The following is a 71425-nucleotide window of genomic DNA, read 5'->3' as shown; positions in this document are numbered from 1 at the left end:
AGGGAGAGCAGAGGAGAGCAGGGCGGGGCACGTGTCCAAGGAGAAGTCCCTGACGTGGGATCCGGGTGGGGCGCAGGGCCCACTGGTGTCCGGGTGTCTTCAGGTGTCCTCCTGCCTGAGGGGTCCGGGAGGCGGCGGCCAGGGCAGGTTGCACTTCTCGCTCCAGCAGCTGGCCCTCGTGAGGGAGACCCTGGGCCACCTGTCTGTGGACACAGAGAGACTAGGAGTCAGAGTCGCCCACCCTGTGGTGCCCAGGTGGACCTAACCCTGGTGGCACCCCCCAAGGGCAGAGGGTGTCCATTCATCCTTTGGAAATGACACTCATCAAGGCACACGTGAGACCAAAGGCAGCACTGCTCCACCTACCCAGCTCCGTGGGCGTCTCAGCTGGGCGCTGGCTAGGGAGCCACCCTGTTTTTGAAGAATCTTCTGAGGGCCTGACCTCTGGTGGGGGCAGGTCCCCGGGGGTCCCTGGGTGCTGGTGGTGGCGCAGGCCCTCCATCTGCAGGAGCCACCCTGTTGGAGCGTCCGGAGCCGGTCCTGGGGGCCTGCAGGCAGCAGCACAGCCTCGCCAGACAGGTGGCCATCCTCCGGACCACTCCCCTCCATCCCCTGGCGGTGTCACGGGTCAGGCCAGGGTTCCTGGCGCCAGCAGGGGGTTGCTCAGTGGAGTAGGAGCTTGGATCCGGTGCCAGGGCCTGGGAGGACCCGGGCAGAGGGGCCGTGGGGCCTGGAGCAGGGACACTGGCCGACAGGCTGCACAGCATGATGGCGGGCAGGCTGGCTCTCCTGCTGCCCACCTGCCCTGAAGGCTTGAGCTCCTCAGGCTGCTGCTGCTGCTGCTGCTGCTCACAGGCCGAGAGGGGCCAGGAGCGAATGGCCGGCCTGCTGACGCCCCACCTGGGGCCCAGAGTCAAGCTGGAGGGGATGGACGGGGCCGGGCAAGGCCCCACCCGTGGCCGCCCAGGTACCTGCAGCCGCACCTGGCAGCCCGCCCCCTGGGTTTTCTGGTGGCCCAGCAGGAGGTAGGTGGCCATGGCCTCGTTGAACTGGCGCGTCGCCACCGACACCCAGGTCTCCTGCAGCCCGTAGCCCAGGTCCAGCATGGCCAGCAGGATGGAGGTGTCCGGGCGCTTGGGGAGCAGCTCAGCGGGAGGACTCGGGCAGCGTTCCCCATCCTGGCTCAGCCACGGGTGCCCCAGGATCTGCTGGAGCGTGGGCCTGTGCGCGGGCTCCAGGGTCAGCATCCAGGACACCAGGCTTTGCGCCTCGTCGGACAGGTGGAACGGGAGGTGGTACCTGGCCTGCAGCACCTGCTCCTTGGTCTGCGCATAGCTGGCCCCGGTGAACGGGATGCAGCCCGTGAGCATGAGGAACAGGAGGACACCCAGGCTCCAGACGTCCACCGCGGGGCCGTCGTAGGGCTCTTGCCGGTGCAGCTCCGGGGCCCAGTAGGCCACGGTGCCGCAGAGCACGCCCAGCTTCTCTCCGGCCCTGAACCTGCAGGCCAGGCCGAAGTCGCACAGCTTGGCGCGGCCCGCGGCATCCAGCAGCACGTTGTCCGCCTTCACGTCCCGGTGCGCGATGCCCTGCGAGTGGCAGTAGCCCACGGCGCTGGCCACCTGCCCAAACAGCATGCGGGCCTCGTCCTCCCACAGGCCCAAAACCTCCGGGATGTGCTGGCCCAGCTGGCCCCCAGCCATGTGCTCCATCACCACGTAGGCAGTGCCGGGGGTCTCCACGATCTCCAGCAGCTGCACCACGTGCGGGTGCTCCAAGCCCTTCATGATGTCCAGCTCCGACAAGACCCAGGACAAGGTGGCCCCCGCCCCCTTCCGCAGGACTTTCACGGCCACCTTCGTCCCCGTCAGGATGTGTCGGGCCAGGAAGACCTTGGCAAAGCTGCCCTGCCCGACGACCCCCAGGGGCTCATAGCGGCCCGTGAGGGCTTCCTCCAAGGAGGAGCTGGCCGCGAGGTCCCGCCACACCCTCCGCACCGCACTACGCTCACTGCTCTCTCTAGACATCCTCGACCCCACGCCCACTAAGGCCGCTAGCTAAAAACAAACACAACAAACAAAGCAAAGAACACAAGCAAAACTAACACAACAACGCCCAACAGAAAGCCCCAAATCAAAGAACCAACCCGAGACCGCAACCAGAACCACCAAACCACCAACCACCAAACGCGCTAACTATGGGAGTCCCACAGGTCACTGCCTAGAGCTTCCTGTGCTTGTGGACAAGCTCCCAGCCTCGGTCGGGCCTTATATCCCCGCTGGCTCAAGTGCCTCACAATGCTGGCCCCTGTGAGGTCACAGCCAGGAGTGGCCCACTCACACCCGGGGGTGGCCCACGGTGGCATCTCCCACTCGGGCCTCCAGGACCTTGGCCACCTTCCTGGTCAGAACAAGGAGGGTCTGTGGAACCTCGTTCTCCTGTGTTCGGGAATCCGACCTCTCCTTCCTGAGAAAGGAGGAGCTGGACCTGGCCCCGGGGCCCGTGCCTCGCCAGTACACAACTCTGTCGTGGCTTTCGCCCCGTGAAGACCCCAGCCCAGGTCCTCTGGAGCCATTTAGCGTCCGTCTCCTCCAACTCAGACAGACTGGTGTCCAGAGCATGGTAGCAGTCCCCTCACGCCAGGATGCTGGTGCGGGTCGCTCTGCCCTCTGAGCCCCAGGACCACATTCCCGACCTCTGTGGGGTGTGGGGGCCATGGCAGGCGCCTGCCTCATCACTGCCCCATAAGGTCCTATCAGGTCACTCGCCAGAACCCTTCCTGCAGCCCACAGGAGAGAGAGAGGGTGGGTCTCCTTCCAGGGATGAAGGCCGAACCTGCCAGCCAAGAACCCTAGGGCCAGCAGGTGCCCTTCCTGGGGTGCAGAGAGACGGAGGCGTCCCTGTCGCCCGGGTCCCTTCCGCTGCTCTGTCCATAGATCCTGGGCTGGCTCCTTTGGAACCCACAGACTGACCGCTCCCCCTCTGGGACCTCAGGCGTCCACGTGTCAGGCACCAGGAGGCCGGGTGTCTAGGGAGGTCTCGCTCTCTCCTTCCAGGGAGGGACCTTGTAGCCGTGTCCCACACCACATGGCTGAAAGGCCGAGGACGGGGCTCCTTCAGTCGCTTTCCCCGCTCCCCTCCCTTCTTTCCTCCTTGGTCATAGTCATGGAGACCCCAAGGTCACGCAGGTGAGGCCAGCGCTCGACTCCTGAGCCACTTTCCCACCCTTTCTAGTGTCTTTGAGGAAGGATCTCACACACTTGCCTAGGCAGGTCTTGCTCCTGCCTCGGCCTCCCCAACCCACAAGTAGAAAGGCAGTCACCACCTTGCCCACCGTGACATGTCTGTGTCTGTGTCTGTCTCTGTGTGTCTGTGTGTGTGTGTCTGTGTGTGTGTGTGGGTGGGTGTGTGCATGAGCACACCTGAGACCAAGCGCGACCATGTGTGGTGCAGAGGGTAGAACCAGGGCCTAGTTGCTGGCCAGAGGAGGTCCAGCCCTGAGGCGCACATCCCCTCGGGGAGCCAGGGCCCAGGGCCTCACCCTCCTGAAGGACACAACACCACACCCTCCAAGGGAGGGGAGTTCCAGCAGCACTTTTGGAGAAACACACTCCTCCAACCACGGCCCTGGGAAACCTAGGGACTCGGTCTCCCCTGCACCTGCCCTTCAGGAGAGGAGTCCCTGGTGGTGGACTGAACTACCCTAGGACTCAGAGATGGGTGAAGACACAGGGGTCTCTGGAAAGGCCAGTCCCTGGCAAGTACAAAAGGTGACCTCACTTTTCTTGTCTACGGGGAAGGGACCAATTCAGAAGACTCAGTGGAGGGTCTGCGGTACCAACCCACCAGGAACACACGGGTGGCTCTGTGACATCAGAGACCCAGGGGGAGGGGTGGGGTCCGCATCTAGTACAGGATGGAAGTGAGGCTGCCCTCCATTCACAGCAGACTGGGATCTCTGACCCACGGCAAATGGAAACCCCACGGGGATCGCAAAGAAAGGGGGGCAGAGCCCACACCCCAGGTCGAAGGGATGGGAATTGAAAGGTTCACTCCAAACACTAGACCCGGAAAACGGCTCCTCCCAGCCAGCCCTCCACTCCTGCGGGCTGGGGCTCTGGCCACACACCCTCCCCTGCCCACACCTGCACCCCAGCTCCCCCACCCATAGGTGGTCCTGCTCCCTGCTCAGCAGCCCTGGGGAGCTCAGGGTGGCAGGCTGAAGGGCCCGTCCCTGGGTCAGGACGCTCACAGGGACGGTCCCGAGCAGCCGAAGACCAAGAGAGGATAAAGCTTCACCAGGGCAAGAGCCAGCCCCTGGCAGGTACATTCAGAGGAGGGAGCAAGCGGCAGCCCCCAAGCCACTCTGGGGGAGGCACCCACAGCTCTACCCTGAGTGCCCCCAGGGCCTGCGACAGGGTGCCTCCTCGTGCCACTCTGGGTGTCCCCCCAGGATGGGCTTGGGCTTGTGGCTCCTCCTGTCCATGATTCACTTCTAAAAGTGGTGACTGGGCACCATCAGTGTCAGGTCAGGCACAAGGTCTGCCTTTGTGCCCCCCCCAGCCTCCTCCCCTGCAGTCAGAGTCTCCTCCCCTGGGACCACTCTGGGTCACGTGTTGCCCTTGGGGACCTCCAGAGGGCTCCCTGTCACTGCTCCCTTACACCTTCCCCACTGTGACACCAACACCCACTCTCCCACTGCTGCCAGGAGGCGGCCAAGGAACCCAACAGCTGATCCCCACGGAGCACCCAATTTATTCCAAGATCCGTGGGACGTGGGAAAGGATGAAGAGCTTATTGGGAAGCATCTCTGCCCCAGAGGGTGGGAGGGAGAGCAGAGGAGAGCAGGGCGGGGCACGTGTCCAAGGAGAAGTCCCTGACGTGGGATCCGGGTGGGGCGCAGGGCCCACTGGTGTCCGGGTGTCTTCAGGTGTCCTCCTGCCTGAGGGGTCCGGGAGGCGGCGGCCAGGGCAGGTTGCACTTCTCGCTCCCGTAGCTGGCCCTCGGAGGGAGACCCCGGGCCACCTGTCTGTGGACACAGAGAGGGGCGCAGAACCAGAGTCACCATCCTTTTGCTCCTATGGGACTTAGATAGAACTTATAAACTAATTCAGCAAAGTTTCAGGGTATAAAATAAACAATAAATAAATTGCATTTCTGTACATCAATGACAAATTAGCTCTGTGGGTATTCCTGAAATCTAAACTTTTCACGATAGTATAAAATAAAATACCTGGGAATCAATCTTAACAAAAGTGTCAATTGATCTGTATAATGAAAACTAAAGAATACAAAAGAGAGTTATTGCAGGAGATCATAGAAAATGGAAACATCTCCCATGTTTTGAATAGGCAGAATTAATATTGACCACGTGGCCATATTACCCACAGTTCTATGTAGATTTCATGCCATTCCTACAGAATTCTAATGATGTTTTCTATAGGAATATGAAAGGTAATCATGAAATTTGTTTGGACAAATGAGACATCCAGAATAGACAAAGCAATTCATTTGCAAGAAAAATGCAGAAGGCCTCACAATATCAGAACTTAAATTATATCACAGATCTGCAGAAACCCAAATGGCATGTTATTGGCACCAAAACAGACAAGACCACCAATGGAACAGAAGACCCAAAGAGAAACCCGCAAATATACAATTACCTCATACAAGACAAAGGTGCCATCAACATATATAAGGGAAAAGATATTCTCTTCAACAAATGGTCCAGGGAAAAGTGGAAATCCATATGTAGTAGAACAAAACTGAACCCTGTTTGTCACCCTGCAGAAGACTCAGGTCAAAGTGCATCAAGGATCTAGGCATTAGACCAGAGACTCTGCACTTACTAGATGACAAAGTAGGTCCACCTCTCCATCACGTCAGCTTAGGAACTGAGTTCCTCAATAAGACTCATAAAGCTCAAGAAGTAAAATCAAGAATCAATCAACGGAATGGTCTCAAACTAAAAGCCTTCTTCATTGTAAAGGAAACAAGAACCTGAAGAGAAAGCCTACAAAATGGGAGAGATCTTTACCACCTGCTCCTCAGATAGAGCATCAATCTCCAGGTTGTCCAAAGAAGTTAAGAAACTTTTAACAACAACAAAATAGAACCCACAAATGACCCAATCACTAAATTGGCACAGGAACTGAACTGGCCCTTCACCAGTAAGGAAATATGAAGGGTCAAGAATATATGAAAAAACCTTCAACATCTCTAGCCATCACAGAAATGCAAGTTAAAACTACAATGAGCTCACTTCTCATTCCAACAGAATGGCCACCATCAAGAACACAAGTAGTAATAACTGTTGCAAGGATGTGGGGAGAAAGGTACTCTCGTACATTGCTGGTGGACTGCAAATTAGTTCAACCACTGTGGAAAGCAGTAAGGATATTCCTCAGAAAACTTGAATGGAACCTCCATTTGACCCAGTTATCCCACTCCTTAAAGTCAGCATAGTACAGTGACCCAACTACATCAAAGTTTGTATCACATCAATTCACAGTACCAAGCTATGGATCTGACCTATGTGTCCTTCAATACATGAATGGATAAAGAAAATGTGATACACACACACACACACACACACACACACACACACACACAATGATATATTACTAATGTATAAAGAAGAATAAAATTATAGCATTTGCTAGTAAATGGATGGAAAATATGAAATAAGCCAATCCCAGAAAACCAAAAGCCAAATGTTCTCTTTGATTTATGGATGCTAAGCCACAGCATGGGAGCAGGGAGAAAAGAAAGGAATCCATTGGATTAGACCGAAGGGAGAGGGAGGAGAATAGGAAGGCAGTAGAATTAATTGGACATAACATTCTCAGCCTTGTAGTTGACTACATGACCATGGTTATTTTGCAACATGTACAATCACAAGAATAGGATCCTAATTAGAACAAGTTATACTCCATGTATGTACAATATGCCAAAATGCATTCTACTGTATATGTAAAAAGAACAAGTAAAATAAAAATTAAAAATTTTCAGCAACAAGTAGCTTAGGTTGATCAAAATATAAATCATTTACATTTTTTAAATATATATTTTTTGTTGTAGATGGATACAATATCTTCATTTTATTTGTTTTTTTTTTTTTTAATGTGGTGCTGCGGATCAAACCCAGTGCCTCAAGCATGCTAGACAAGCACTTGACCACTGAGCCACAACCCCAGCCCTAATCATGTGCATTTTAAAACACTATTTGTAATAATCCTTAACAAAATTTTATTTCAACATAAAAAATGTGATATATATATATGAGTATATATATATATGAGTATTACTCAGCTATGAACAAGAATGACATTATTTCATTTCCTGGTTAATGGGTGGAACTGAAGAGATCAAGCTAGGTGAAGCAAGCTAGACTCAGCATATCTGGGAATGAGTATTTTCTCTCAGAGGTGGAAGACAATTAAGGATAAAAGGGGTGGGTTAATCCTACAAAATATGGGAGAGATCAGTGGAGCAGAGAAAGGGTTGAGGAGGAGAGAGGAGGAACGGGTCAAAGGAAGAAGAGTGGAAGGAATCTGGTCAAACTTTCCTATGTTCCTGTACGGATGGACCGCAGTGAATCTCACCTTCATGTGTATGCAGAATGCACTGATGTTAAAAAATTATAACAGGAGAACATTTAGTTATGAAATGGGGAAGGAGGCGGGAAGCGAAGAGAGAATTCCTGAGGACTGAATTGGAGCAAATTATGTCTCATGGTTCTATAATTATGTCAAAATGAACCTCAATCATGTATATCTCTAATGCACTGATAAAAATGTAGAACATGGGGCTGGGGAGAACTTTTCCAAGAGTTTGAACACTAGAATTCTTTTGCATTTCATCAGTGTGCTGCAAATGTGTGATAATTTGCTATACACTCACACGTTTCCAGGATGCCTGTTGTTTATAATGATCAGCCTGTGATTTGTTTCCGTGTGGTGTGTTTAAATATTCTAAGTCAAAAGGATCTAGGAGGTTGATACATAAAGACACACATAAGCAACATAAATTCAAATGCACGTCATCAACTCAATCTATTCAAAACCAACGTAGAGATGCTGTTTGAGTCTCATTTTTCCCTGGAAAGGATTAATTCAGCTATCTGACTATTAGATTCCTGAATTATTATAGTAACAGCTACATTGCAACCTACTATTTAAAAACATCAGAAGAGCTGGACATGGTGACACACACCTGTCGTCCCAGCATCTAGGGAGGCGGGCACAGGAAGATCTCAAGTTCAAGTCCAGCCTGGGCAATTTAAAGAGGCCCTGTGTCATAAGTAAAAAGGGCGGAGATGTAGCTGATGGCAGGTGTCCCTGGGTTCAATGTCCAGTACTGCAAGAGAAGCAGATGGGCAGTTTTGTTAGTACTGCCCTTGTCCATAGCACTGCTGCTCAAGAGTGGGGAGCTTTGAATGAAGAATGCCTCAGGGAGACTCCTCATCTGAACACCTACATTAAAGTCGGAGAACTGTTTGCGCAGATTCAATTGCAGCTCTAAGGAAAAGGATCTGTATATTAAGAAACCTTCATGATGATATATTAATAATTTAAATCTTTCTGTGCCCAAGAACAAGTAGACAGCAGGGAAGAACATGTGGGAAGTAAGTGGCCACGTGGGTATTCAGAAAAAGCAAAAAGACGTAGTAGACATCAAAGTCACTCTAGAGAAACCAAGAAGGCCTTGATGGGACAGTTAGTAGGTCAGATGTGACTGAAGAAAGGACCAGGGAGCTGGAGGAACCCTGAACAGAAACTTCCAAAAATGAAAAGCAAAGAGACAAGACCCACAGTAACTTCCAGGTGCAATCAATGGTGCACACATGAGAACCCAGGGACTCGGGAGGCTTACGCAGAGGGGACCCAGGCCAGTCTGTGTGACTTACCAAGATTCTGTCTCAAAGCAAAAGTCAATTAGAAGGGCTGGGATGCGGGCTGGGGATATGGCTCAAGCAGTAGCGCGCTCGCCTGGCATGCGTGTGGCCCAGGTTCGATCCTCAGCACCACATACAAACAGAGATGTTGTGTCCGCCAAAATCTAAAGAATAAATACTAAAAAGATTCTCACTCTCTTTTTTTTTTTTAAAAAAAAAAAGGGCCGGATGCGACTCAGTGGTAGAGCACCTCGGGTTGAATCTCCACACCACCAAAAATAATGATCACTGGTGGCAAGGACGACTGAGAACTTCCCTGAATTAGTGTCAGACACCAGATCACAGAACAGGAAACTAGGGAACATCAAGCAGAAAGATAAAGGCCAAGATATCCACACCTGGTGACATGTTTGCTGGACACAAACTATGTGCCTCAAAACCTTAAGTGTTCAAGTCCCAGCCCAGCACTTCAGACTGCGACTGTGTGGACATAGGGCTTCCAAGGAGATGGTTCAGACAGAATGAGGGTTTTAGGGAGGGTTTTAACCCAGTCTGACTGCTGCTCTTACAAAATGAGGAAATCTGGACATAAGGGCACACCAGGGGTACCAGTGAGACAGGCTAGGGAGCCAGAGTAAGAAGGTGGTCATCTGTAAACCCAGGAGACACCAATGAAGAAACTAAGCTTCCACACCTTCATCCTGGACTGCAGCCTGCGGGACTGTGAGAAATGGCTTGCTGCTGTGGGAGCAGCCCAGTCTGGGGGTCTGTTGACGGCGACTCCAGCAACCCATACAGTCTTTCACCTGCAGGCCCTTTTAAGGTGAGCACTTTCAAACTTAATACCAGTATGGTTTCTTTGTGATGTATACGTGGATTGAAAGAAAAATTTTGTCCACATTATCCAATAACCAGTAATAGATTAAAAAAAAAAGTGTACAGAAGACTTTGACTCCATCTCCATTAGAGAAACACATGTGCAAATATAAAAACAAATATAATTTTAGCCCACTTAGTTTAGCCATTTATACATTAGTATAAGCTAAGTACAGTTTGTTCCACTAATAAAACATGGAGAAGGGTAACATCAAGGCAGGCACAGTGGTGCACGCCCCTAATCCAGGCTACTCAGGGTGCTGAGGCAGGAGGATCCCAAGTTTGAGGCCAGCCCAGGTGACTGAGGTAGACCCTGTATCGAAACAGAAACTAAAAAGGGCTGGGGATGCAGCTCAGTGGCAGAGCACACCTGAGTCAAATCCCCAGTGCCAGAAAAGAAGAAGGTCGCTCACTACCAGGGACCTCCTCACATCCCTGCAGAGCAACCAGGATTGGCAGCCATCCACCTAGAGAAGTGCCCTTGTGGGAACTCAGGGACCCAGATCACAGGCTGCAGGATGCACGGCTGAGGAGTGCTGAAGATGAGGGCAGGCCCACATCCAGGTGGCCGGCCTGTCAACTCTGGTGCTGCCTACAGACCTGGAAATGGCCTGAGCCCCTGTGCACCTGGCCACCACACCCCCACTCCCAGGCCTTGGTGCTACCATCAGCACTACTGCCGAGGGTCCCAGAGTCATGCCCACTTACATGCCCAGTGCCTGGGCTGCCAGGCTCAGTTGCAAGGGCATATGCTAAAGAGCTCTGTAACTTGGCCTAGCGTCGCCCCCTGCAGTCTGAGAGCAGTACCGCCCAACAGGAACCCATTGGAAGGCATGCCTGTCTGTGCCCCCAGAAGCAGCCTGCAGACCCCTCTCCCACAGCAGGACCTGAAACAGCTCCATCCACACAATTGGTCCCAATCCCTCCCAGTTACAGCGTAAGCACAAGTTGTCTTCCTCCCAGGGACCAACAGGGAGACACAGGTATCCATGCCCGCAGAGGCAAGCCAGCCAACCTGGGTGAGACTGCAGATCCCAAGGAGCCCTGGGTCCCAGCTCCAGACCTGCTCAGCTGTGGTCCAGAGGCAGCTGTGCCTGCCCAGGAAACCAGCAGGAAGCAGGCTGCCTATGCCCTGGGAAGCCTGCAGACCTGGGTCTCAGCTGAAGCAGCACTGTGATGCAGTTCTGGTCCTCGCAGTCCACGTCTGGGGCCACTCCTGCCAGTGCAGGACCCTCCCCGGGAGTTAAGAAAGCCATAGGAAAAACAATTTAACCAAGGAAGGGAAAACTATGGGCACCAAAACTCTGAGGCACGGGTGAAATCAACTGAAGAAAAAAAACATCTCACACTCACGGATTGGAAGAATTAATTTTACCACAATGTCCGTGTTGCCCCAAATAATCCAGATAGTGAAAGCATTTCCTACCAAAACTCCAATAGCATTTTTCACAGAAACAGAAAAACAATCTTAAAATCCACAGGGGTCCACAAAAGACCACAAATAGGCAAAACAATCTTGAGAAGGGAGAACAAAGTCAGAGGCATTACACCTCCTGATTTCCATTACAGTCATCCCTTGGTATCCATGGGGATGGTCGCAGGACCTCACATGAACACCACAAGCCATGGACACTCAGGGACCTGGCGTTAAGTGGCCCAGTGTTTGCACAGAGCTGACGCACATCCTCCCATAGCCTTTGGATCATCCAGATTTCTTCTTACCTAACAATGCAAATGCCACTGGATTAATTGTTCTACTGCATTGTTGAGGGAATAAGGACAATAAAATGTCTGTATAGATTCCATAAAGATGCCATTTTTCAATGACTGGTTGGATCCACAGGTGGAGAACCCAAAGATACAGAGAGCTGTCTGTCTCTTACAAAGTGAACAACAGATATCAAAACAGTATGGTGGGGCATGAAAACAGACCTGCCGGCCAAGAGAACCACAAGAGCCCAGAACCAAAGCCAAGTAACCTTTGACAAAGATGCCAGGAATAAACCCTGGGAAAGGCCATCTCTTTATCAAATCATGCTGCATAATAATGTAGGAAGGTAGTGATGGCTACACAATATTATGAATGTATTTTACAACACTCAGCTGTGCACTTTAAAATGTTGGGATGGAACTTTTCACCATGAAAAAATTGGAGGAAAAAAAAAACACCTTATTTTGAATTCCAAATTTTAAAAAAAAACTTGAAAAAAGTTTTGAGTCTTCCCTACCCAGATGTCTAGTGACTCTCTAGGTGAATAGGAGATGCCTGCAAAGAGTAATCAGCACTGGCTTAAAGGTCCCAATCATATTTCATTTTCCTAAGCAAGAGAGTCTTTTTTCATGACTTGAATCACATTGATCTCAATCATTTCTCTTTTCAATAAAATCAGATTAAACTATCAAAAAATACAAAACCGAGCCAGTCACAGGGGTGCACACCTATACATAATTTCAGCTACTTGGGAAGCCGAGGTAGAAGAATCACAAGTTGAAGGCCAGCCTGAGAACTTTAGTGAGACCTTTTCTGAAAACAAAATGTAAAAATGACTGTGGATGTAGTTCAGTGGTAGCATGCACAAGGCCCTGGGTTCAGTTCCCAGTTCTGCAATAATCAAATATTTTAAAATATATTTTTATACATTTATAAATATGTTTTCCATACTTTCACATATTTTATAAAGTGAGAGGACCTGGTCATTGGTACTGCACAGCATGAAAGAGGGTTTTCTATGGAAGTTACTCTATGCTTCACAAACATACATCTCTGCTGGAATAAGGTTCCACACTAATCCAGTTCATCCTTCAACATCTGCAGGAGGAGGATTGGGGAATTTGAAGAGAACATACTCTCACCTGGAGACTAGTTCATAGCCCACCAACTTAACAGATCACAGGGAAAAGAAAATCATTGAGCATTAGAGTAACTGGTTAAACTAGGTTTTGACTGTTAATATAAGAAGCATTACTAGCATTACCAAGGGCACACTGAAATCATACACAATTACTAAGCATCAAAGAATTTTTGCTTGCTTTTTTGATGCTGGGGATTGAACCCAGGGCCTCATGCATGCTAGCCAAGTGTCCTACCCCCAAAGAATATTTAATGTTTTAAAACTGTAAAACCATGGGGATATCAATCTCAATCTGAAAAAAATAAATTTAAAATGGAAAATAACTTGAAATTTTAAAAAGTGTCTCTGTTGGGATTTTTCAGATAAGCAGAACCAATAGGATATGGAGACCAAAAAAACAGACATTTATTATGAGGGAGTAACTCACATGATCCGGGAGACTAAGAAGGTCCATGATTTACCCTCTGTATGCAGGAAACCCAGGAGAGCCAGTGGTCCTTCCACCTGGACCCTGAGGCCTGTGAACAGAGGAGTCAGTGGTATTAATTGCAGTCCATTTTCAAAAGCCCAAGAACTAGAAGCTCCAATGTTTGGGGAGAGGAGAAGATGAATGCCCCCACCAAGCACAGAACAAGCCCACCCTTCTTACACCTCTTTTGTCCTTTTCAGGCACCCCATGTTGGAGGATGGCCACCCTCACTGGTGAAGGCCATCCCCTGCACTGGCCTCATTCCCATGCTAATCCCAGACACACCCAGAAACCCTGTTTCACTGCATCTGAGCACCCTCAGCCCAGCCCAACTGACCTGCATCAGGCATCCCAGCGGCAAACCCATCTTTCTGCTCAAGGACCCTTCTCTGCTGTGCCTCCTCTCTCTCCTCTGACCCCCGACCCCCACTTCCCCTCTCCCTCTCTCCCAGCTCATTCTCTCTCACGCTCCCTGTGCCACTGCAAGTCAGTCACCCCGCCCCTTCACACTTCACCTCCGTGTCTCCCCACCTCACCCTTAGGGAGCTTCCCTTCTTCTTGGTCTCTCTTCTCCTGATTGTCCACCCCATCCCAGCATCCATAACCTCTGAGGAGCAAGGGTCCATCCACAGTGGGGAGGGGAGATGTACTTGGTGGGATGTGATGGGGAACAGAGAACACCGGTGTTGAGGACGGGTGTGTCACTACACACTCACACCACCTCCAGGACTCGGGCCTCCATGAGGTGGTGCCTGACCGTGGGAGGCTTGGGGCTAGCGGGCTGGGTCCAGGGGCCAGTGATGGGGCATCTCAGGACAGGAGTGGGTCTTAGGATCCCAGAACCAGGGAGCATGGCAAGGTCCTGGTCTCCCAGGGAGTGAGAACAGAGGCTGAGCCTGGGTCCTGGCCGCCCAGGGGAGAGGGTGGAGGCCTAGCCCAGGCCTGGCCACACAGGGTGAGAAGGCAGAAACTGACCCTGAGTCCTGGATGCTGGGTTCCAGGGGTGAGGATGGCAGAGGCTGAGCCCGGGACCTGGCCACACAGGTGAGAGGGCAGAGGTCCAGCCCAGGCCTGGTCACACAGGTGAGAGGGCAGAGGTCCAGCCCAGGCCTGGTCACTGCTGAGGCAGGAGGAGCACAAGTTCAGCAACTTAGGGTGCCGCAGTCTGGCTGGGCACAATTCAGGAGCCACTTATCAAGCAGAAACGAACTTTATTTTTAGAACACACACACCACATGAGCTTTTCAGGAATTCCCTCAGGGCCCAACTGCCACCACTGGCTTCCCACAAGCCTCTCAACACTCCCACTCCTCCTGCTTTTGAGGCTGATTGGCTGGGTCGTGTGGGCGGAGCCAAAAGAGTCCCCCAATAAGCAGCTCTGTGGACTGAAAGGGTGGGGAAACAGCCCAATGAGCATCACCGCAGAAGAGCCAATCAGCTGGCAGCTGGAAGATTGCTGGCAGCTGGAAGTTTGCTGGGGCCCCTTCGGCTGTGGCTCTCACCATCTCCCCCTCTCTGTTTAAACAATAAGCATGTGGCTTAGGGACCGTGTCTGCCTTAGGTTGTCCAATACTACATATGGTCCTTACCCGTCATCGGATGAGCTGACCTAAAGGCATCAGCCTCCTGTCTTAGATTGGTACCATTCCAATTGGATCTTACCCATCATTAACTACCGGTCCAGCATACAGCCACACCCGTGGATAGGCCTTTGTACCAGCGGGGGGGGGGGGGTGAGGTTCTTTGCCTCACCTCTGTTGGCCCCCAAATTTTAGCTGAACGACCATCACAAGCAGAAGGGAGGAGGATACACCAAGCCAATTGACGGCTCCTTTTGGAAAAATTGTACCACCGATGACACCATCAGCAAAAATACCCCAACACTACCACAAGTCGCTGCATCAACAGATAGTTCACAATGCATACAGGTGAGTTCACAATGCATACAAGTGAGTTCACAATGCATACAAGTGATACATAGTCCAGGCAAGTTCTGCAAGCAGTTCAGTGATAGCTATTGCAGAAGCTGTAGATTGGTTTTATCTTTGTCTTCACTGGCACTGGGATGAAGATAGGAATTCTGGCAATAATGGCTAAAGAAAAAATTATGTAACATTCCAGAAGGCACTAAAAGAAAACAGTTTTCTTAACAATTTACATTATCCGGAACAGAATTATTAAATATAATGAAAAAGAAAGGTGAAAGTAAACAAACAGATCTGTTAGCCTCCTTTTTTGTTCACATATTAAAACAATCCTCAACAGCTGTTTACCCAATTTAAATTAAGCCAATTAAATCACATGAATAAAAAAAATTATTTGGATCCATCTTTTCATGAGCGCTCATCATATATGATATATGGACATACGCACATACAGACATCAATACAAAGCACAAGTGTGCCCACATAATATAATATATACAACATATAACATAATAGTAAAGGCCTTATAACTTTTTACAGGTGAAATCTCCATTGCAATGTTTAAAAACTCTATAGTCAAAAAATAGAACTGATCAGCAAAACATTAACCTAGGTCTGTATGAGCTCAAAAAACAAAATAGAACTTTGTGATGTGGGAAAGGGCAATAATAAAATAGATTTTGAAAAAAGCATCCTGGTTCTGTCGCAGATGTAAGGATAGCCAAACTAAAGTTCTGGATATCAGCTGTTATGGATTTGAGCCAAATCATCTTCTTTTTGGTCTGTAGAAATCGCTTTAGTTAATCTCTCTGGAATCCAAATCAGCTACAGTTCTCCCTGTGGAAACAGACCCCTGACTCCAGACAATCACTGGGTCAGGACCTTTCCATTGTCCTTTAGAATATCCTTCCAAAGTACCTTGAGCTTATGTACATTTTTTGGCACATATGCCTTTCCACAGCACTAAGCCCTGATGAATCCAAATTTTAAAAGTTTAGAGTAAAAAGGGTTATTTTAAGTTTATCTTTGGGGGATATATACCCCTTTCCAATTCCCTCTTTTTGCTTTAATAAGTACATTTTAATAGTTTGATGAGCTCTTTCAACTATGCCTTGTCCCTGTGGAATGTATGGAATTCCTGTTATGTGAGTAATGCCAAATGATGAGCAAAATTGTTTAAAAGAGGTAGAGGTATAGTCAGGGGCATTATCTGTTTTTAACTGTTTTGGAATGCCTACAGTGGCAAAATTTTGTAAGCAGTGAGCTATAATATCTTTAGTTTTTTCTCCAGCATGAAGGGAGCCCATCAAAAATCTGGAAGAAGTGTCAACTGTAACATGCAAATATTTTAATTTCCCAAATTCTGGCAAGTGTGTGACGTCCATCTGCCAAATATGGTTAGGTATCAATCCTCTAGGATTGACTCCAAGATTAACTTGTGGTAAAAAGGTCACACAATTTTGACATTGTTTTATTATATGTCTGGCTTGTTCCTTAGTTATTTTAAAATGCTTTTGTAAAGTATTAGCTTTGACATGGAACTTTTTATGAAAATTTGTAGCTTCTTCTAGTGTAGAGAAAATATGTATGTCATGTCTAGTTTTATCTGCTAAATCATTGCCCAAACTAAGGGCTCCAGGCAATCCTGTATGTGCCCTGATATGTCCTATAAAGAATGGATCTTTTCTGTCCCAGATTAGACTTTGTATAGTGGAAAACAAAGACAAAACAGTAGAGGAAGGGGAAATCCTACCAGCATCTTCAAGGGATACTATAGCATTAACTATATACTGACTATCGGAAAATAAATTAAATACAGAATCTTTAAACATCACAAAAGCTTGCAATACTGCATTAAGCTCTACCTTTTGAGCTGATTGTTTGGATTACTAAAAATGTAAAAGTTTGATCAGGTGTAACTATTGCTGCTATACCATTATTTGACCCATCAGTGAATATATTTGCAGCATTCATGAAAGGTGTTTTTCTTGTTATTTTTGGAAAAATTACAGGATGCAATGACCAAAAAGACAATAAAGGATTAGATGGTAAGTGGTTATCAAATGAAACATTAGATTTGCACATGATTATTACCCAAGTATTTAACTCATTAGCTAACTCATCAATTTGATCCATAGTATATGGAGTAATAATTTTATTGGGAGAAATTCCAAACACTCCCTTTGCTGCTTTTATTCCTTTGAGTATTAATTGTCCTACAGCCTCAGGATACCTAGTAAGAATAGTGTTAGGAGAATAAGATAAATGTATCCATAATAATAGACCTTCTTGCCAAAATACTCCTGTAGGAATATTTTTTGTTGGTAGTACAATAAATAATAAAGGCAAACTTATATCAATTCTATCCAAATGCATATTTTCCATATATGTTTCAATGATTTTTAATGCCTTTCTTACTTCAGGCGTTAACATGCGGGGTGAATTTGGATCTGATGGACCTTTTAGGATATCAAATAAAGGTTCCAACTCTCCTGTTGGTATGCCTAGATAAGGCCTTATCCAATTTATGTCTCCTAATAACTTTTGAAAGTCGTTAAGTGATTTGAGTTGATCTACTCGTATTTGAATTTTTGGTGGACGGACCATGGTTGAGGATAATAGAACTCCTAAATAATTAATTGGAAAATTTAATTGTACTTTATCTATTGCTATCTCTAGATTATAATTTTTTAATAAGTTTTTAATTTTGTAAGTGTGGCATAACATTCTAGCAATGTGTTTTTAGCTTTGTGTGCTAAGAATACATCATCCATATAGTGAAATATTTGTAATTCAGGATTTTGATTTCTAAGTATGTTTTTTAACATAAATTTGACACATAGTTGAGCTGCTAGCCATCCCTTGAGGGAGTACTTTCCACTCATATCTCTGATCAGGATCTTCATGATTCAGTGCAGGGATAGTAAATGCAAAACGTGAACTATCCTCAGGATGACTTGGAATTGAAAAAAAAAAACAATCTTTAATATCTATAACTAAAACATATCAAGTTTTTGGCAAAGCAGACAATTGGGGAATCCCCAATTGAGCAGGTCCCATAATAACCATCTCATTATTAATGGCTCTTAAATCTTGCAATAATCTCCATTTACCAGATTTCTTTTTAATGACAAAAATGGGAATATTATGGGGACATACAGAAGGTTGTATATGTCCTTCTGCTAACTGTTGTTTGACCAGGTCATGGGCTGCTTGTATCTTTTCTTTAGTCAGGGGCCACTGAGGAACCCATACTGTTCTTTCTGATTTCCAAGTAATTTTTATTGTCTCAGTGACCCCTCCGATAATCTAATCCATGTCTGTCTGTTCCTTGATCTATTTGTATTGGTGCTGCTATACCTTGTTCTCCTAAACTTTTTCCTTTCCTAAAACCTTGTCTAGTCATAATAGTGGGTGCATTTTGGTTGATGTTATTTGTTAATGTCAAACCCAATTGATCTAGGACATCTCGTCCCCATAAATTTACGGGAAGATGATTCAATACATATGGCTGTATAGTTCCTTCACATCCTTCAGGATCCTTCCAATCTAATACCATTGCACTTCTATGGGGATTAGTCACCACTCTTAGGCCTCGAAGCGTTTGAATGGCTTGTTGTAATGGCCAATGTTTTGGTCATTCTTGATGAGAGATGATGCTAAGGTCTGCACCTGTATCCAGTAGCCCATTAAATTCATGTACTTGAATATTTAGTTTTAGCATGGGGCGAGAATCTAAATTTAAAGAAAGCATATCCCAATCTATACCTGTGGAACCTAATCCCCTGGAACCTCTTTCTACAGTACGACTGGAAAATTTATCATGTAGGCTGGGTATTATTAGTAACTGTGCTATTCTATCTCCTGGTGAAATAACTGATATACCCTTTGGAGAACTGGCTATAATTTTTATTTCACCTTTATAATCGGGATCAATTACCCCAGAACTTATCATAAGTCCTTTTAGAGTAGAAGAACTGCGTCCCAATAATAAGTCTACTGTTCCTTTGGAAAGAGGTCCTTTTACCCCTGTGGGAATAATTTGAACTCCCATCTCTGGAGTTAGTACTATTCTGGCGGAGATGCAGATGTCCAATCCTGCGCTTCCTCTGGTTTGTCTAGTGAGGCATCTAATGGACAATGTGTCCTGGGCACTACCCTGATGGGGTGGCTGGGTTCCTCCAGTGACCCGTATATTTGTGGTCTTGGGCCCTGGAGCATAGGGCCCCCCTGTCCATTTTTTGGCAATGGAGCCCGATGCCTTTCTCCATGATATCGTGGATAGACACCTGGTCCTTGTTCATTTTTTGATGACGGAGTACCCTCTATGGTGGTTTGAGAACGGCATTCATTAGCCCAATGTCTCCCTCTATGGCATCGTGGGCAAATACCCGGTATTCTACTCCTTTGATACCTAGTTTTGTTAAACCCTCCTCCTATGGGGCAATTCCTTTTAAAAAGTCCTGTTTGTTCACAATTGTAGCATGTTTTTGGCCTGGCATCTAAAACCTGTTGTACTGCAGCTGCCAAGACTTGCCCTTGTTCATTAATGTCTCTACATAATTTAATATATGTGTTTAAATCTTCATGTTTCCATGGTCTAATGACCTCTCTGCACCAACGATTTACTTGCTCATAAGCCAGTTGTTTTATTAATGGCATTGCTTGTTCTGAATTCCCAAAAACTCTGGTAGCTGTTTGAATAAGCCTATCTACAAATTCAGCGTAAGATTCATTAGCTCTTTGTATTACCTTAGATAATTGACCTTGTAAACCTCCATGTCCTTGTAAAGTCTTCCATGCCCTAACCGCATCTGCAGCAATTTGTTAGTATATGCCAGGATCATATGCATTTTGTTGCTGCTGATCCTCATAAGGTCCCTTTCCTAACAACATATCTAGATTTCGCCTAGCCATCTCCTTGCAAAATTCCCCATTGGCAACCTTCCATAACAGGTATTGTCCTCCATTTAGCACAGCTTTACACATATTAGCCCAACCTGCTGGCGTCATGTTCAAGTTGGTAATGGATTTGACCATGCTTACAGTGAAGGGTGCTTGAGGACCATAGGTTGTTACAGCCTCTTTTAGCTGCTTCACTGTTTTGAAATCTAAAGAATGTTAAATTCACTGCCCTCCTGCCTGCTTGAGTACAGGGCATGTTAATATTTGAGACAGGTCTCAGGATCCCATCTATCAACTACAGGGGTTGGGGGCCTCCCAGCATATGGAGGTTGCGCTATTGGTGGGCACTTACATCCTCTGGTGACAGAAAGGTGTTAGTAGCAGTCTCCTGTTGTAACTTTTCCCCTGATGGCTTTTTCTGCTCTAAACTTTCTTCCTCTGTCTGACTAGCTTGAGAGACCTTCTCTTTTACTTGAATCTTTTCCTCTGTCTGACTAACTTGAGAGACCTTCCTCTTTTACTTGAATCAATATGTCTTCTCCTTCCTCTACCATAATCTGAACTGAAAGGTTTGGACTAGGCAAACCAGATACCAATGCCCACAATGCCAATGTGCCAGCTGGCAGAGTTCCTGGGCTGTTCTTTTCTATTCTTTTTAAATCTTCACCATGATGGTCCCATTGTGATATACTTAACAACTCCTCCTTAAAAAGCCATGGGCTACATTTTTGCATTGTATCAACGTACGCCCTGACTGCTCTTGATTTTACTGGGACGCCTCCTTCCTCTAACAATTTACTTAACACTCTTTCAGTTGTTTTTTACTAGTTTCTGATCCCGTATTTCTACTATAATACAACCCAACAAGACGACGCCAAAGAAAACCGAGACAGAATGAAATAAAAAGGGAACAACACAAAATTCATTATAGCCTTTCTATCCTCCTGAAATGTCCATCCGTCCTTTCTCCCTATCTGTTCCTCAGATGTGAGTGGTTTTTCCTCAGAAGTGAGCGGTTTCTCTTCCGTCTCACTCATCTCCAGGGACAGGCAACTTAAAACAAAAATGAAGCAAAACAAAAGAGGAATCTTAAAATGGCTCCCCATCCTCTCACCCTGCCCTCAGGGGCGAGCGGTTTACTTACCCTCAGTCGTTCCCTGTGTGGCCCACCAAATGCCGCAGACTGGCTGGGCACAATTCAGGAGCCTCTTGTCAAAAGAAATGAACTTTATTTTTAGAACACACACACCACACCACACAGCTCTTCAGGAATTCCCTCAGAGCCCAACTGCCACCACCGGCTTCCCACAAGCCTCTCAACCCCGACTCCTCCTGCTCTTGAGGCCGATTGGCTGGGTCATGTGGGCGGAGCCAAAAGAGTCCCCCAATGAGCAGCTCCGTGGTCTGAAAGGGCAGGGAAACAGCCCAATGAGCATCACCGCAGAGGAGCCAATCAGCCGGCAGCTGGAAGTTTGCTGGGGCCCCTTCGGCTGTGGCTCTCAACATTCATACTATAGGTCTGAGCAGTGAAACAGACCTTTTTCCTGCTTTCATTGATGTCTTACCCCATGTCGATACATGGAAGACGATTTTCTGTACCTCAGTCCTACATCCTGGATCCCAGGAAACCTTTGCAGTCCTCACTCCAGGCCCCAGATAAAGGAAAAACCAGGGGGTGAAATGATGAGGTCCGCAGAGGAGAACCAATGGGGAAGCACTGCAGGGGCAGAAGACAGGGCTGGGAGATGGGAGATGGGAGATGGGAGAAGGGCGGTGTCCACCCGGTCTTCAGGGGCCCCTCCAAACCCAAGCCACCCCACCATCCTCCCCCTCAGGGTCCAGACGGGGCCCAGACCTTTGGCCAATAGAAGTAAATCCTCAGTCACAGGCCCAACGTTGCTCCTCCCTGAACTTTTCTAACAGAGCAAGGAGAGTGTGTGTGTCAAGGACGAGTGGGACAGCTTCCAGGACAACTTGTGCCTCTGCCTCACACAAACGTGAGCAGCGGTGAACATCTGTGGTCACCTAACACCTCCATGTTTCTAGACCAAGCTCTGCAAGGCTTAAGAAGCTTAAAACTAATAATGAAAAGGTCAGCGCTGTTGATCCAGCCGTGTTTCACCTTCCAATAGGGAGAACGTGTGCCTCAGGCCTGGAGTCATGACTATTCCCACATCAGTGACTCTGACCCACTTCTAATGGCTCAGTGTTTAATGACAGTGTCCTGTCACAGGACAACTAGCAGGACAGGCAGTTAATCACACACCTCCTCTGCTTTACTTCCCCGTGGTTCCTCGGCAGGGCTCCCACCACCACGCAGTTTCCTCGTCTTTTTCACACATGCTTCGACACATGAAGTCGAAGGTAACCCGAGGGTTTGAATGGCCTGGGTTCTCTGGTTCCCAAATCCTAAAACTCGAATCCTAAAAGGTCCTGAGAGTTGCTGGACGTCCCTTCCTTCCCTTTACCCCGCTAGATGAGCAGATGCTGCAAAACTGGGGCAGAAAGCCTTCTTGGCCATGAGGCGGACACTGGGCTCTGGGAATCACAGACGTTAAAGGGGAAATGTGGGGCCCTATGGTGGCCTGGGGTCCCCGACAGTCAGGAGTCGGGGTTCTGGAGAAGGTGATTGGGTTCGAGGAGGCTGAGGGAAGGAACATGAATGGGGACTCCATTTCCCCACCTGACCCAGCTCTGGGTGTCAGCCTGGGCACAGCAAAATCCCTCCGGCGTGGTGTGGACCCTCCCTCGTCTACTTCCTACGCAGAAAATCTCTTGTATGTAGGAAAAGTCTTGTATTCTGCTAGTGAAAATGAGGGGCAGAAACACTAGTGGAGACTCTTAGAGGGGTCTCGATACTTCACAGTCCATCAGCAAATGGGACCCCCAACTCTTCTTTGAAGCAGAGACACAAGTTATAAAACAGACACAGGGAAGTTGTGCAGGGCAGGACCTCAGGGGACATGAGACACAAGAACAGGGACAGGCCGCAGAGCCCAGGAGCTCAGGACAGGGGCCTTCCCACCCTCTCCACACTGAGCTCCCAGGGACTGCAGTAGGGAGGGAACACAGGGAGACAGAGAGTTTAGGTGACAGCCACCACCAGAGAGTGGTCCCTCCACAGCTACAAGAAGCGGCAACACAGGCATCGCCCCTGGGTCTCGCTGATTCTCCATCTTCTTTGAATTGATGGCACAGACTTCATGTGCAAAAGACCACACCAACTCCACCAGGGCACTGAACAGTCCAGCGTGGCGTTCACCGGTTAACCTGCTGGTCAACGAAGAAGGTGCAGCAATTCACAGAAAGTCACAGTCCACTGACTGCACAGGGACAAACTGCTAGCCACGAACAAAGGTCATTGTACACGATAATTAAAAGACCACCTTAATGATCACCAGGATGCTCTAGTACTTTTTCAAAATTGCGTCTTCATGTGCAAGGTAAGTTTAACTGGAAAAATCAATTTTCCTTCTTGCCATCATTTTAAAAATAAAGTCTCTGACCATGGCTCAAAATAACCTGAGATTGCAATCTGCAGGACACTGACCCCGGGAGCCACCCCATTAATGCCCACTGCCCAGAGCAGGACTCTCCAAGAGCTCGGGGCTAAGGAGGGCAAGCGGGCGCCTGAGGCTCCTGGGGCCCTGCAGCGGCTCGCACAGCTTGACCTCGATGTGGCCGCCGCTGAAGGCTTCCGCCCTGGTCTCCTCTATGGGGTTCTGCCTCCCACATGGCTTTGCCTTCCTCCGCGTCATTGTGACCCCTGAGTCCCCAGGCCTCTGCGCTGGGGAGCAGGGTTCCTTTACTAGGCAACAGCAAACTGCAGACAAGAAATTTTTTTTGAAGTTCTCGTTCATAAACGCATAAACGATGGGATTGCAGATGGAGTTGGAAAAGCCGATGATTTGCACGATGGCAAAGACCATCTTGACGGTGACTTCATCGTGCTCCTTTTCGAAATTACCTGAAATGAAGCAGCACTTCAGAATGCTTGTTTTACCATGAATAAAACAGACTGCTGCTCCCCGCCCGTCTTCACCACAAACTTACATTCACATAAGGGGCAGAGGCCCACAAGTCTCAAGAGCACTTGGGGAGGCACCTGGTATCTTAATAAATGACCTTTGGGACGAGGCAGCATTCTTGGGAAACAGTCGTACACACGTAGCCTGGTGCCTATCACGGGGACTGTCATTCAACCCAATGCTCCAAGCATCCTGCCAACTAGAGCAAGAGTCACTGTGAATGTTTGCTGGTGTTCCAGGAACACAATCACACCAAGACCCACACTGATCCTGGGTTGCCAGGGAGGAGTCCTTGAGGTTCTGGCTGAAATCCTCGGCCTTACTACACTATGCCAGGAAGGCCAGTTCCAAATAAAGAAGGTCCATGAGGTGCCACCTCGCCCATGTTAAAGAGGGAGAAGAGACGGGGTCCCAGGGGAGAAGAGTCTCAAAGCTTCTCTTTGTCTTCTGTAATCAGGGACAGCTTGGTCACAGTTGTGCCTAATTGCCTGTCACTTACTGACTGGTGGTCCTTCCCAGGAAGGTCCTGCATTCCATGTCGGGCATTTGATTATCCAAGTGGAGAGAACACATCCCAGTGACTCATCGCCCATTACAGCCCACAAGCGAGAAAGCCCTTCGCCCAGCACACTCACCGTACTCATTCATCATGTGAACGACGTGGAATGGCGCCCAGCACACGGCAAAGAGGGCCACCACGGTGACCATCATAACAACAGCTCGCTTCTTCCTCCTGGACCCACAGGGAAACACGGGTTGTCATTCTGCCCGGCAAAGGTGTCCGGCTGATGGCATCCCCTACAGCTTGTGCTCACTGTGGGCTGGTGCTCGGCTAGTGATTGGCAAGAATATGCCACTCACGTTCCCAACAAGCTCCCGGGCAGATGCAGCTAGGGGCACAAAGAAGCTGAAATACTTTGCAGAGTCAGATGGCCAATGAGGGGGCACTCTGGATTTGAATTTAGGCAGTCTAGCTTTTATTCACGGCATGTTGAAAAGCATTCATACCCGTGATAGGAAACTGTAAATACTTATGAAATGTGTGAGCCCAAGGACGGAACAAACATGCAATCCTTTATTACGCCTAGGGAGCAAGGTCTTTACACAGATGGGCACTAGCGGGCACTGCACACCTGGCCCCATGGAACCCGTGGAATAGCCAGGCCTCTCCACGTACTGCTGCAGCAGTCATAAAGTATAGATGGTAAGATAAAATATATGAACTGCACGTACCATACCAGTCAACTGTGTTTTAAAATTGCTATGTGTGAATAAAACCCAAAAGTACCGACTTCAGGTACTGTGATAGTAGGAGCAAATGTGACTCCATTTTGTTTTATGACTTCATCCTGTAAAACAACCATGCCAAGTAGAAGAGTCATGACTGGAGCAAGATGTTCTTTTCCTTTTGCTATAGAAACCTTTAAGAACACGGAACTACCTAATGGGGTATTGTTTCTGTAACTAGGTAACAGGGCTCTGTTTCTGTAACTGGGGTGACTGGGCTAACTGTGATTGGTTAGGCTTCCCTCCGCTTGACTGCACTGTCCCGCTTCTGTAACCTGGCTTGCTTGCATTGGCTAGACCCCCGAACATCCCTTTTGCGGTTTTCAGGCTTATAAGGAGTGCCCTTGCAATTGTTCGGGGCTGATCAGGGGAACAGCTTTATGTTCTCCGCCACCGGTGTGCTTCAATAAAGTCTTGATTCGATTATACGTGAGTGGTCTGGAAGTCAGTTTATGAAACCCTGAGACAAAGCTGTAACTATAACAGTACAAACAAAATATCAATAATATTAATTTTTTAAAATAACGTGCTCCAGTTTCCAGCACCGGTACACATTGTTGATGTATGTGAGGAACATCCTAAGGATGGGCTGTGCAGGCCCCTCGGATGTCTGGGGAGAGCAGGACCTGCTCTCCAGGTGCTGGTCTTCATGACAGCTGGCGAGTTTCAGAGCAGACCCCCGGGGGACCACAGGTCCTGGCACCAGCCCTTAGCTATGGCCAAGCCATCATCGTCACACATAGATAAAAATGTAGCGGTGTGCCCAATCCCAGGGATGTTTCTATCTACAGCCACAGCGCCTGTTTTGACCTCTGAGCGGGTAATCTCACTCTTCCTGCCTCACGCACAATCTCATAAAACCTCGGGGTTTACAGGCCAGCCATGCTCTAAATCTGAGTTGGCTAAATCTCGAGGGGTTCCGGGAGCCCTGGCGAATGTCCCACCCCAGCATAACTGAGTAAAAGCACTTAGAGAGGAACGCAGCATGGGACCCACCTGGCGATCTTGGACATTTCCTTCCCGTGAATAGTCCGAAGCACGGAGCTGTCCCCCACCCTTTTCTTGACCCAAAGCTCGTAGCCGATTTTGCTGTAGAGGACTAGCATGACCAGCAGGGGCAGGAGGAAGAGCATGACCAGGATGAAGGTGGCATAGGCCTTCTGGTGCGCGGGGCTCGCCCACTCCTCCAAGCAGCACACGTGCTCCTTCTCGTACAGGAAGTCGTACTTGATCTTGGCAGAAAAACAACACGGTTAGGAGGACCAGCATCTGCACCCACAGGGCAGACACGGCCCAGAGCCAGCAGCCACACCGCAGCCCTGCTCAGCCCCCAGACGCCCGCTGTGAGGGTCCCCCAGAATCACTTTTCCACGGCTGCTTGGTTAGAAGTGTTTTCCACACAACTGCTAAGTTCTTAAGAGTTTTGTGCTTTTATTTTCATTTTTTATCTTTCTCAACTTTTATTCCCCTGGCTACGAGTTTTCAGTTGGCTGGAAAAAGCACAATTAATAAAGTGCATGTTGAAAACATTTTGCATCAGATGCCAGCTAGCTCAATATTCACTGAACCAATCAATTAGACTTTTCTTTCTTAGTTGTTGAGGAAACAGACGTGGGAGTCCTCAGACTTTTTCCTAGCAAGAGGCTGAGAGCCACATGTTTTACTAGTCTCATAGTAGAATGATCCGGTTGCTTGGAAACAGATCAAAAGGGCAACTGGTCAATTCGGAGATAAAAAGCAAATTGGATTCAAACTCCCGTCCAATTGTATTTATTTGCCGACATGTTCATACTGTTTCTGGCGGACTCATCTTGTACGTTCAAAAACATTATTAGGAACCATGACAACATCAATGGTTACTAAAAGGGCTCGTTTCAGGACCAACTAAACGTTTATAGCACATTTGAAAGTCATGTCTGAGTGACAGGAATAAAAATGAGGGAATTTGTCCAACTGTCAAAACCACTTCGATCACCCTGGAGTGTTCCAGGTGAATACTTAGGTGTCAGGCATATTCTGCCTGCACTCCCAGCAAACTCTGTCGCTCATCATCAACATCCGTTGAAAAGGTAGGAAAATTCAAGTTCTCATCCAGGTGTTGAGGGAATACAACGAGGAACAGTAACATTCAGTGGGGGAAAAATTCTCCCCAGGAATGGGATGAAAAAAGGAAATTCATTCCGACTTAAGGACTTCAGGTAAGCAGACCTTAGAGGGTCAAGGGGGATGCCTCCCAACACATCCCACAGCTCCATGGGAGACTGGGGGCCTCCACACAGGACTCTGCAGCACTGGGACAAGCCCAGGCTTTCCAACAGCACACCTGGAGGGGATTGTGACAGCCAGTGCCAGGTCCTCCACTGCTCTGGCTGGCCCTGGGGCTGGGACATGCTGGGCCCACATTCTCACCTCCTCTTTCATAATCATCCTCTCCCTACTCCAGTCTACACGGAGCACCCGCCGTGGCCGTCAGTGAAGCCCTGGACCGGGCAGTGGAGCCCATGCCAGGACATGGCGCTTCCCTGTCAAAGCCTGTTTCTGTTCAGGGTGAGGCCTGGCATTTGGGGAGCTGACACTGTGACAAGCGTTGGGACATTGTGAATTCACAGGTCACAGTGAGGGGGCAGAAGGGACGATGACTTTGATTTAATCACCTCCTTGCTTCCAGGTCCCGGAAACTGTCAGACATTACTCCTGAGAGGCCGCCAGAGAGCAAGGCCCAGAACTTCAGGAGTAGTTCTAAGACAGCTGCTGCCCGTCCCAGTGGAAACCAGGGGCAAGAAGGTGGCCTTACTAATGCACTTATAGTCCCTCAAAAATGAAATCGAACAGGAGGCAAACCTGATTTGGCTGATCTGTTCGACAGGGCAGCTTTGCCAATTAGATCATACAGTACACATTCTCTCAAACTAAACAAAGGACTTATTCATTAAAATCCATTTAGAGTACACAATAAGAGGATTTTATTGAAGAGACTGATAGGCCTAGTTTTCCTCCCATTGGCTAGAAATGCACTCCAGGTCATGGTCTGCACATGGAACATCCCCCAAAGGCTCAGGTGCTGGAGGGCTGGCCTGATCTGTAATGGCCAGAGGTGGGGCTTTGGGGAAGGGACTGGACCACGGGGGCCCTGACCTCCTCATCAGATCAACCCACCGAGGTACTCGGAGCTGAACGGAGTACCAGGAGACGCGGGAACTGCAGCAGGAGGGACCTGGATGGAAGGAGTGGGTCCTTAGTGCCCCTGGGGACTACACCTTGTCCCTGCTCTTGCTCTGCTTCCTAGCTTCCAAGAGGGAGCAGGTTCCCTGGGCCACACCCTTCCACCATGAGGCTCTGCCTTACATCAGGCCCAGAGCAACGGAGCTGTCTGACAGAAGCCCCTGAAAGTGTGAGCCCAATAAGTCTTCCCCCTCCACGTGGTTTTTCTCAAGTACTTGGCCACAGCAGGTAAAAGTTGACGTCCTGAGTCTCCTGCTGAGGTAAGGGTAGGTCAGCTGCAGGAGCTGTGGTCCAAGCTGTGTGGCCATGAGGGGTCTTCCTGAGCAGCTGGCTGGAGAGGGAAGCCATCAGAAGCCTCAGTGCTGGTACCCTGGGGAGACCCAGGGACCCAAGAGTGTATCACGGGCCACAGCCATCCCCAGAAGGCACCACCTTCAGAGGACCTCTGCCCTCCATCTCCCCACCCTCTTTATGGGCTCCCAAGGAGAGAGAGGTGGCAGAGAGACAGGAGGTGAGGCAGAGAAGGAGCTGACCACAGCCCCTCACAGCTCTGGGCCTGAAATCATTCCAAGCGGAGGGAAAGGCAACGTTTAAACTGACTGCAAGTATGAGTGATGTGATTGTCTCTGGACATGGTGTTTGACAAGGGGCTGAAAGTGACCAGAGGAAAATATCACCTGAGTGGCTGGAGGAGTTGTGGGGTCCACTCGGGCAGCAAGAAATGGAACGAAGCGGCTTTGTGCTCTCACCCACACAGTCCAGCCCATTCAGCACAGCCCCCCTCATAACCCAAAAAGCACTGGCTACTTTCCAACTGTGCCATTATCTTGGGGCCCACTTGACATCCTTGCTGGCCCTAAAGTTTCACGTTTGCCCACCTCTATTCACAGCACAAAGGGCATGTCCCTTTAAGGCTGCCTTGTGCACATCCTGTCCCTGAAGCCTGCCTGTGCTAGGCTCCCTGTGCAGGACACACTGAGGCACAGCCACAGGCTGGGCCACCTGCAATGAACACACTGATCCCTTTACCCTGAAGCCCAGGCGGGGTGGGCCTGTCGGACAAGGTGTGGGCGGGAAGTCACAAAGATGATCCCTTGACATATTTCCAGTTTCAATTTGTCAATGAACAGAGGCAGTTAAGAAAGAACTAAGTAGACAATCTTAAAAACAAATTTTTATGGGATTTAAAATATAAGAAAAATCTAAAGCAATCATTGAACTCTTAAAATGCCACATGACATGGAGAGACACCAGCATGCTCACCTTGCTGTGAAATGCATTAAGTGATCTTGTAAATTTAAAAATGTTTATTTTAAAATTAAAATTTTCACAATATCAAGAAGAGCTGGATAAAACAGAGTGGGGGAGTCTTATTTTACTCGGGTTAAAAGACTTTCTGTGAAATAACTGAGGTCACACAAATTTTCTGCAATGCTCTTGAAGGAAAGAAAATGACTGCAATTAAGAGGGGTGAGAAATGGCTCAACAATCCGTCACCAGCCCGGCCCCAAGTCTACCTGCAGCTGCTGCACGTGCCACATGGGGGAGCCCACGATGACCGCCACCAGCCAGACCACACCTGCAGAATGCAGAAGCCATCAGAACGGGGCTCTGCCGAGAAGACCACAAGGCGCTGATGATGGACTCCCTGTTCACCACCCCCGCGACCATCCTCCGTCTCCCCTGCCCTGGGCAGCGCAGTGGGCTCATGGGTTCTCAACCCTTGGCCCCCTCGACCAGTTTTAAATGTTAAAAGCTCCTTAATAACGTTCTCTTGTCTGTAAGGTAAACCCGACTCTGGGCACGGCCTCCGAGACCCAGCACAGCTGGTTTGTGTCCTGAACCCCAGCGCCCCGCCCCCTGCTCCGCGCCCCGCCCCCTGCTCCGCGCCCCGCCCCCTGCTCCTGGCAGCAGCTCCTGCTCCATGAACCCCTGTGCTGCACACCCCTACTCCACACACACACCCAGCTGCTCCACGCCCTGCTCCCTGCTCCTGGCAGCAGCTCCTGCTCCATGAACCCCTGTGCTGCACACCCCTACTCCACACACACACCCAGCTGCTCCACGCCCCGCCCCTCCTCCACACAGGCCCCCTGCTCCACACCCTTGCACTGTCCCCTTGCACGTACCAGCATTGGCCAGCCAGTCCTCACGGTCGGTCCATCCGTGGTCGAGGACGATCCACTTACTGTTTTGTTGCCCCAAATAAAGTTCCAGGGAAAGTTCCTGGCCCTCGGTGGGCGCTGACCCATGTCTGCTGAACAGACTAGCCACTTCCATACCGGCCCTAGACCACGTCCACCTTCTCTTCGTGAATCTAAACTGTGTTATGTTAAGCCACATAACCTGGGCACTGTTTTCTGATCCAGGAAACACATAATTGTGACTTTAGAAACCAGCCGCCTTTTCTAAATACCCTGCCCCCCATCGTGAGTTTGTCGAGAGGAATTACCTTTCTGATAGGCTCTTAGCAAAGAAGAAAAAACGGTGTAATTACCCAGGAGCATTTCAGCCTAGGAGTATTAACAAATCAAGAAGAGGCCAAAACCAAGGGCCATCTTTGATTTAGGGAAAATCAAACTCTGGTTTTCTTTCACTGGGCGAGTCATTATAAGACAGCACATTCCTTGGGTTCCAAGAAGCCGAGACTCGGGCCACACCAGGGTTGTTAGAGGAGACCCATGAACTGGCACCGCGGGCAGAAGTCCTCCCCACCTAATGATCCCAGGTGGCTCTGGGGCTGTGAGCTCTCTGCACTCCAGCCTCCCCCACATCTATTCTGTTCTGGTGGTGTGGAGCTGCCCAGTGTCCAGTCCTTTTCCCATCCCTAGCAAATTCTGGGGGAATCGAGTCTCCTGGGCTTGGCTCACTGCCAGTCCTCCTGGGCTCCCCACTAGCCCAGGATGGAAGGTGCAGGGTGAGAGGGACAGGCTCACACAACCCAGGACCACTTCTGGGAGGTCCTGGGGCCTGGAAGGGCATCATCAGCTAGAAGGAGGCACAAGGCCAGGGACCCAGGTGTGACTGACAGGGCTGGTTCACCAGCAGGAGAAACCACCTGTGGGGAGCTGTCAGGCAGCAGGGTCCAATGGCCGTGTGTCTCTGACCATAGGACCTGCTGCTCTCCAGGACCTTGGAGCTGATCTGCTTCCCCGCCCACTGTCAGCGTGGCCTCCGTGTGTCGAGACCCAACTCCTCTTTCCCTTTCCCGCCTGGTGACTGCCTCCGTGTGTCCCTTTCCTCGTCCACCTCCCCACCCACACCACCTCACCTATGTTAATGCTACAAGGTGGTCAGTTATCAAAAGCCCAGAGACCTTTGAATCTTCATAGGAAAGACATGGCATAAATTTGAAGATGACTGAAACTAATGAATTTTCCCCTGTTGATTCATCCATTCATTTCCAATTATTTAAGACAAGTTTAGGATTGCAAAGCCCTCAGGAATCCTTTCTGTAATTCCACAATCCAATACTAACTAAATTGTCATAGCAGAATAAATGCTTGCTGACACCCTTCACTTGATATAGTAGTAAAACTCGCTCTCTCTGATGCCCACCCGGCTGCTTCCTGGGCCTCTGTGGATCTAGCAGCATAAATCCCATCAGTGCGAAGCTCATCCAGCTATGGATGACTGAGCGGAGAAGTTCTCCCAAGTCACTGTGCCAGGCAATAGGACGCCCTTCAAATGTGCCACTTGGCATGGGGCACGTTCGCCATGGCAGCTAATCGGGAGCAGCTGGAGCCAACTGGCATCCAGGACCCACTCTGCTCTCTCACAGCCGGAGCCTCCTGCTGTGCCCTCACTGCCAGGCGCACCTCTGGCAGCCCTCCTGTCCTCTGCCCCCTGACCACACGTCCCCTGCCCCCTGGGGACCTGCCTGCCCTCGTTAGCTCAGTGCCTTTCACCGCAGGCTGACAGCTGAGGTGCTGAAGGTTGAGGGCACGGCCTCTGGCGGGTTTCCACAGAGGAGTGGGAGTTAAGTTTGCCTGAGAGGTGTCCCCAGGAAGTCAGTGTTGGGACAGGCCTGAGGAGAGATGGGGGGCTAGAGGCAAACGGGTGGGGGGGCTGCACACCCCCGGGCACTCAGAGCTTGCAGGGTGTGTGACGCTCCAGGGCACGCACGTGGTCCCCCTGAGCCCTACCAGCTCAGCACATGGCCTTACCTAGCATTGTGAAAGCCCTCTGGTTGGTGTACTGCCACTTCATTTTAAAAGGGTGGACAAGTCCCTGGTGCCTTTCCACAGCAATGCAGGTCATGGTGAGGATCTCCGTCACAACGGCGGTGCACTGGACAAAGGGCAGCAACTTGCAGATGAAGGCACCTGCCGGAAGGAAGCAGGGACACGTCATACTCAGAAAGAGCAAGGCCACCTGCCGCAGGTGGGCGTCCCAAGCCTCTGCTGGGGACCCCATCGCTATGGCAACACACAGACACACAGCAGTGGAGACGGTGCCCGGCTTGTGTTTTCTCTCTGTTGGGCTCCCAGTTCCTAAATGCCACATGCACATGTATACCACAGTGGGGGGCAGGGGCGGGGGATAGACTGGTATCTAGCCATTGATGATAAGTAGGGAGAGTCAGCGAGCAGTGGCCTCCTGGGGTCTAAACCACACAAGAATCTGATTCTTCTTCCCTCTTGGTTCCCTGTCAAATTGTCACAAAGGAACAATGCTCATTAAACTCTCTGATGTCACCGATTTCTTCTCTTTGACTCCCGTCCAAGACTCCCTATGCACATTGTGCCCCGGCACTCTTAGCTGACTTTATCTTCTCTAATGCAAAGGCTTCCAACTGGTGGCAGCCGGGCCAGATTTGGCCCACAATCAGGTTTTGTTTGCTTCATATAATACTTTTCCAGAAATATCTGAGTTCACTGCCAGTCCTTTAAGTGTTTGTGCTACCTGTCTGGGCCCCTCACCATCGGGATCTGTGAGCCCTGGTCTGGCACCCCTACTCTGGCACCCAACCTGCTCCCTGCCGCCTGCCTGTCAGAGCGCCGGAAGCTCAGGGCGCATAACGACTTGGAACAGACCTTAGAGGTCACGCCGAGGCAGAAAGAGATCTGCTCATGTCCGTCCAGTGTGCGGCCAGGCTTAGCTTAGAGCCTGCAGAGAGGCCTTGCTGGCGCCTCCCACCTGAGGCCTCTACGCGGCTTCCTCTCCCAGGACTGACTCCCTCACGTGGTCCCTGCGTCTGCTCACGTGTCACTGTGATGGCTGATTTCAAGAGTCAGTTGCTGGGCAGAGGGAGCTGGCAGAACCATCTGTTTGTACCTCAGGATGAGTTTCTGGAAGAAGTCAGCGGTTTAACTGACAGACTGAGTCGAGAGTGCAGGGGGCACCGTCCACCCCACGGGTAGAGTGCAGAGGCCAAGAGCACGCGGGGAGGGTGAACTGCCCTCTGCCTCCCGGGACACATCTCCTCCTGCCCCTGGAGGTCAGCCACCCTGGCTCTCCGGGACCTCCAGCTTGCAGGTGGCAGATTGCAGGGCTTCTCAGCCAGTCCCTCAGGACAAATCTCCTTCTATCCATCTCTATGATCTGCTGCTCTGGAGAACCCTGACTGACGCAGTCCCTTCCCACTGAGGCCGAGCTACCCTAAGGCCCTCGTTTAAAGCAGCCTCTCTCGTTCCATGTCCTCATCTCTCTCTTACTCCTTCCCCACCTCTTTCGCCTTCTCCCATAGCCTACCTAGGTAGCTATGATAGATGCACATATAATTACTAATTTGTTGCTATTATTTATTGACAGTCTCCCTGCCCCTACTGGAATATAAGCATCCCAAGAGCAAAGACTTTTGTCTATTTTCTGATGTATCCTCAACATTTAGAATGGCACACAATAGGCCCTCAGTAAATATTCATTGAATGGAAGAAAGTGGATCACTAGGATGCTCTTCAGCTCCAAAGGCATCCCATTCGGTTCTGAAGAGGCTCTAGTTGGAAGGAAGGGGTGCTTTTCAATTCCAACCTCTTCTGGTTTTGCATTCCGAGAATCCTGGAGCCATCTTTCCCAAACAGCAGCTCCCGTGTAGATGAAAAGGGCTTTCTCGCCCCTCCTAAGCCTGCGCTTCCTCAGTTTCCCTCTCTGCTCCTCATCTGACATGCCGCCCAGATCTCTGTGCTGGCTCGACCGTTCAGACAGGAGCCTCTGTGCTGAGGACGCAGACGGGCAGCCGAGGCCGTACAGCCTCCTGGCATCTGAGTGCCCCCCCTGGAAGTTCACACCAGCCTTGCAGACAGCTGGCTTCTGAGGAACCCGAAGTCAGCCTGCAATGACTTCGGTAATTCAAGATGCCCGCAACTCCTCTCCCGCGACTACGGGGGACTGGGGCTTAGAGTCATGCTACCCCTGTGGGCATTCTGAAGGGCAACCCAAGAGCCAACCCGGTCACGCCCAGGCCCTGCTCCAGTTTCCCAACCCCAGCTCTGCTCCGAGTGGAGGCCCCTTGGAAGGGGCTGGAAGCTGGTTTAGATCCCAAGTGCAGAACGACTTTCAGGGTGACTAGGTCTCTGTTTGACCACTTACACCACCAGCTCCCCTCAGACCCTGTCTGGACGTTGCTGTAGTTCAGATCTGGAGTGTCCCCAGGAGCTCGTGTGCCCAAGTCCGGTCCCACACACCGTTGCTCAGAGGTCGGCCTTGGGAAGGAACTGGGTCATCAGGGCTCCGTCCACTGGTAGATTCACAGCCACGTGGCCTATTGGGAGAGGTGGGACTGGGAGGAAGGAAGCACTGTGGGGGTTCCCTGGAGGGTATCCCTTGTCCCCACCCTTCTTCTCTCTCTGCTTCCTGCCTGCCACCCCTCTGCCTTATCACAGGCCCAAGGCCATAGAGCCACGTGACATGGACTGAAACCTCAGAGGTTATGAGCCAAAAGGGATCTTTTCTCCTTTAAGTTGGTTTTCTCAGGTATTTTAACAGAGCAACAGAAAACTCAGGCAAAAGTGGTACTTCAATAAATGAATGTGTGAATAACTATCACTCCAATTCTTGAAGGTTTTGTTTTCCCTGTTTTTGAAAGCTTGATTGGATGTCTCAATTCTTTTGATCAAATCGTTCATAAAAATGTTGGCCAGTTCAAGGACAAGGGAATAGCAGGTGGACTTTTCATGAAATGGACATATTTGTATTTTGATATATTTCAGGGATAAATAGACAAGCAGATAAGAATTTTTGTTTCAGAGTTCACGTAGTGTTATCTCCTTACAAAGATTTTCATTTTTGTCCCTAATGGTGGCATGGGTTACATGTCAATTGATTTCTCTATATCAGGATATACTGTGATCCTGACAGGTCTGTTAGCACACTGAGACTCAATTTCATCATTTATAAAAACAGAGCAGTGGTACCCACCTGCCACAAGATCAATGTGTGTCGTTTAATGGCCTAAGTGCCCTGGACAGAATGTGCTCTTTAGTAAACGGCAGTTCTTGTCTTGTTGGGCAGTCCAATTAAAATAACTGGTCAACCAGAGCTCTTATAGGTCATTGGTAGCTAAACTGACTTTTAAAAGACATCTAATTTAAAAACTTGTTTTCTAGATAAAGATACTGTGGTTCAAAGGGTTTGTTAAAGGACGTGCTCACATCTATAGGCCAGTTGTGGGCACAGCAGGGATGGGATCCCAGGCACCTGACTCCAGCCCCCTGTGTCACCTTGCCCTCATCCGTCTTAATGCAGCTGTGCTAAGTGGCAGTTTCCTTGTCTGCATGCCCCCAAATCCTCTGCTTCAGAAACCACTGGAGAATTGTGTGCCACGCTGCAGCTCCAGGGCCTGGCACATTACCCTTTTAAGGGATCCAGATGGTACTGGCTCAGCCTCTGACACTCTCAACCCCTTTCTAAAGATCCTGGACAGGGGCTCCCTGATGGCATCTGCAGGTGGCTGTGACGTGTGGCCCGCGGTCTGTCCAGGATGCAGAACTGCACTCTGTTAATCACAGGGTGCCCTTCTGTACCCGGCACGCTTATCTCGGATGTTTGCTTTCTTCATCCTTCTCAGCTGGGAGGCTGTCTCCAACTCTGCAGGAATCACATGGGTCTAAACTAGTTTGAAACGAGAGGTGAACCATGGTGACAGAGAAAGTCAGAAGCCAGGCAGGGGCCAGGCTTGCTCCCTGTACGACTCACTTGTGAGGACTGAGCTGTGAGACTAGCTCTCGTCGCTTCTGAGGGCAACAGCCCCATGACCCCCACCTCCCAGAGTCCACCCGTCTCCATGGCCACAGTGGAGAGCAAACCTCCAACACCGCAGCCTTAGGGGGACGCCCTCAAGCCACACCCAGACACCAGCACCTGTCTCCTCTGTGTCCCGGGTTCCCACACCTGTAACACGTGCAGGAGGACAGCAGTGCGAGCCCCACAGGACTCTCAGTCAGCGTCGCCCTGCAGACGGCACCTGGACCCCCTAAAAACACTCGTGGCTGTCGGCGGTGCCGAGGCTGCCCCAGCCCAGCTCTCGGCGCACGGGAAGCTGCATGGGACCAGTTCAGGGTTTGTTCTCCTGAGACTTTCTCCTGGGAGACCATCAACTCCAGCTCTGATGACTGCACTCTAGGCTTTGCTTTGTTTTTATCGAGGGCTCTACAGCTGTTTTCATTAAACTGGTTTCCCAAGGATTCCTTCTTCAGTTTCTTTGATTTCATGACTTCTTATCTATTGCATTTTACTCTTGTTTTGCATGAATCTTTCCAAGTAGCTTCTTAAAAAAAAAAAAAAAAAAGCAAAGCAATCTATACTTAGAGGATCCAAAAGCCTCCACCAGAGACCTTCTATAACTAATTAATGAATTCAGCCAAGTAGCAGGATATAAAATCAATACCCATAAATGAAATGCATTTCTATACATCAGTGATGAATCCTCTGAAAGAGAAATTAAGAAAACCACCCCATTCACAATAGTCTCAAATAAAATACTTGGGAATCAACTTAACAAAAGAGGTGAAAGATCTCTACAATGAAAACTACAGAACACTAAAGACAGAAATTGAAGAAAACCTTAGAAAATGGAAAGATCTCCCATGCTCTTGGATAGGCAAATTAACATTGTCAAATGGCCATACCACCCAAAGTGCTATACAGATTCAATGCGATTCCAATTAAAATCCCAATGTCATTCCTTATAGAAATAGAAAAAGCAATCATGTATTCATTTGGAAAAATAAGTGACCCAGAATAGCTAAAGCAATCCTTAACAAGAAGAATGAAGCAGGAGACTTCCCAATACCAGACTTAAACTATACTTCAGAGCAATATTAACAAAAATGGCATGGTATTGGCACCAAAATAGACATGTAGACCAATGGTACAGAATAGAGGACACAGAGACTAACCACATAAATACAATTATCTCATACTAGACAAAGGCACCAAAAACATACATTAAGAAAAGATAGCCTCTTCAACAAATGGTGCTAAGAGAATTGGAAATATATATGCAGCAAAATGGAAATAAATCCCTCTCTCTCACCATGCACAAAACTCAACTCAAAGTGGGTCAAGGACACAGAAATTAATTCAGAGACCCTGCGCCTAAATAGAGGAAAAAGTAGGCCCAAATATCCATCACATCAGATTAGGCCCTGACTTCCTTAGGAAAACTGCAAAAAATAAAATCAAGAATTAATAAATAAAATGGACTCAAACTGAAAACCTTCTTCTCAGTAAAAGAAACAATCAATGAGGTGAACAGAGAACCTATATTTTGGGAGAAAATTTTTGCCATATGCATGTCAGATAGAGCACTAATCTCCAGGATATATAATGAACTCCAAAAACTTAACACCAAAAATACAATCAATAAATGGGCTAAAAAGCTGAATAGACACTTAAAAGATATACATTCAATCAGCAAATATATGAAAAAAATGTTCAACATCTCTAGTAATTAGAGAAATGCAAATCAAAACTACTCTAAGATTTCATGGCAGTTATCAAACAGTAAGTGTTGGTGAGGATGTGGGGGAAGAGGCACACTCATACATTGCTGGTGGGACTGCAAATTGGTGCAACCAGTCAGGAAAGCAGTATGGAGATTCCTTAGAACCCTTGGAATTGAACCACCATTTGACCCAGCTGTCCCAGTACTTGGTTTATACCCAAAGGACTTAAAAAGAGCAGCTCACAGCAATGTCAATGTTTATAGCAGCTCAATTCACAATAGCTAAACTGTGGAAGCAACCTAGGTGCCCTTCAAGAGATGAATGGAGAAGGAAACTGTGATATACATACACAATGGAATATTACTCAGCATGAAAAGAGAATAAAATCATGGCATTTGCAGGTAAATGGGTAAAATTGGAGAATATCATGCTAAGGGAAGTAAGCCAATCCCAAAAAACCAAAGGCCAAATGTTCTCTCTGATAAGTGGAAGCTGATCCAAAACGGGGATGGGAGAGGCATGGGAAAAATTGAGGAACTTTTATTAGGCAATGGAAAGAGAGGGTAGAGAGGGTTCAGTGGGGCAGGACAAATGGTGGAATGAGATGGCCGTCATTACCCTAGGCAAATGTGCACATTTGGTGCACAACCAGAGAAATGAAAAGTTGTGCTGCAATTGTGTACAGTGAATCATATGTATTCTGCTATCATATATACCTAACTAAAAAATAAACTAATAAAAAAATTTAAAAAGCAAAGTAAGCTCTAGTTCTCAGGTTTCTGAATGTGGCTATAGTTGGGACACACGTCAATCACACCCTTTCCTCTGGAGCACTAAGACCTGCTTTACCAGCCGCTGGCATCCAGGTGCTGTTGACTTTGCGGTCTGGGTTTTGCTTCTCTACACGTACCCTGGCTCACCACTGGGCTCCTGGTTGATCCCCTTGCTGCAGGACTCTGGGTGCCCGGGGAAGCGTGTGTGGCTGCCTCCTCTTCCCAGGGTGCTGCGTGCCTTCTGCGCTGGAGACCTCCTGTTGCTTTGTCTCGGTGCTGTCCTGTGCTTTGATGGGGAACCCCGAGCCAGATGCTGGGATTCCCTGACGGATCCTCCATCTCCACACATTGCGTTTATATGGATTGCTTTGTTGATAGATTCTGTCAGTGGAGAAATTTTGTTTTTGCCTTTCAACACTTTTAATTTATGTGTAATTCCAGCAATCATATTTTTTACTTTTGAGAGCTTTATCTTGCTCTTGAAAAGATTCTCTTCAGAGCCACTTGCTGGTGACTAACCAAGTCAGGATCTTCTTAAACCCAGTCACCCCCACTTGTTGTCAGGAACCCATCCTGAGAATGAGGCCGTCTGGGTGGGAGGCCCACTTCCCTTTACTCAAGATGCACAAGAAATTCCAAACATGTTTCCTTACAAGTAACTGAAACAGAAAGGTCCTCATTTCATAGACAAGACGCCTACAACATGGCTCCGTGATCGCAAGACTGCAGGACCGCTGTTGTCTCGGGGTCTGCCGGCAGGTGCTCTGTACCAGCTACATGGGTGCTCACATGTGCCATGAAGACTGATTCCATCAGGGCGCTGCGACCAGACCCAGCAATCAGTACATGCTTCAGATAAAGCCAGTAAAATCTGCAATTAAATAGGGCGATCGCCTGGGATGCTCTGATACTATTCTTAAAGAAAAGAGGTCACTAGAAACCTGGCGAAGCAGGGAGGGTTGGAACGCGGTTCTTGCTGACTGTGAAAAGGCATTGTGAGGAGGTGGATGGAACAGCGATTTCAGCCTCAGAGACTGGCAGCTTCTTTACTGTGGTCCCATGGTGGTGGGGACGTCGGCGGGGCTCCCCAGGGGAGGTCGTCATTGCTGGATGAACTGGAACAGAGCTTTCCTGGCCGAGCTCAGCTGCCCACAGAATTCTTTGCATGGTGCAACAAGAGACCCCCATCAGCCCCAGCCCACCAAGTTCAGGGACAACGTTCATCCCAGCTCCATTATTTTCAGTTTGACTGAATGCCCCTGGGTATTGCCATGACTGACCCTCTTGGACTGCTCTTCTGAACAATCTGGGTACCTGCGTCCTCAGTGTCACATTGACAGAGTCTGAGCATCTTCTCCCACCTCTTCTTGAGTCCTTCCTCTCTGCCCGAGCAGAGCAGCTCACAGTAAGCAAGCTGGCAGGTGCTTCCTTCTCCCGTCAGAGGCGTCCAGCTCTTGCAACCCTGCAGGGATTCCCGCCACGCTGCTCAAAGCAGTTGCTGGTGGTTTCCAAGTGCTACCGACCTTTGGGAACTCTCCTGGAGGCCATTGTTTAGAATGTTGCGTTGAGTTGGGGACGTGCATTTTTCTCATATGCCCATAGCTAAGAGTTGTGATGCTGTGTGACAGACTGCAGAAGCCAGGAGAAGTCCACGGTAAATGAAGAGACCTTCTTCAGGATACATGGGTGTACACACACACACACACACACACACACACACACGTGGATTAGAGTTCATTTTGAAATTCTCTTCTAGAAACAATCCATGCTGTCCAGGTTTCTTATTTTGTATTGTTCCCTTTTGTTCCTTGTCCTTGGTACCCGGGATGGGGCAATGGCCGGTGGCTGTACCCAGGGCGGGGGTGTCCTCTGGAAAGCCCTGCCTAGGAAGAGCACACGCTCCAACCCCGCTCAGGGGGCTTCTTTGGTTCCTTTCTGAGAGCCATCTGCCTGTGTTTCTGAGCCAGAAGTCAGGGTCTCTAGAGTAAAACTGTCTGTCTGGGGTTTTCTTGAAAATTTCATTGTTCTAATACTGGCAAATGCTATTAAAAAAATAACTGTGTTGCTTTTCTACTTTCCACTAATAACAACAATCAGACTTTTCTAACAATAGGATGAAGATGAGCCCAGGTTAGCCAGGAGGACAGTAGCCCAGAAATCAGAAATAACGGGTTTTGCTATGTCAGAATGTTTCAGTGACCCAGTGTGAGGCAGGGCGGAGGGACCATGTACTGGCCAAGAAGTGGGGAGGGTCCAGACCAGCAGGAGGGGGATTTCCTGAAGGTGGTGACCAGGCTGCTGTGTGTGCAGAAGGGGACTTCCCCAGAAACCCCTGCACCAGCACTAGGAGCCCACGGCAGCTAGTGCCCAGCAGCTCAGCAGACACCGCAGCTCCTGGTCAGTAGACCCTGATGTCAGAACAGCACAGCGTCCCCATAACACAGATCATCACACTAACCTGGGAAAGGCGCTCAAAGTTGCAATAGAAAACTTACTAAAATCAATCGGTAAACAAGCAAGACACGCACTAAAATGTTTCTCTATTGCTAAAGAAAAAACCATGCCTAATGCCATACACTAAAATGATCATCATCATAATAAATAAGCTCCCCTTATTTTTTCCTCTATATTCAGTGGGATATTTTAGGTGACAAGGAATACAAAGCTCAACTCAGGTGGCTGAAACCCTGAGGGAATGTATTCCTTGGCAACGCAAATGGGGTGATAAATTCCCAGAAGGACAGCTGCACATGGGCCCATCTCTCTCTGCCTGCGACGAGGTCCTCCTCCGTGTGGCTTTGCTTTAATTCTTAGATGGCCCCTTGTGTAGACAGGATGCCCACCACATCTCCAAGCATGGCATCTCAGCAACATTTTGACACCAAAAGGGGGAAATACATACATTCCACAGGAAAGCCTCAGACCCATGGAGCAGAATCGGTCACCATCATGGACAAGGAAAGTTAGCTGTGAACACTGACCTGAACTGATGATACCTTCAGGGGCTCTTGTTCTGTCTTAACACGTGGAATTCACCTGCCTTCACACTGCATGCACAGTGACATAGATGCTGACTATCTCCAATACAATATGAAAATCATTGCTACACCAATCAAAATGCTAGAAGGATCTTTTTTTTTCTTTTGGAAGTTAAAAAAATATTTTAAAGTGCATGTGAAAAAATAAAGGTTCCTACGTAACTAAATCATCTCTTGAAAGGAAGACCAAAGGAGTGGGAGATCTTCCTATGCAGTATGCAAATATGTTAGAAGAGTTTGCAGTCAACGCTGGAGAGGGAACAGCTAGGGAGACGGGAAGGGGACGGACAATAAGGTGGTCCCATGAAGCCCTGGGAAGGGGGAGGCGTTTACCGGTGGTGTGGAGGAGTCTCCGTGGAGGAAAATGAGCTAGGGTTCCCATGTTCCATCACAGCAGAGACAGACTCCAGCTAGATGACCTGTCCATCAAAAATGAAAGTGCTAGACATGCAGCAGCACAGAGAGATGGGAAGAACAGCTGTGGACCAGGTGACCACCCATACACACTCAGCAGGACACAGCAAACTAGAGGCCCACGTCCAACAAGCACGTGCAGCTTCCTGTGCAGGGCTGAGAGGAAAGGAGACTTTTAAAAGTTGTCTATGAGTGTGATGAGACCAGAGAGAATCGTTGCCCAAATGATGATGACAGTGAACGAGTAGCACCATGCACCTGAGACCCAAGACGGGCAGGAACACGGGAGCCGGGGGAAGGGGGGACATCAGGCCAACATTTTTGCAAGAGGGGTGGGGGGAATTGGGGATTTTTAAAGCCACAGTCAAGACTTTTAGCCAGTCCATGTCTGTGGAGGGAAGCAGTCACCACCAGGCCACAGCTGCCAGTTCCTTCTGTGAGATGCAGACACACACACACACACACACACACACACACCTGCCCTCTATTACCAGTTAGCAATCTCCATCCTGCACAGTCCAAAATGAGCTGTGTTTATGACAGTAATAGAAATATTCAGAAAGCAACAGGCCGTGGGCAAGATCACAATATGATGACGGCCGTGCTCACTCAGCTCTAGCCTCATCTTTTGGCATCATCCCCCTAAACAGTCACGCTGTCAAGGTCTCACCCCTGCACAGCATCCCACGGGATCAAACGCACCGTTTCATCAGCTCCTGCCATGGTAGATGCCTGCTTCAGTTGGTTGTGTTCCGTGTAAATCCCAACACCTGTTCCTGTGGTTTAGTCACGGGGTCCTGCAGTTGGTGAGATGAAGCAGGGCCTCTGTGTGGCAGTGGACAGGGCCCGGTGCTGCCTGGTTCTGATGGGCTTCCTTTGGCCTTGCTGACCCCAGATTCCCCTCCCAGGGATGGTTCTGACCAGGATCACTGTGTGCCCACACATTAGTGTGCTTTCCGTCACTGTAAGAGCACCCGGGATGGGCTGGGGCTGGGGCTCAGGGGCAGAGCACTTGCCTAGCACGCAGGAGGCCCTGGGTTCAATCCCCAGCACCACATAGAAAATGAACAGATAAAATAGAGGTATTTAGTTGTATATCCACCTGCAACTAAAAAGAATATTTTAAAAAGCCACCACCCAGGATAATCCGCTCATGAAAAGGAGAGGCTCATCTGGGACTACAGCTGGAGGCTTCACCGCCCACCATCAGTGGCCTTGCTGCTTCCGGGCCTCTGGGGAGGCAGTGCAGATGGTGGGGACACACGGTGCACAGGGCAGCACCACTCACCCCACGGCTGGAAACCAAGGGAGAGGAAGGGCCGGTCTCTCCCTCTCCCCTCAGGGCTTGCCCCAGGGACCCAGACCTCCCCGCAGGGCCCACCCCTTCAGGCCCACCACTGCCCGAGGCGCCAGGCGAGGACCAGGCTGCACACGTGGGGCTCTGGGGGACACGCTGCGGCAGCGTATCTGCACAGCCAGAGCCGTGGCACAGAAATGCTCTTTGGTATTTCCTACTCTAACATAGTTCAGTTTTTGAAAAGTGCGAATCTGAAAGATTCGTGATTCACTAATGCAGCTCCTTGAAGCCTGGAGGGGATGTTTCCTCATCAAAATCCACTCAGAAGAGGTCTTTTTTTTTTTTATTTTTAATTTTTTTTTTTTTTTTTTTTTTTTTTTGGTGCCAGGGATTGAACTCAGGGGCACTTAACCACTGAGCCGCATTCCCATTCATTCTTTCAAAACTATATTTTATTTAGAGACAAGGTCTTGCTAAGTTGCCAAGGCTGGCTTTGAGCTCACAATCCTCCTGCCTCAGCCTCCTGAGCTGCTGGGATTTCAGGTGTGCACCACTGCGCCTGGCCAGAAGACTGTTTTCAGACAATAACACCTTTTCAATTTTTCAATGTGAAAATCCAGCCACAGGATACAGAGAGGAGATTTCCCTGATTAGAATTAGGAAAAGTGGTGCTTCCTGAAGACCAGGTGCTGTGGTCCAGCCCCTCAGGAACCACGTTGAAGTCCAGCCTCCACGGTGAGGCACTGAGAGGGAGGAGACAGCTGGCTGTGGTGTGCAGGCTGGGCCACAAGGAGGTTAGGGCCAGCTCAGGGCAGGCCCATGGTTGAACCCTGGTGGCTTTATAATAAGGGACAGAGATGAGAGAACACCTCTGCTCTCCCTGCCCCTGGCCATGGGCTGCCCTGGAATTCTCCAGATGGGACCCTTGAGCCTCCAGAGCAGTGAACCAAACAGACCTTACAGATTATCCGTCCTTGGGTATTTCAGTATAGTAACAAAAGTGGACTAAGCCAGAGCGAGCAGGGTCATTAAGAGCCCACCTAGCTGAGGACAGGTTCACCACTGATGTGGGCCTGGATCAGCCATCACAAAGACAGCAGGCAAGCCGCAGGCTGGGCAGGAGATCCCGCCCCTCCAGGGTGTGATGACCATGTGGAAAACAGACCTGAGCGCAAGGGTCCTGATCACCAGTGATGGCCATGCCGGCACGACAGAGAAGAGGGAGATGTGACAGTCACGCCGTCCCCGAGAAGTGCTCAGGGGAGGCCTTTTACCAGGGGCCAGCATCCTCTACCCCCGTCCTTCAGAAGCAAAACTGAAGCCCAGCGACCGCAGGGAATGCACCAGTGGGTCTCCATCTCCTTTGTGCATGTGGATCACCTGGGACTTCTGGGAAAATAGACTGGGACCCAGGAGCTGAGACGGTTTCCAGCAAGGTTCCAGGTGGAGGTGACGCTGCAGGCGCTGGTCCGTGTAGATAAGGAGAAGTGTACCACAGATAGAGACCCAGCTCATGAAGAGGAGAGGCTCATCTGAGACTCGAATGCTGTTGTCACCATGGTGACCAGGCCAGAGTGGTCCTGGGAGATCTGGGTCCACTGATGTGCTGCGCTGCAGGCAGAGTGCCTCATCAAAGCACCCTCTCCTTTCCCGCGTCTTCTCTGCCTCTCACACGAGCCCCGCTGCCCCCGATGACCAGAGCCGATGCTGTTTCCTCGAGACACCGCACCGTTGCTGACCACTGGAACAACCGCTGCTCGCTTACCTCCTTATGTTGGAAACTTTTTAAAAAACAATCATTGTGGGCTGAGGTGCTGCTGCGAGTTGGAGAACTTGCCAGGCCTGTGGGAGGCTCTGGGCTCCCTCCTTAGCACCCCCCAAAACACCTGCAGTCTTCTGTAATCCTCTAAATTGCCTCTACCTGGTGAAAGAGGCTGCAAAGATACCAAAGGCAAGCAGAGCCTGAGCAGCTACACACAACTCCAGCTGCACCTCTGCCCTGGCCAGTTTCCATCAGAGATTCCTAAAGCTGCCCTCCCGTGTCCAGGCTCCAGCCCCTTTCCCAGATGTTTTTAAAGAAAAGTAACCAATTCCGTTCTCGTCAGCTTCCCATATAATTGGAACATCTATAGGTCGGACTTTCTAACAATCATAGAAAAGCATTAATAAGTCTTTTCATTTCTCTCTCTTTTTAAAGAAGTGTATTTGCTATACACCCTCATCCAAGAAGAGAGGAAAATTTTAAAGAGGAAACAGGCAGAGAGCGACACAGGAAGTCTCTCTCTGGATCCCTTCACCACAAGACAAAATCCCAGCACGTTATTTCGTGGATTCCCGAGACCCGCCAACTCACGAGGGGAGAAAACAGAGGAGAGTGGAAAACCAGGAACAAACCCGTAGTAGGAGACTCGCAGGGACCTGCTGCCCGGTTGGGCAGGAAGCCGCAGTGATCCTGCAGCCCTGCACCTCAGAGGGCGTGGCCCGACAGACAGGGGCCCTGCAGGCTGGGGAGGGCAGCAGGACAGACGCTGGAAGGGAGGAGGAGGCTGGAGAAACATCTGAGACTAAGGAGCCAGACGCCTTTTCAGCTTCTCTAAATGCACAGTTGGAGTCTGAAATCAGGGTGAGTGTTGGCCACTGGACTGCGTTTCTTTGGAGGTGACACTGTGCCTTGCCGGGGGCCACCCACAGCAGCAGGATGTACTCCACTTCCTAGGGTAAAGGGGAAGGCAGAAGGCTGGGGACAGGATTCACGCCACAGTAGTGAAGAGCCCTCAGATTTAACAAGCCCGACTGTGCTGGCTGCAGAGGAGCAAGGTCCCCATCGTGCCCTGAGCCCAGACCCACTTGTCCTCCTGCTGAGCTCTGCAGAGCGGAGACTGCTGGGGCCCCCTGGGAGTTTCCGAGGTACCACTTACCTTAAACTCAATTTTCATTATCGCTACAAAGTAGCCTTGCCAAACTCCAATTATATGCCGGGCTCACAATCTTTGCTTTCATGAATAAAAAGGTCCAAATGCAAGGTACACAAAACAGATACAATCTCATCCTTGTGAACATTGCAAAAATAAAGCCCATGATTCCTGAAAAGCCTGGGACAGGATTACAAGGACCAGAGGACGCCCCTTAAGTTACTCCAAGACTGAGAATCTCCTGTGTGCTGCTGAACCCTCCTCGTGCTGAGCAGAGGAGGGCTGGATGCACAGAACGAGGAGCCTTTGGCCTCTTGGAGCTTCTGTTCCAGACAGCAAGCGAACCATGTCTTCAAAATCCAAAATCCAGGTATTACTTCCTCAATACTGAAAATGCAATTTGAATCAAACTGGGTTTGAGTAATGTGTTCACTGAATTAACCAGCTGTCAGCATCTGGCTGTTACACCCAACGATTCTATTTATGGGTAATCTAAACTTTATCAGTCTGCATCTTGCTCAGAGTTTCATTTTATTCTATTCTGTCCTGACTTCCTTCATCGTGCGCAGCAGGCAGGGCTAATTTCCAGGGCTCTGTCACTCTGCCATGAAAGCTACTGTGGCAGAACATAGCCCAGTGTCTCCTCCTCAGACCCGCTGAAGAAGCCACTGCGTGAACCAGGTTCATCATAAAACTCAGATTAAATTTTGATCTAATAAGATTTCTCTTCATACAAACAAATGCTTTATTGCTTTCAGATATATTAGTAAAGAAAAAATAATTAACAACCAGCACACAGTTTCTGCTGTTGAGCGGCTTGGAGGTCACTCTCACACCAGCCATTGTCCACGTGTGCGCAGGCCACGGAGGAGAGTTGGCAGAGTCCGTCTCCAGGAAAGCTTTCGAAGGACAATTGCAGCAAATGTCCCTCTAGGTCCCAAACCAGCACCAGAGTATGAGGGGGAGCTCTGGTGGACCACACTTCCCAAAATGGGTTTGCACAAAGAAGTGACCGTCCCCTCTCCTGCCTGACTGCTGCAGGGGAGCCCCACACAGCAGAGCCTTCGGGGCCCAGACCTTCCCAGCTTCGCCAGCTTAGGCGACTGACTTAACTGACAGATCATAAGCCGAAAACCACGGGCCGTTCCTCCCATCACTGTCCAACCCCTTCACCACGGGACATGCACTCTCACGGCGGAGGGGGGTATTCCTCCGCGGTTTAAATCTGGGCTCCGCAGGGACTTGCCAGAGCCCTGAGTCTCCAGCTCCGGGGAAGCCTGGCTCTTGCTCTCTGGGAGGAGCAACCTCCTCCAGCAGAACTGTGGGCTCCCCAGCCCCAGGCCACTCAGCCCCTTCCCTGCAGAGGACGTTCCATCTTCTGGGCTTCCTAGTGTCCTTAAGAGTCTACCTACCGTCTCTCTGGTAGGACAGGAAATTTTCAGCAACCCAACCACAGGAAGAATGATTTAGCCTTAGTTTTAATTTGCAAAGACAGATTTAAAAAAAAAAAAAAAAAAAAGTACTTGCTCGACTACTTCCGATTTATTATTAGGAATCCTTGATTTCAAGACAGCCCTGCTCACAGGCCTCTTTGAAGCCAGCAGAGACAGACACAGATACGGGAGCAGCCAGGGGACTGCAGAGTTGCCACCCCAGGCCAGCAGAGGGAGAGGCCAGCACCCTGTCCAGGCCAGGAGAGGGAGATGCCAGTGTGCTGCCAGGCCAAAGGAGGTAGAAAAAGAGCAGTTTTTCTGAGCTCTGGTTTACCTTGACCTCAAACATCAAGTCAGGACTTAGGCCATGGAGACAGACCCAGAACAAAGGAACCACAGGGACATATGTTCCCAGAGTTGGGTTCCCAGGTGTTGGATCCAGCCCCATGGAATACAGCGTCCACTCTGTGGAATATGTCCATCTGTCCCCACCAGAGCCATCAAGCACTGCATCCAAGTCCCTCAGTGGAGTAACACAGCCTCCCTCTGTGTCCCCCATCATGATGGGACACAGGACTTCTTTTTTAGATCACAACATTGTTTTCCCATGAGAAGAATGAGACCTAACTGGCTGGAATCTTTTCTAGAATCTTCTGGAGCTACCAGCAAGTATCCTTTTGAGAAAGAAAGTTTCTTTCTTTCTTTCCTTTTTTTAGAATATGTATAACACAAATATGTGATTTCCACCCTCCCGGGATTGAATCTGGGGCATCTTCCACAGAGCTACACCCCAGCCCTTCTTTTTTTTTTTCCATTTTGACATAGGGTCTCACTAAATTGGCCAGACTGGCCTCTAACTCATGATCCTCCCACCTCAGCCTCCTGAGTAGCTCAGATCACATGTGTGCACCACTGCACCTGGCAACTGTAGCCTTTTTTAAAACATGTGATTACGTGACATTAGCTATATTGACAATGTCCTGGAGACATCACCAGTTAAACTCTTTCATGGTCCCAAACACAGGACTGAACATTCACTTTACACTCGCCCCTGCCCCCACACTCTTCCCATAACCTTGAATCTGTTTTCTATCGCTCTGATCTTTCCTATGCTAAATGGCTCATGTGAGTGCCATGTAAGTCAATAATGTGGATTCATTAGCATAATGTTTTCAGGCTTCACCCACCTTGTACTGAGTGTCAGAGCTTCTCTCCTGCTCACGGTGAGGGATGGTTCATCCGGGAGTGTGGACCACGTTGGTCTATTTATCTGACAATGGACCTTGGGTTGAGATAGGAAGTTCTAAAGAAAATGTGAGTCTGTAGTTCCTGGGGCCATTTATGCTTGCAAAGAGCTTGAAAATAAGATCACAAAACATGGTTGTGCAACTGAAGTGATTCTGCAATCTGTATATGGGGTAAAAATGGAGCTCATATCCCACTTGAATCAAAGTGTGAAATATGATATATCAAGAACTATGTAATGTTTTGAACAACCTACAATAAAAATTAATTAAAAAAAAAAAAAAACATGTGGGGGAAGCCTGGGCCTGAGGCAGGTGAGTCAGAGGGAGGGGCGGGGCCTGAGGCAGGTGAGCCCTGCTGGGGGGGAGGGCTCTGGGCCTGAAGTGGGTGGGTCCTGAGGGAGGGGCGGGGCCTGAGGCAGGTGAGCCCTGCAGCGGGGCTGGGCCTAGACGTTTTCAGTCTCTCTCATGTCTATCAGACCCATTTCTGTGTTTATTGTAGTTGCGAACTGCCGCCGTCCTCTGTAGAAAAGATCTTCCATGTAAATCCCGTGGCTCTGGCAGCCCTTCCACTTCCCAAGACTGTGATACTTTTCTTGCCTGGGTGTCCTCCATCTCCCGTGGGAGACACCATCCTGATCTCACCTCCCGCCTGAGCCCGCTGGGTCCCTCCCTTCCTCTCCTGTGTACCCTTGTCTTTACAGAGGACGCCTTCAGCAGCAGCTGTCATCAATCCTGCCAGGAGATCTTCTGAAGCCCCCACTCCTGACCAGGTGTACATTTCTGAAATGTCATAGAAAAGGGAGAAGCACTATGGGAAAGGTGATGGATGTTTTCTGATCACTAACTGAATCATAAACTGAACCTGGAGAAGCTTCAGGGTGAGGCCTCTGCTCTGAACTGCAGTCCCACGGTTACAGCCCAGAGCCCCCCGGACCCTTCACCAAGCCTCACCGGGCTCTGAAAGCCACCTGGATATTTCATGCCCTGTGCAGAGCGTGTTCCTCCCCTCCTTTCCTTCCAGTAGAATCCTTCTCTTTCTCATCTAAAGTCAGATGCAGAGCTCTATTTATTAAAAACAGAGACAGGCACCGTCCTGGTGAAGCCTGGGGTTGGTTGCCCACTCCCTCATACACCCACGCCAGTCGCTGTGGCTCTGGGCACAAGGCACTGAAACCTTCACGGGAGGTGTGTTGATTTATTGCTGCATCCTCTTCTCCAGACAACGAAATGCTTCTTGTCTTAGCATATCTTGTATTCCACCCTCTGTACCATTGTACTCCTTTCCAAATTCTTTTTCCCCCTTGGTGCTGGGGATTGAACCCAGGGCCTCTAGCCAGGAGGGGTGGGGCACCTGTAATCCCAGCCCCTCAGGAGGCTGAGGCAGAGGGTTCAAATAGTCAAGGCCAGTCTCAGTCACTTAGCAAGACCCCCAGCAATTTAGAAAGATCCTGTCTCAAAACACAAAATAACAAAAGGACTGGGATTCAGCTCTGCAGTAAAGTGCCCCTGGGTTAAATTCTCACCATCAAAAGAAAAGAAAGACAGATGCGGGGAGGAAGGCGGGAAGGGAGGGACAGAAGGGAAAAGGAACCCAGGGTCTCATGCATGCCCACCAAGCACTTCCCCCCCACACACACACAGCTGCGTCCCAGTCCTCCACATTCATCTTGAAAGACCCCACAGGGGTCGGGTTTCCGTGAAGACTACCAGCCTGCCTGCAATCAGCAATAGCCTCGGAAGTCCTCCCGGGACTCTTGTCACCAACCCACTCCTGCTCTTCCAGGGGTCTCCCCTCCTCGTCCTACTTCCAGACACCACAGTTGTACCGGCTGCCACGCCTCCGGCTCCAGCTCCCTGGAAACTCGGCTTCTGTTACTCCTGTAGCCTGGTCCTCAGTCCTCGCCCTCGTGCCGGTGCTGGTAGCATCTACGCTGTCTCTCAGCCTTGGCTGCAAATAACAGTCCTTTCTAACTCTGACCAGTTATCACACTCAGACCAATTAAAGTCAGAATCCCGAGGGCGGGCAGGTGCTGGGCAGACATCCATGTCTTTAAAAAGCTCCGCAACCAGAGATATGAAAAATTGGGAGCCACTGTTGAGGGGAGTTCATTCTCATAGCAGCTGCAGAAGAAATGGACAGTCCCATTTCCTGACCCAGGCAAGTGCCTTGGGATGTGGGGAGGTCAGAGGACATGTACATCTCCCGTGGTTCCCCACCACTCAGGATGGGACGCCTTTCTTGGAATTGCGTTTAGTCAACTTGCCAGCCACAGTTAGAAAGCTCTCTCCCTGCCGTGGCAGCTCCCAGAGAGCTCAGGGTGAGTAGGGAGACCATCCCTCCCTAGGCTCCTGCAAGGCCACCTATCCACCCTCCCCAAGCAGTGCCCCTCCCCCCTACTTATGCCTAGAACCAGAGCTGATTTCTACTTCCTCTGGGAGATCTTCAGAATCAATGCCCCCTCTGCATGAGCTCAGCGGCCACGAACCCTGCCCTCTCCTGGACCACCCTCAGTCCCACTCAGGCTCTTCACTCCCCGCATTCACACTGTGCACCCTGGAACCCTGGCCTTCACAGGGCTTCCTTCGAATGCCTCCTTCTCCTGCTGATCTACTGGAACTCTGGCTGTTCCCCAAGGACACAGCTGTGTCAACCTACCACATGCCAAGCACAGAGCAGATACCCAGGGAGGCCAGATGCAGGGATGGCTCACGTGCCACAGAACAGTTTAGACTGCAGGCAAAAGAACAAGCTGCAGAGGCAGTACTGCTGCTGCTGAGATGCCCCCGTGTGCACGCCTTGTCTGCAGATCAGCTGGAAGACCACGGCTCAGGGTGGGTCAGATGCTAAGCTCAGAACCACCAACATGGCAGCAGGGTCTGGCCACAGCCTCCACACCTAGATGACTGATAAAGAAGAGACAGTCACGAGCTTCAGTGGACACTGGCCAAAAGAAGAGGCATGAGAGCCATCCAAGACAGAACACCAGACACAGGAGCATGAAGAAAGGAAGAAAGAGGAAACAGGAGTTTAGGGAACCTGGAGAGGAGAGCATTGCCCTGAGGCTCAGCCCTGGCAAAATCAATTGTTCTGAATTTAGTTAGAAGCAAAACATGCTCACCAGTTCATTCAGAGGAGCATTTGCAGCTGTGAAGAACTAAGAGGAGGAGAAAGAGAGAAATAAGAAAGTTGCAGGTAAAGACACTTGTAAATGTGATTCTCAGAGGGCAACCGGGAAATTCACTGGTGGCACCTGACAAAATGGATCAGAGGGGACAAGAGAGAGAACTCCCGAGAACTACCTCTAAATGCCATGGCAACCCAATCCCATCCTCATTTCAGGGAAGTCGTGAGCACATGCTCCTGACTGTCCTCTGCCAGGGCAGAGGAGCCGCTCTGGTAGTTGATCGGAGACCGGTGGATGGAAGGCCCTGCACTCTGACCCCATCCTGCTGGCAGCCCGAGGAGGCTGCTCATCAGGGGTGTCTTCCTGACTCCAGTGAGGGTCACCTAGGCCACCTGGATGTTTATGTGACTGTGCGAGTTTGCTCGTAGGGTGCTGGGAAACAGCCGTTTGACTTGTGGGTCTGTGTTGCAGGCCTGATTTGTAGCTGGTGGACTCGAGGCTGTAAATATTCCCACTACACCTGACTGAAGCCAACACCATGCCCTGCTGAAGGGGAGCTGGGCAGAGCCTGCAGGGGCTTTGAGTCAGCACAAGCGGGCTGCATGGAGTCAAGCTAGCTGGCAGGACAGGAGGCCGGCAGGGACGAGGTCCAAAGCCCTTGAGCAGATCCCGGTGCAGGCAGGTCCGAGGGCCTCTCCCTCTGCAGTGCGTATCACATGGGGAGGCTGCCGATCAGGGGTTAACCTGCACACCATCACCAGGACCTTGTTAAGATGCAGGAGCTGACACTGGAGGTGTGCTGGTCCTAGTGAGGGACGTGAGTGGACAGAAAGAGGATCAGCAGTGGCTCCCAGCCCAGCCACCATCAGGGACGCTGGACTACAGAAGTCCCAAGTCCCAACAGGAGGTATAAGTTACTTACGAGCAGGCTCACAGAGGTGTCTTTTGTGACTCAATGACACTTTACTGCCATCATAAAAACCTATATTCCCTGCTTCTCTGGAGAGAGGAGAAGGACCTGTTGTGACCTCAGCAAGGGTGATGTGCTCAAGCTGAGCCCCTGCAGGGGACAGGCCTGCCCTTTCCTGGGCGTCTTCCCTTTGCCACTGCCACCACCTGGTGATCTTTGTGGCCTCGTCTTTCTTGCCTCACCCATGAAGGAAAGAGAGGTAATCCTGCAGTAGGTTTTACATTACGTGTGCATTTTCCTCCCAGCTGTATCCATCTGTCTATTTCCCACCACTCCCCTCGTGAAAGATGTGCATTCTTTAATGTCCAACACAGCACTCTAAAACACGCCATCTTCTTCTCTCCTCCACATTGTGGGGTGAACCCCGCTCCTAGAACACCCCATCCTCCTCTACTGAAAAAAGTCTGAATTACTCAAGCCCAGCCACAACACCACCTCCTCCCGGGGGCCTTCCTGACCCACCCTGTCTCCACCACAGATCTCCGCCTGTCCAGCCCTGGATCTGCTCACAGGGGTACCGCTAGTCTCTGGCCCACGGGGACCTAGGAGCTCCCCTGGCTCCTGCATTCCCAGGTGGAACGCTCTGCCCCCAGGAGTCCTCAACAGCTCTGTCAAATAAATTAGGAATTAATCGTCAGCTCCTGGATCACGTGCTCTTGAACTCTTTTTTTGTTCCTTCATCAAGGGAATTTGCAACTATTCTACCTGAAAACACACAGGTTAATCCTTACTTAGCACCCATTTCTCAGGGGAGAGGAGTCTCCCCTGTACTTCAACCGAGGTGTCCTCTACTTGAGTGCAGAACCTCACTTGTTCTATAAATCCCATGCCAGATAACCACAGACTGCCTCCAGTTAAACACCTGGGTGGAACCAACACCTGGACCCTGGCAGGCCCGCCTCCTTCAAGCACACTCACTAGCACTCACCTCTCTCCAACCTACAGAATACTTCCGCAACATACCGCCCTTTTTTCCAGTACTGACAAGCAAAGGAGAAACGCCCCCATGAAACAGGAAAACAGGGGATGAGAAAACCCTCCCCGGTGCCCCTCTGCCATCTGCAGGGGCTGCCCTCTGTTATGGCCTCCCCGACTTCGCTCAGAACGGCTGGGGGCCTCACCTGACCAGCAAACCTCTCTGATCCCGAGTATCATTTTGCAAAACTGAGGCCCAGACATGTTGAAGTACAGTGCATTAGAGCCTAAGTGGCCATCCGGGTCTCCTGACTCCCAGTAAAAGACCCCTCCTGACTTGGTCACCCAAATGGAGCTGTCATCCCACAGCCCACTTCCTCCAGACACCATTCCTCATACAAACTGCACATTCCCGAAATGTCTTAAAGTACCCTCTTCTGTCTTCCACATTTTGGAGGGAACCCCCCTCTAGAACACCCCATCCTTCTCTGCTGACAAGGCTGAATCACTACTGTTCAAACCCCAGCTCCCACATCATCTCCTCAACAATTTCACACGGAAATGTAAGTCATTTTCTCCTCAAAACCCAAGTTCTGTGAGCGGACCCACAATTCTCCCATCAATTTGACGCAGTGAGTCGCAGCAGGCAAATGATGCCGGATGCAGCAGTTCGGTCCCAGAGCACAAGAAAGTGTCTGACCTGTCAATCAACCTAAAACTTTGCACACAGGTGAATCCGTGTTTGAAGCTGTTTCAGCAGTCCCTCACGGGGGAGGGCCAAAGATTCGGCATCCTGACCTCCTGACAGTCCACTCCGTGCAAGAGACTGGAAAGCAACCCGCAGAACCCCGATTCCGGCCCGTAACGTGGGGAGGAAGAAACCCTCGGCCAGGGAGCCGGCACGGGGAGGGGGAGGCGGACTCACCCCCGAGCCAGGTGTCCGACACGTTCTGCAGCATCGTGACCGGGATGCAGAAGAAGGCGATGAGCAAGTCGCTGAGCGCCAGGGAGCAGATGAAGATGTTGGTGACGGTGCGCATGGCCTTGCTGCGGGCCACCACGTAGACCACCAGCGCGTTGCCCAAGAGCGCCAAGGCGAAAATGAGCACCCCGGTGAGCACCAAGGCCAGCTTGGCGCGCGCGGGCAGCTCCGGGGTGTAGACGAGCGGCCGCAGCCCGTAGAGCGCGATGAACTGCTGGCGCGTCAGGTTGTGGTCGCGCAGCAGCCGGGAGAAGCGCTCGGGGGTGATGTTGAGCGCCTGCATGCCGCGCCGACGCCCCGGGGCCGGGGACAGGGACCCGCAGGCGCACTCCAAAAAGTTCTCCCCTGGCAGCCCGCAGGCTGGCGCCGGACCGCCCCGCTCCGCCCGCCAGCGCGCAGCCCGCACAGCGCCGCCCCCGACCCGCGCTCCCCGCCCCGGGTCAGGCGTGCAAGTGACAGTGGGCACCCAGGGTTCCCGGCTCGCGCCCTCTCCTGCGGAGAAGTCACGTGGGCCACAGCTGTCCTGTAGCCTTGCTCCATGGACTCCACTGTGCAGCTGCTGGGTTATCCTTCCACACCAAGCCAGAAACCAGACGGACCCAGATCAAAACCCCTCTGTGGCCACACCCTGCCCCTCCCCCTCACTTCTAGCCCCTGGCGACCACTAATGGGTTCTCCACCTCTGAACTGTTGTCTAAAGGTCGCATAAAGAGATGGCCGACCTGGATTGATTTATTGAATCCTTACAACTTGATGCAGTGGGCATAGGTACTGTTATCATTATTCCCATTTTTCAGGTGGGGGACACAGGCACAGAAAGTTCAGTGACTACTAGATTGCAGAACTAGAATATAAGCCAAGGCAGGCCGGTTTTAGAACTCAATCTCTTAACCACTACTCGGTATTATACAGAAAGTAGCATCTATGGGAGGCAGTGTTGGGTTATACATGGGCACTAAGAGCAGATAAAGATGACTTACGTGCTCCTGGGTCAGAAAACTTTGGTCATACAGTAGGACATTGATCCAACTAGAAATACTGAAGAGAGATATACAGGGAGTAATACGAAAATTTTGATTCGGTTCAAGGTAGAATTTGGTGCATGTGGGATGTCAGGGAAGATATTCATTCAATAGAAGGTTGACCATGTGGATTGGAGCTTAGAGAAGAGTGGAGGGCTAGAAATAGAATATTGGAAGTCATCCACATAAAGACAGTAATGGAAGCCACAGGAAAAGAAGTGATTTCCTGAAGAGAAGTGTGTAGAGTTAATAGAGACCAGGAAATTCTATGTATCAACATAAACTACAGATTCTCTGACGGTGGAATCTGAGATGGAGCAAACACTCCTTTTGAGGGTGGCTGCAGATTGTCAAGGAATAAAGAGAGCAAGTAGGGCAGGGCGACCTCATCTTCCTCGATCAGTTCTGCCTCGTAGATGCACTACTATCGACACAACTAGAAAAGTGCAGACTAGGGGTCATCTCTTACCTTCGTATCTCCTTTACCTCTCATGCCCAACTTGTTATCAAGGTCTGTGGTCTGTTCTTTCAATATTTATCCTAAAAGGGAAATATGGAGAGGAAGGAGGGGAGGGAAAGAGGAAGAGCGGGGGACTGTAATGGATCAAATCATATTCCATGCATGTATGATACATCAAATGTACCCCACTATCATGTGTAAATATAATGCACTAATAAAAAATATCTTTAAAAAAGAAAAAAAAAAGAGAGAGAGATGGCGGGAGTGCCTTCCCAGCGGCTGCTCCACTGAACCCCTGGGCCAGATGCCCTTGCAGCACTTGGCATCCCACGGTTCCGGGGCCTGGGATCGCCCTGGGATCTTAACTGCGAGTTTCAGCTGGTGGCGCTGACCGTCCAGGTGGCATTTGCCACCCGACTGCAGTCAAGTGGCCTTCCTTGGTCTCTGTCCACTCCACAGTGGAGTTGTTCGACCTTTTGCTGTTGAGTCAGGGTCCTTTTTACGTTCCACGTACAACCCTTTGCCAAGCAAGCACTTTGCAAATACTTCCTCCTCCTCTGTGGCTTGCACTTCTCTCAAGGACCTGTCACAGAGCAGGGCTTGCTGCTCCACTGTCAGGCCGATGGACTTTTCTTCACTGGTTGTGCCTGGGGTATTCATCCTCAACTCCTCACCACACCCTGTGTCTTACACACTTGTCTCCTGTCTATTTCTAAGTGTTTTGGTCTCACCATTCTGCTCCACAGATCACATCCAGGAATAAATACTGAAATGGGTGGAGTGATTTCTCCTATTTTACTCTTATATTCCTGATTTATTATAGCTATTCTAGGGCCTGTGCCCATGCATATAAATCTTGCAGTAAGCTCATCTATGTCTGCAGGAAGCCTTGCTCTGCTGAGTCTCTTGATCCATGAGCAGAGTGTATCTCTTCGTGTTTTTAGATCTTGGATTTCTTTCCACAGCGTTTTGCAGTTTTGGCATACAACCCGTGTACTGTTTTGTTAGATTCCCACCCAAGTATTTCTATTTTGAAGCATTTGTACAGGTATAGTTCTAACTTTTGCTTACATGTATTCGTTATTAATATTTAGAAATGTGATTTATTTTGTATGTTGGTCTTAAATTCTGCAAAGTTGATAAACTTGCTTAATTTTTTGGGTTTTTCTTTTCTTTTTGTAAATTTCTCAGGCTTTTCTTTATTAACAATCATGCCATCTGAGAAAGGAGACAGTTTTATTTATCCCTTTCTGGTCTACATCTTTTAATCTCATTTTTATTTATTTATTTGTTTGCTCATGTTTGCCTTTGTGTAGGGTCAGATACCCACTATGACCTTAGGTGGACATGGGCCAGTGGACCTCCTTGTCTTGTCCCTAACCCTGGGGAGTATTTGGTTCCCCCTTACTATCAAGCCTGATATTGGTTCCAGATGTTCTTTACAAAGTCAAGGAAGTTCCCTTCCATTCTTGACTTGAAATTTTTATCAATGGCATTGAATGTTGTCAAATGAACCTTTGTGCACCAATTAACACAATTGTGATTTTTTTCATCTTCATGTGGGAGATTACATGGACTGACTTTTGAATACTGAGTGAGCCTTGAAAGTCTGAGATGAAGTCTGTTTGGTCAGGGTTTGTAATTTCTTTATGTATATTGCTGAGTTTTGTTATCTAAGAGTTTTAAGATATTCTATCTTCAGGAGAAATACTGGGCTATAAGTTCTTTATTTTTTAAGTCACCCCCCAATTTTAGTGTCCAGGTAATTGTAGCTTCATAAAGTGAATTAGAAAGTATTCCCTATTTTCTGGGTGAGATTATATAGAATTAGTGTTAATTCTTTAAAATTTTCTAAAAATCTCTCATGAAGCCATCTGGGCTTAAAACAGATAAAAAAACAAACATAAGATTAGAACAATAAAACTCTTTAGAGGAGACATAGGGAAGCCTGCAGGACACTGCCTATGGTCATGGCTCTTGGACAGGCCACCAAAAGTACAGGCCACAAACCCAAAAGTAGACACACTGACTACCTAAAATGTAAAACTCTCATGTCCCAAGGAGATGACAGGCTGCAAGCACAATCTACAGGACGGGGAAAATATTTGCAAATTGCTTATCTGATAAGGTGTTAATATCCAAAGCACACAAAGACCTCCTGCATCTCAACAACAAAAATACCTGATTAACAAATAAGCAAAGAACATGAACGGACACAATATGACCAAACAGTCACAGGAACGGATGCTCAACGTGGCTGAGAAGTAAGGAAACGCAATTCAAACTCACAAGCAGTCACATCACCTCTGCTAGAATGGCTGTCGTCAAAGACAAGTGTCACCAGGAGTGGGGGGACGGAGAGCCTCTTGCATTGTGGTAGGAGGTCAACTGGAGCAGTCATTATGGAACACAGGATGAAAGGTCCTCCAGAAATCAATACTGGAAGCACTGTGTGATCTAGCAATTCCACCTCTGGGATAGCCCCCAATATTGAAAGCAGGGTCTGGAGGAGACATTTTGCACACCCACATTCATGACTTCATCATTCACAACAGCCCAAGTGGCAGCAGCCCAGTGCTCAAGACGGTAAATGGATAAAGGAAATGTGGTCCACGGACACAGAGAATAGAATAGTACTCAGCCCTGAAAAGGAAGGCATTGGGACACACGCTATAACATGGATAACTCCTGAGGACAGCGTCCTGAGGGAGACAAGCAGGTCACCAGAGGAAAGTAGGATGGTGTCTGTGTCTGCCAGGGGCTGGGAGAGAGGAGGACAGGTGGTGCTTAATGGGTGCAGAATTCCCATTTCTCAGGAAATGCTTCCAGTCTTCCCCCATTCACCATGAGGCTGGCTGTGGGTTTCACATGTAGCCTTCATGAGGTTAGGGGTCCCTTTCAGCCCTAGTTTATTAGTGGTTGCATCATGAGTGGGTGCTAAATTTTGTCTCCTCTGCATTTATTGAGGCAACTAAGTGATTCTGTCCTAATTCTACCGTACGGTGCATTACACTCACGGATCTGTGTAGTCAAACCGTCCTTGCTTCAACTTGGTCATGGTGTCCAGTCTCCTAACATGCTGTGAACATGGTTGGCTAACATTAAGGGTTTCTGTGTCTGAATTCACAGGGATGTGGGTCTGTGGTTTCTTTCTTGTGTGTCCTTATCTGGCTTGGGTGGGAGAGTGACGCTGGCTTCATGGAGTGACTGTGGAAAGCTCCACCTTGTTCTCTTTATTTCACGGAATAATTGGGGGAGCACTGGTGTCAGTTCTTTAAGGCTTTGGTAGAATTCAGCTGAGAATCCATCTGGTCCCGGGCTTTCCTTTGTTCTTTTTCGTCTGCTTAGGTTTTCTGTGTCTCCTTGATTCGATTTTGGCAGGTTGAATGTGTCTGTGAATGTCTCTATTTCTCTAGGTTTTCCAACTTCCTGGAGCATACATGTTCAAAATGTTCCTAGTGATCCTCTGGGTTCCTGTGGTATTTATTACCAGATGTTTAAAACGGAAAACATTGCAAAAGTGTCCTTTGAACCACACCACGTCGCATGATGATCCCCCAGCAACCACCCCGGTAGAGACTTTACTTTTCCCTCATCTTACGGATGAACAACGAGGTTTGGAGAACATCAGGAATCTTGTTCAAGGTCACCAGCTTGTTCTGCAAAATTTCAGCAGTGAGACTCTTCAGCCCCCACCACATCAGGACTGTTAGGACAGAATGAGGCCAGAAAGAGGGAAGGGAGGGAGTCAGAAGGAAGCGGTGAGTGCAGGGCAGAGCCGGTCAGAGGAGGCCACAGCGCCTGGGGAGGGGGGCACTGCCTTCCTGTCAAGGAAGAAATAGGCCCCCGGGTCAAGAGTCCACCTCCCCAGCCCCGCCCTCTGGGGGGAACTGGCCGCATCAGTTTGCACTGGACAAGCATCCAGTGCGCAGTGGGTGGTATGGCCAGCCGCAGTGGACATTCCACACGTGGCCATTCCTCATGCCAAATGGGGTGCAAACCGATGGCCTGATCAGGTGACGCCTCTGCACGATTCCTGTGGAGACTCAGAACCATGTGACGTGCGCGAGCTGCCACCTGTGAAGTGGCCCAAGGAAGAGAGTCCCGCGAGCAAGCACCTGACCCCTCTCACCTGAGGGACTCCAGCTCCGCAGGTCAGTCGCCTGCTAGGCTTTGGACAGGAGCCCTGGGGCAAATGCTCTAAATTGGAGCGGCTGAGGCCAGCTCTGCTGAGGGCTGAACAGAGACGCTGTCCACCAGGGTATGAAGGTGGAGGCCTCAGCCATATTGCGGACCCCTCCCTTCTGCATGGGGTGGCAACAGATGGCGTCACTCTTAAGCCTCAGGAGACTTCAGCCAACTTGACTGAAGAGCTGCCCCTGAAAGTCTTTTGAATTGGAAGCCAAAGAAAGCCAAAGCCGTGAGACCAGGTCCAGGTGAATTCCCAGGGTCCTGAGAAGGAAGACAGGGCTTCCAAGCTGCGAATCTGAGGCCACTCCAGTAGCTGGCTGGAGCGAGGGGGTCATGGAACACACAGCTGCAGAGAACAGTCCCCAGAGACCTGGCAGCAGGTGTCCACCAGCCGGCAGCTGGAGTTGGGGCCTTGGACAAGAGATGCTGGTGAGCGGAAGGGAATAAGAAAGGGGCGCCTCCCAGGTCTGGCCCACGTCAGAGGCTGGAATGTGGAGTCAGGGGTGGAGAAGAGAAAGACAGACGTGATGCAGTGTGGACACAGAAGTCAGTCAATGCCCACCCAGCGCTGTGACGGTCAGGCAGTGCGCAACGGACACACATGGCCATGTCAACTCACCAAGGCACCTCGCAGGCCTGTTCCAGGGCCAAGCCAGGCCCAGCTAGCCCCAGCCCACTGCAGAGCTGGCAAGGGACAGGTGCCAGGAACCAGCCAGTCCCCACGGGGCAGGACAGAAACTCAGAAGGCCCCCAACTATCACGGGGAGGAAGCACAACTGTGCTCTGAATCTGGCTCTTGCTCTCTCACCAGGCCAGTGACAGTCGGCACCACACTCTCCCGTGATGTTCAAGGGCAGCAAGCTGAGGCTCCCGGTCAGCTGCAGGATCGTGAGTGGGAACAGCTGTGCTCTGCGGGTGCTGTGCGCTGACCCTGACACCCGGGAGGTCAGGGTGCTAAAGGCGCTCTCCACTGACGAGGTTCTGAACTCACAGCAGGTTCACAGGGACATCATGGCCCCATCGTAGTCGGAAGTGGCTGCAGATTCTGATGGGAGGGACGGCGGGGCCCTGTCAGGGCTGAGGTTGGGGGGCTCCTCTCTGCCCCTTGCCCCTCCAGGAAGGCAGCTTCTCTTCCCTGAGCCCCGAGGGACCAGGCAATGGTTTCTGTGGAATCCAGGTGTCAAGGAAGCTGAAGGGAAGTCGGTGGGCACGTGGGGAGGCCATGGGCCTGGGGAGGAGAGCATCCAGCGAGCCGCACGGGTTCTGGGACCGGGCCTGGAGGTGGGAGCAGAGGGCTTACTCCGAGTCGAATGCAAAGATCAGCGTCGGATGCAGCAGTCCCTAATAGGAGATGGCGCTTGCCCGAGTGTCCACACCCCTGCTTCTCAGGTGGAGCTCTCAGAAGTGGCCTCTCCACAGTAGGAGCAGGACCAAGCCGCCCTGCGCCCACCCCATGGACATGGGAAAGCTCGTCAGAGCCAGAAGAATGGGGTGGAAATCACTGTCCTCTGTAACATGGGCAGCTGTAACCAAGCTGTTTGATTTCTGGCCCTTATTTTCACCAGCTTTAACATGTGAACAGTATCATGGGGTGATAGGGAGATCGCATACGCTTACGTTAATAAAGTGCTAATAAAATGCAGATGATGCAGATAGAATCCCCAATAGTGGGAGCAGTTTTACCTGTTCTGCACTGCCTGGTACACGGCGAGATAAGCACATTTCCCATCCTCAGAGCTTACTAAATCCCATTCCCATTTTAAACCCTCCCTGTATGTAGCTGTTCCCAAACTCAGCTCTATGCTGACATCATCCGGGTGACTTTGTCATATGCCAGTCCCACCCGCTGAGACCTGATGATCCTAATTTGAGTCAACTTGGGCATCAGTACCTGTAAAAGACCCCCAAGGACTCTGCTTGACCAAATCTGGGAACCACTGATATAAACCATGACTCCGTTGCTTTATAATAGCAGGGTTTTGTTGAATTAGATGATTTTATAATGAAATCACAAAGGAGTCCAATCTACCCACTAACGACAGCTAATCAACCTACAGATAAAGAACTAATTGGAAGAATCAGCTTTGTGACCCCAATTTGGGAGGTGATCTGGGTTTGTTTTATGGACTCTCATTCTATGGGAATGATCACAAAAATACTGCCAACTAGTAAATAATCGCCAAGTTAATGGGGCACAAGACCAATGAGCAGACGCTTTGTCAAGGGGCGGGAGCCGGCTCTGCTCCGAATGGTGGGTGTGCTCAGGTGTCTTTACTTCTTCTCAGGGTGAGTCCATGAAGCGGGTGGCACATCACTGCTGGGAGCGCCCCGAAAGCGTTGCCCACACACTGCCAGTTCAAACAGAAATCTCCCCGCCCGCCGCTCCTCAGGGGCTGCCACAAACATAGTCACTCAGCTCCACTTTCCGGAAAATGCCAAGCGTCATGAAATGCAAAGTCAGTTTTCACTTCAGGCTCTGAGTCTGGTGATGCCAGGAAGCCGCGCGGAGCCCCGATGCTCAGACCAGCCGTTGCTGCCAGGCCCACACCCAGGAGGCAGGGCTGGCCGCCAGGGTCCTGGGCAGCATTTTCTGGAGAAATCGGCTGGGTACTGCTTAATGATCAAGCGTGGGACCACAGCGGGGCAGAGTTGTGCTAGGAACTCTGACGTGAGAAGTGGCCATGGTTGTCTGACACTCCGTGGTGAAGGAAGAAAGGGCTTCTCACCACTCTCCTTCAAGGAGGGAGGAGCCTGCAATTCAGTGCCACGGGGCAGTCACCTGCATGTCGGGTGCACGAGGACCATCAGGATCCCATCTGCCGTCCATCTTGGTGGGTTTACCCCAGAGGCAGCGCCATACGTTAGGCCAGGGACCCCTGATCAGTGCCCACGGTTCAGCCTTGACTCTGGCCCGTGCCCCCTGGTGAACCTGGGCACAGTTTCTTCCTCTGCAGAGACCATTAAAACACCTCCCCCTAAAAGCAGTTACCAGCCTTAGGCAGGTCCATGTTTGTGAGTCACCTGGAGGGGAGCCCCCTCCTCCTGCTCCCCATTAGATGTGTCCTCCGACTCCGTGTGTGTAGGAACTGGAACCAGAAACACCCTGTCTGACCAGAAGGTTCCACTCGGCTTTCAGAGGGGAGGAGGTGGGACCAGAGCTCCTTTCAGAAAACCCTGCTGCAGAGCATTTCTACCTGGTGAGGACCACTGGACGACACCTCCCAGGAGGTTCCAGGGTGACAGCGAAGCAATTAAAGAGGCCAAGGGCATCGTCCCTCTGTTACTGTCAAACCAGGAAATAGCTCATAGGCCAACTCCCTTGGACTCTGTAAGTGACGGACACTTGTGGTTTCGCCCAGCCACCCGAGGACTCCAAGCAGGGTTGGTGTGGGCCAGTGGGGTCCTGGTTTGCAGGACTGCCCTTCCCTCTAGTGGGCAGTGTTCAGGAAAACCAGAGTAGCCATGACATGGCGAAGGCGGTATTTCTCAGAGTGTCTGGGTTGGCCATGTTCAGGGCGGAGACAGCCTTTTCACCCGGAAGCCTTGGCCAGTGTCCACCATTGGAAAACATTCATGCTGGCTCAGGGTCCAGTATTTCTACGTCACACAGAAGCCAAGGCACTAATTCATCAGGGTCTGCACTTGGGATTGACGTGTGCGTGCAGCCCCCGTGGGCCCTGCAGCCCAGGAGCTCTGTTTACTGGTCACAAGCCCTGACTGATGGCCAGTGGCCACCCAGGCAGGTGAGACCCTGCTGAGACCACCTGTCAGGACATGGCAGGAGCTCTGGCTACACGGGTCAGGAGAAGCAGAAAAGGGGGATCCTTCAGGTGGCATAAGCAAGGGTCACCCGCCCACTCTGTTTTTAAGCTCATCCTTCCCAATGCGGAGGGCGCAGCATCACACAGGTCCTCACCCACATAGACCCAGGGCGTCCAGGGTCTTCCCAGAGGGGCAAGTGACTCCCCGCCCACCCCGCTGCTCTTTCTTGTGCCCAGACGCGCAGGGGACAGGCGTGCTAGAACAGCGGCCTAGGACATGGAGTCAGGCTAAGACGGCCACTCGGAACTCACCCCCTGTGGGAGGTCACCAGGTGGGGTCTTCAGTCTGAGCTCTGAGGGCACCCGTGCCAATCCATCCACTGGGTTTATTTAAACGGGGCAGAAGGGGCCTTGGGGAGGGTGTGCACCTCAGACTGACCCGCCCACCCTGCTGGAATCCGTCTTCTAGACACAAACTTCCCTTGGCCTCACTGTCACCGGCCTGGCTCCTTGTCTGTAATGTCAGTCACTGGGCCCACTAGAGGTAAAGCAGGGACACGCGATGAAGGGGTCTGCATTACCCTTCTGCCCTCACCTCGTCTTGCATCAGCGAGTCCCACTCTTCCTTAGGAAACAGTGCCTCGTGGTACGGCCCACAGGTGAGCCAGCTTTTTGTCACTGTGACAGATACCTGAGAAAAGCCACTTAGACGAGGAGAGACGCATCTTGGTTCGTGGTTTCAGAGGTTCAGTCCCTGGTTGGCTCTGGGCCTGGGCCAGACCTGATGGTGGAAGGGCGCGATGGAGGACAGTGACTCAGCTCCCGCAGGCGGGAGAGAGGAAGGGGGGACAAGACAGTCTCAAAGGCATGTCCCCAGGGACCTGCCTCCTGCACCCTTGTCCCTCCTGCCCCTAGTTTCCACCATCTCCAGAGGTCCACCAGAAGGACCAACCCTGATAAGGTCAGGTCCTGGTGATCTGCTCCCTGCCCAAAGCCACCTCTGGAAATTGCTGCCCGGGGACCAGCCTTGAGCTCGTGACTCTCTGGGGGACATTCCAGGTCCAAACAACACAATGGGAAATATTTATACTAGAGCATCTTTTAACCCTGAGTTTATATTTTACTCATTTTACAAAGTAACTCATATCAGATATAGGTATTTATAGTCACACTGAAAAAATGCATGGAGTTAGCTTCTTGGTTTTATGCACACATAGGTACTCAATTAAAATATATATCCATCAGTTTAAATTATAAAATGTGTCTTGATTCTCCAAAGATATTTTGGAACACAGGGGTCAAACGCTGCCTTTAGATCCAGCACTTATTGATGTCTAGTGTCTATATCTGCTTGCCACAGGACCTTGTGTAGTACTTCATAGTGTTTGGATTGCTTTCACTGTTATTCATTTTTTTGATTGGCACATAGTGTTTGCATATTTTTGTGAGATGCAATGTGAGGTTGAATGCAAGCACACATCAGGCAGTGATCACTCAGGAATCAGCACATCTGTCACCTTGAGCAGTTTTCACCCGTTTTTGAGCGTGCATTCGACTTCCTGGTCCTGCTCACAGAAACCATGTCAGGAGGCAGCCGGGCATTCTCCACCTTCCTGGGCACAGTCCTTGAGGGCCTGAAGATGCCCCTGGGTTGGCCTGTGGCTGTCGTTTGTGGCCAGAGTGGGGGAGGGTTGCTTCATGTCTCCGTCCCCCTCTTTCCCCAGCACAAATTGAGGCTGTGGCAGTACCTGCCTCATGGGCCCCTGAATTCTCCCATAGAAAGTGTCTGTATGGAACCGAACGCCCACAGAATACTCAGCAAATACCAGCTATTGTATTTAAGATTAAACGAGGACGTGGGTGACTGGTGGTGGCTTTAATTCAAAGACCCAAGTGCGTCTCCAACTTCTCCCTCCCGCGTGTATAACTCCAGAGTGCAATACTGCTTCTTTATTTCTAACTTCGCAGTCAGATTCGTGTTTACAATCGACTGTGTACTCACAAGTGCAAAGCTGACTGGGGATTTTTAAAGATTTGCTTTCTCAGAGCTCTGTGTGCAGTATATTTTGGTTTGGATTTTAGTGTGCTACTTTTAAAACTCTTCTAAATCAGCCTGCTTTACCCAGAAGGCTGGCAGCTCTGGTAACCTGGGCACAGGATGAGAAGCTTCTACCTGAACCACAGGCTTTGGAGTAAAGTTTCAGCTCTTAATGACAAACTTAAAACTGTCCTTATAAATATTTAAGAATCCAATTAAATTAAGCTCAAAATTTAGTCATTCTTCAAGTTTGATGAACACACAAGTCTTTCCAGCAGCCCAGACCTGCAGCCTCACCTGCCCCTCAGCCACCAGCCAGGCCAGGTGCCCCGCACTGCATGGCCCCATCGAAATGCCTGGCTTGGAATGGTTTTGGGTTCAAAAAGTCGAATCCAGCTCTCAAAAAATTGAATGTAGAAAAAATCATATATATATAGTCTAATTCCAGTTTCGGGATGTCGGGTCTGGACCACTGGGGCATGGCCAGGTATGGTACCTGGAAAGCTCCCGTGAGCACACACACGCTCACCCCAGAAACACCAGGCTCCTTTAAAACAGAAAGGCCTGCCTGGGAAGACGTGTTAATTAATCCCCCGATGATAAAGGCCTACTTCCACGCAGGTGTGCGACTTTTAATCTTTGCGACTTTGTAAGCGTTCTTCAGGCCCCTGTCCAGGCCTCACCCCGCCCCTGTCGCTGACAACCCGGAGCTCGGGAACCATCGCTCCCTGCTCTCCCATTCTCACTCCGGCTGAGACCATTCACAAGGACCCAGCTAGCAGGCAGCTGTCCTGGCTCTGGGACCCCTGGGCGGGGAGAGGGAGGATTAGGCCAGACTCTGCGGTCTGCCTTCCAGCCTCTGCCCCAGAACCTCCCGCTGCAGGCAGGGGGTCCAGGGGTGCTGGGCTCAGTTGTTATGCTCAAGTGCTTTGGGGATGTTTTATACATGAAACTGATTCTGAGCACACACTGAGAAATTTCTAATTTGAGAAGATTATTTTGACTTATTTCATGAGTCTAAGAAGAATAAAGACGACATACAAACCAGAGAGTTTTCAAACATTTTCCATGTTTTCTAAGGTGCCTCAGAGAATCCATGTTCTGTTGGCCTTGGAGGGTATCTGAGAGACCCAAGAAGGCTTTCTGATTTGACCGGATTTCACCATATTTCATCCCAAATTGTCACATATTTTATGCAATGTTTTTGCAAAAAAGTGTGTGACTATTATACAAAGTTTATTTTTTCTAAAAATGAGCCATGCTAATTAAAAGTCATTTATTACAAACCTGTCTTTGGGCAAGTTGGGACGCACAGAATACTCGTGAACATATGTTAACATTGAGCTGTTCCAATCCATACACATCATTTCTTTTTGACAGGTTAGAGAGCAGTTTTCTGGTCTGGAAAAAAGTCATGACATTAGTTGTTGCTGATGTGTGCAATAAAACAAATTAGTATAAATAAAATAAGAAAATACTACACTCAAGAGAATTTACTGAGGTGCTACGAAGTCTGGACCTAACAAAGTTCACCTCTGGGTCGGAGGTTTCTGGTGCTGTCCTGGGTTCTCTCTGCTGCGCAGTCCTCGCAGTCCTCGGGCGGCTCATGGAGATGTGTCCTGCAGGGCACCTGACCACCTGCAGGGCGGCCCTGGAGATGAGTGGATAGTGGCACTGGGGGACAGTGTGCATCACGGTGCAGCTGGTGGAGGGCCGTTGCTGCTCCCCCGGCAGCCTGGCTAATGGAACTGTACCGTGACGAGAGCATGGCGAGAGTTTTAAACCAGTTTTTAACAGGGTATGACAATTATGTGAGGGCCATGATTGTGGTGGAATATGGTATCTGAAGCCAGGCACAGTGGCTCTGGCCTGCAATCCCAACCGCTCTGGAGGCTGAGGCAGGAGGATCACAAATTGGAGGCCAGCCTGAGCAATCTATCTATCTCAAAATAAAATACAAAAAGGGCTGGGGTGTAGCTCAGTCACAGAATACCCCTGTGTTCAATCCCCAGTACTGCAAAAACAGGAAAAAAATACATTTAAATTTAAAAAGTATATGGTACTTGAAAATAGAGTAAAACTGTTGAGCCCTGTAAAGGTTGCCACCTGGGGAGGAGGTGGCTGCGAAACTTTGGTCCAGGGTTCAGGACAGTCCAACACTCTCTGCCTCATGAGCAAGCGTCTCTTTGCAGCTCCACCCAACGGCAGGGGTCCTCAGGGTCCCAGTTGGTTTTAGAGAGCACGGTGCTGAGTGCTCTGGGTCCCTCTGTGACCATCTGGACTTGGTTCCTCCAGTAGGAGATTTCTTGGTCTTGGTTGCAGGAAGGGACAGGATGGCTTGTCGGAATCCACCGGTTTCCCTGGCAACGAGCGTTCCTAACACGCAGCACTGCCCGGTCCAGCGTGCCCACTATGGGGCAGGCAGATTGTCTTGTGAGAAACAAGACCCGAGGTCGCAAGAACGGCTACTGCAGTGTCCTGGCGCCGCCCACTGTGACCTGTCCAATCTGAAGGAAGTCAGTCTTCACGTCTGTTCAGTCCCTTTGGCTTGATGGCTTAATTCCGTCACCTTCTGGGATGGGGGAATGAGGTTGGAGAAACCTGGTGCACGGTCCCCTTCCACTGCCCACTGGCGTCCGCTGCCTAATGCGTTCCTAACCACTGCTGCTAAGGGATTATAATGTGGAATCCCACTTCTTTGGGTCCAGGAAATGAAAGAAATTCACCCAAGTTTATTCTGTGCATTATATGACTTCCATTTTAACGTTCAGAGCTCCGATGGAGCTCTAAAGTGCGGTCACCCCAAGCTGTCCCTTGTCCAAAACTCCCTCATGGAAGAGCCCCTTTACCAATCCCCAAATCAAGAGGCCTGTTCCAGACTCCGCCTCCTGCTCCCCCTGAGGGTCAGTCTTCCCACATGCTGTGGTCCAGTTTTCTCAGCGTCGGAAAGGTCAGAATCCCTGGGTGTCCAGCAAAGGACTTGGAGAACACAGGTGCTGTCTCAGGATGGGCAGACGGTGTGGGCGCTGGAGTCCCGTCCTCTCCTGTGTTCAGAGAGGCCTGCAGGAGCTGGGCCTGCAGGGACACGCTGGGACACGCTGGATGGAGCCCAGCTTGTGCTTCTCCTGTCCTGCACGAGCTTCCGCACAGGATGTCCTCCTGGGAGGAGGGAAAGACTTGCATTTCTGGGTGCCAGCCTGGGTACCTTAGAGGAGCGGAGAGGACGTCCAGGCCCTGCCGCTGGCCGTGAGGACAGGCAGCCCTGACTGTGCGGCTCTCAAGCACCACCTGTGCCTCCCGCTCCTGTGACTCAACACACCCCAGACCTGCAGAGGGCCTCCCTCTTCTCCCCTTCTCTGATACAAGGTAGAAGTCCACAAGCTTCGGTTCAGGGGCTCTCCAGACAGGGTGCCTGCACACAGCTCCGCCCCTGGCCTAGGCTGTGCCGCCCAGGGACACCTGCAGACACCCTGGGGAGGAGAGGCAGCAGAGTCCAGCCGGTGCCCTTCCTGCACGCCCCGAGGCCACTGTCCCCATGGTCTTCATCACCTTCTTGAGGGCCAGGAAGTGGAAATCAGAAGGTGCGTTGATTTCCAGGCCACCCCGCCAGGGAGGGAAGGAGCCAGATCCTCTCATCTTAAAAGCCCAAACTCTGATTTCCACATTTCCTGGGCAGAGAGAGACTGGCCTGGGAAAAGTAGCTTCAAAAGAAGGAAGGAGAGGGGTCTGCCGGGAGCCAGGGGGTCGGGGGATGGTGCGGAGGCCAGACGGGTGGAAGGCCACCGTCCCCACCTCCCAGGGGCCTGGCAGCCTCACTGTTAAGTGTCTTCTCCTGGGACATCTCTGCACGGTGTGTTCCGGGCAGGTTGCTGATGTTCCCCCCAAGTCCACGTGCTGGACCCTTAATGCCCAACCCTGCATGGCATGGCATCCCAGGCTGGGCCTGGGGGGGTAACTGGGGTAGAGGAGTGCTGTGGGTGGGGCCACTAGTGACTGTATAAGAGGAAGAGACCCCAGCCAGCACGCTGGCTCGGTCTCACCACACGGTGCCCTCTGAGGTTCCTGCCAGCTGGATTCCAGCTCCAGAGCTGTGTGCTAAGTAAACCTCTGTGTTTCATAAGTTACCCAGTTTGTGGCATTCAGTTACAGCAACAAAGAAACAGACAGAGACAAATATCAATAGCTCAAGTTGATGATATGGAATCACCTCATTCGCTAAGTCATTCAATCAGATGAACTATTATCAGAATTATGGAACATTTTTGTCCTCTGTTCCTCGGCAAGTTAAATTAAAATTTTGTGTGTTTTTAACCACAGTAATAATTATACTGATATTAAATAGATATTAGCAATTGTATTTACGAATTATTGCAGCTTAAGATGGAAAGAACCACATACCAGTAAATTTTTTAAAAATATTCAACTTCAATTTCAAAATTCTACACTAGAGAGTTAAAAGAAAGACTTTAAAACAGCAATAAAATCATGGCTTTCAGAGAT

General features: G+C 50.0%; 1 protein-coding gene across 2 annotated transcripts; it reads right to left on the bottom strand.

Moving 5' to 3' along the window:
- Positions 1 to 21871: 21871 nt before the first annotated feature.
- On the bottom strand, positions 21872 to 55736 carry Qrfpr (pyroglutamylated RFamide peptide receptor). 2 transcript variants are annotated; one of them, XM_076864638.2, is made up of 7 exons: positions 33497 to 33561; positions 32627 to 32785; positions 30590 to 30820; positions 29978 to 30039; positions 26235 to 26470; positions 24587 to 24684; positions 21872 to 23890 (listed from the first exon to the last, which is right to left on the bottom strand). In XM_076864638.2, exons 2-7 carry the CDS (start codon positions 32718 to 32720, stop codon positions 23490 to 23492), a joined length of 1122 nt encoding a protein of 373 aa, XP_076720753.2. In that variant the 5' UTR covers positions 32721 to 32785; positions 33497 to 33561; the 3' UTR covers positions 21872 to 23489. The 2 variants fall into 2 exon arrangements, with proteins under 2 accessions (XP_076720753.2, XP_076720752.2); XM_076864637.2 differs by lacking the exons at positions 30590 to 30820; positions 33497 to 33561 and adding an exon at positions 55397 to 55736.
- Positions 55737 to 71425: the final 15689 nt, after the last annotated feature.

Source organism: Callospermophilus lateralis, chromosome 8 (assembly GCF_048772815.1).
Source record: "Callospermophilus lateralis isolate mCalLat2 chromosome 8, mCalLat2.hap1, whole genome shotgun sequence".
Classification (NCBI taxonomy): domain Eukaryota; kingdom Metazoa; phylum Chordata; class Mammalia; order Rodentia; family Sciuridae; genus Callospermophilus; species Callospermophilus lateralis.
Note: the sequence above shows the minus strand (reverse complement) of the source record. Positions and strands in the feature narration are given on the sequence as shown.

What these genes read in the sequence shown, in the direction of transcription:
- Qrfpr (XM_076864637.2), bottom strand. Translation starts at nt 55,736, where the DNA reads ATGCAGGCGCTCAACATCACCCCCGAGCGCTTCTCCCGGCTGCTGCGC. An exon ending in GAAATGTCCAAGATCGCCAG is followed by an intron (nt 24,685 to 26,234) that starts GTGGGTCCCATG and finishes CTGTGGGTCCAG; the next exon opens with GAGGAAGAAGCGAGCTGTTG. An exon ending in TCACATGATGAATGAGTACG is followed by an intron (nt 23,891 to 24,586) that starts GTGAGTGTGCTG and finishes GCTTCATTTCAG; the next exon opens with GTAATTTCGAAAAGGAGCAC.